This window comes from Barbus barbus (assembly GCF_936440315.1).
Source record: "Barbus barbus genome assembly, chromosome: 42".
NCBI classification, from domain to species: Eukaryota; Metazoa; Chordata; class Actinopteri; order Cypriniformes; family Cyprinidae; genus Barbus; species Barbus barbus.
In genome coordinates, this window is record NC_136720.1 from 26,344,260 (window position 1) to 26,396,920 (window position 52,661).

Consider the following 52,661-nt stretch of genomic DNA (forward strand, 5'->3'; position numbering starts at 1 on the left):
ATTAGTGTTCTTCTTTGAAATTAAAGACAAAGAAGATTTCATACACCATTCCATGCCACTGCAGGACAAATCAATATTGGGGAAAAAATTCAAAAACATTTAAGAGAGATTAGTAATGAATCCAGTGGCACCGTGGAGGTCTGACACTCATCTTTTCTGTGGTTTTAAAGACTTAATGCTGTGCTACAACTGCGTGTGTCCAAATATAATCATGCTCAGGAAAGAAAAGCGTCGTGCCAACTATTTGAGAAAAGTGGCTGAGATCAGAGTGGAACAGCCAGGATATTCCCATCCATAACCGAAGGGGAAAAAGCAGTTTGATTAATGAACAAATCAGGAGTCAGACATGCATGGCACATTACCGCCACCTCTGCAGAATCATTCTCTGCCTCGTTTACAGAGGAACCCCATCCAAACGCTGCAATATAAAGTCCTGAGCCAGTGACCCGATAAAGTGAGAGACCCCAAACAGGATGCTGCAATGCTCACTTCCTTTATTTGATGAGATAAATGTCCATTTTCTTTACAAAACGCAGAGTAGTCTGGGAATTTTTTTCAAGCAATAATCAGACTATTCATTTCCATAATTTCAAATCAAGCAAAGAGCTAGTTTGCGGAAATAGCCTTACAATTACTCTTCCAAATGAACCAGTTTAATTAGTACATAACGACTTAATACAAGTTGGCTTTTATTGCAAAAATCTATACTTGACAATATTGCTCAAGGGTTGCTCTTTCATAACTCAAGGCTTTAAGCATCAACATTTTATCAGATGTTTCTTCCATAATTCCTTAGAGGAAATAGACAAATGTGACCCTGGACCACAAATCCAGTCTTAAGTCGCTGGGGTATATTTGTAGCAATAGCCAAAAATACATTGTATGGGTCAAAATTATCGATTTTTCTTTTATGCCAAAAATCATTAGGGCATTAAGTAAAGTTCATGTTCCATGAAGATATTTTGTAAATTTCCTACAGTAAATATATCAAAACTAAATTTTTGATATGTAATATGCATTGCTAAGAACTTAATTTGGACAACTTTAAAGATGATTTTCTCAATATTTAGATTTTTGGCACTCTCAGATTCCAGATTTTCAAATAGTTGCATCTCGGCTAAATATTGTCAGATCCTAACAAACGATACATCAATGGAACGCTTATTTATCAGTTTTTGGATCATGTATAAATCTCAATTTCGAAAAATGTACCCTTATGACTGGTTTTGTGGTCCAAGGTCACAAATGATTCAGTTGTTGTCATATAGCTGTATAAATCCATATTAAAATCTCTGGCTTTTTAATGGCAGACTCTGGTATATCGACAAATTTATGGCATTTTTTGTGGGGTTCACAGTGAGCCGTGTAAAGTGTCCCTCAGTATGTCACCCCGTTGTAAATGATGAGTGACGGAGCAGAAGCGGGGAAATCTGCCCACAAGCTCCACACCGCAGACCAAAATGACAGAGGTCATAACATGCCTCAGTGTCAGGAAATAAGACTTATGGCTTGGCCATGGGCTATAAATATAGCATGAAGGGAATCACTTAGACTCGTGGCTCTCTTAAAGTCAGAACTATGTTTGGAAAGGCCTGTGTGCTCTTTTAGAAATTCTTCTCCTGAAATAGACAGAGGAAGTTCGCAGTGTTGTGTTGTGAACCTTTACGCAGCTGGAAAGATGTGATGGTGGGTGTGCGAAGGCCACTGGACCTCTAAAATCGTAATAGAGGATATAACACAGGAAAATCCACTGGCGGTTGGTTTAAGATGGTGTGAAGAAGTAGCCACGGATTGACAATCTTTGTGTTGGTCAAAAAGTCATCCAACAACCGTCATACAAGTTCTGATATAACTCCCAAGTAGGCAAACTACCAACTAGTCTATTTTGAAAATGTGTAGTTTTGCAAATTCCTAAACGCATGTTGGAACTGAACAATAAAAATGACACACACTCCCTTTCGTTTCACTTCCTAGATCCCTATGACGTTACTCAGAAAATTGCAAACACAAATTTGCGCCTTTATCCAGTAAACATGAGTCGTAATTACGTACAACAAGGTTGTATATTAAAGTGTAGCTGGTATTAAATAACAACATTGCTGTATAACATGCCATGTTCTGTTTATCCTACATCTTGACTTAAAAGTACTGTGGCATTTTGAAATGTGCATTTGTGCTCCTTTTTATGGAGACTGAAGACATTCCATTAAGTGAATATAGTGCGCATATTTTTATGGGAAATTCTATGGAGCGAATGTTTCAGTGCACTGGAATTATTTTGACTATGTGAAAGCCCTAGAAACAGTACTACTGAACTAGAGAGTACATTGAGCCAAGCAGAACAGCATAATGCATTACTTTGCTGATGCAGTGACAGGCTTACCTGTGCACCAGGTGTGTTCCTCTCTGTAGTATCCTCTGCAGCTGTGAATGCATGGATGTGTGTGTGTGGCATAACCGCTCTATAATCTATGAAGGCGCCTCGCTCTGGTTCCCCCGTGACCTGGATTTGGCTCTATTTCTGACTGCCTCCCCTAACTATTGGCCTAATTAATCACTAGCAAGATATATTACACAACGAGCAGGAGGAGAGGGAGTGCAGACATTGAGACACTTGTTCATTTGTCCTGACCTTAGCTTCGTCAGAAATGAAACCCTGAGTTTCTGAGATGAGGGTCCTGAGAAAAGCCTCTCCGATGACTGCTGCCATCACCCACCTGGGGCCCTTTGGTTGGCACTCACCAGTAATTGGCAATTACTGCGCTTAGAATTAAAGCAAACAAGAATAATTGGCAGGCATTGCACTAGGTTGAACAAGACAGGGAGCCTGTGAGAGAGAGAGCGAGAGAGAGAGACCTCCCTTAAAAATGAGAATCAGAGGAACCGGGCCAAAGGCAGTAAGACTTGTGGCCGTCTCAGTGGTTCTGTGGCTTCGCTGTCTGCAGTCATTTCCACTTAAAATCAAATATAAAGTGTGCAACCATAGCAACTGCAACACAACTAAGACAGTGTAACAAAAGAAATCTCTTGAAGGTTAAGCAGTTATTTGAAAATTAGGATGGATTAATTAATCACAGACATAAGTAAAAACATAGAGCATTTGTTCAGAAAATCTGCATTTAGTGGTGTAGCCAGTACACACAGTACACAAATTTGAAGGCAACCAGCTTCAGCAGATTTTTGAGTTTTCTCAACATCAAGTTGGTTGCCTTAATTTTTTAAGTTTGCTCAACTTTTTTTTTTTTTTTTTTACAGTGCAGAACATAATGAAAAACATACCATTATAATATTTATGCATTATATAATATGAATTTTTAGCATAATTTGCTGTGTACTGTATCCCACAATGCTATAAAAGACAGTTTACCCAAAAGGTAAATAATTATTTACTCATTAAGGTGATGTTGTTAAATGTCTAAGCTGTATTTTTGTTGATTTGGACCCCATGGACTTTCATTGTATTTGCAAAAACAGCTGAAACACACTTCAAAATGTCTTATTGTGTGTTTCACAGAAGAAAACCATACGGGTTTGGAACAACATAAGGGTGAACAGTGTTGGGGTAAGTTTGAAAAGTAATGCATTGCAATATTGTGCTACTCTATATAAAAGTAACTAATTATGTTACTTTTATGGAAAGTAATGCTAAGGCATTGCATTACTTTTGTGTTACTTTTATCACCTGGGCTGGGCTTGTTTATTTATTATTTATTTTTTTAAATAACAACCATAGCCATAACTACCAAATGCCTCTGCACATCACTCCCAGCAATCTGATTACTTCACTTGCATTACTTGTAATGTGTTACCCCAAACACCGAGGGCCAGTAAATGATGGCAGCATGTTTTTGAGTTTGAGAAATATTTGTGATTTTTATTTATTTTGCTTCTTTGTGGATTCAAAATACAAAATAACCATTTTATTTCTGAAATAACTGGCCACCAATCATGTAATGATCATTTACGTTGCACATAGTGTACAGTTCCAAATAATTTGTAAAAAAAATTTACAATTGGAAACATTGTACACTGCACTGCAAGTAGTGCTCTATTATTATTGTAACTTCAAGCAAGGAACATGAGGTCTATTGTTCTGTCTCTGTTTGATAAAATCGTAAATCACACACTTAATCAGCCAATAAAGTTGAGCTCGAGGACACTTCAGCTGACTCTGACACCAGGCCAGAACGTTACGGGAAAACCATCACTTGATTGTCATGAATTACGCATCGGGAATTGTAGTAAAAGATAACAGCAGTAAAATCTGTATTGTCACATCCACACAGCACGCATGTAACATGCAAACACAATCTAATATACACAAAGTTGTTGCCGTCTAGAAAGCGACAGGCTTTCTGTGTGGTCTAGACTGTGTTTTCGGTAAAAGCAGATTTACACAGAGCAACAGAAAACAGGAATTTGAGTCACCGATCGGTGTCAGAATGTAACTGGCAGAGACGCTGCCGTTAAAGAGATGGGTTAGACAAGTAAAATGAAGCTTATTTTTAGAGGAGCTACAGGGTGGTACCGCTCAGCAGGATTCCTGTAGGATGACTGACTAATAACCCACATCAGACTCGGAGCGACAGACACAACTCAACCCACCAGCCGTGTTTACAGAGATGAAGGGAGAATGGTCTTCTACAGCAGTGACAACACTCTGTGCTGGAATTCCCCGGCATACCACAGCCTGACCACAGTCTTACGGCCTGCACATCGACACACAAACCCTGAACATGCGTGTGCTGAGCCCTCGTCTAGCCTTCTGTACCACAGGCTCATTAATGAGTCCAAACTTTCTCACTCTCTCCTGTCTGTTTGTGTAAACAAGCGTCCCACCTACAGCTAGGGGATTCGATGGTGTGGTTTCAATAACGTGTGTAGGAGAAGCCGATAAAGTCGGTCCACCCAAAGCGGGTGACTGATTTATTCCCCTGTTGGTGGCACTAAAGAAATAACAAAGCAGAGCGATGTTTGCCGTATCTATCTCCGAGCCAGAGCTGGACGATCAGTCCGACCAGTTCAGCACAGGTTTCCACTTTAACAGATGAGGAAGGCTTCAGAAGCAGTATGAATGTGTTATTTATGCCCTTTTCCCTTTTTTTGTTAAATCTGTGGGTGTGGGTATTTTTCTTTGCTTCGTGAGGCATCTTCTTTTGCAAGGTTTGAGAAACTTAAGCCTACCGCATAGCTCACGGAGAAAAACATTGATGTGTTCGCATGAAAACAAACTGAAGTGGGTTCATTTCGGATCAAGTTATGTAATCGGATTACTTTTCCAAGTAACTAGTAAAGTAACACATTACTTACTTTTTTTTAAAAATACGTAACGCAAGTTACTTTGCTTTCCCATTTATTGACTGACAGCTGTCCCCTTATCTATTTAACTTTTGGCATGAAACGGCCTTTTCCGTTGCCAGAAATATAACTTTAGGGTTTTTGTTGCTAAAAATAAACAAGCAAGCTCAGCACAGGTGACAAAATGCAATGCAAAATTAATGTAATGCATTACATTCCATAAAAGTAACTAAGTAATGCAATTAGTTACTTTTTTTATGAAGTAACATAACATAACAAATAATATTGTACACTCTTAAAAATAAAGGTGCTTAATCACAGCGATGCCACAGAAGAACCTTTTTTTTTGGGAACCATTCATTCAAAGAACCATCTCTTTCTTACCTTTTTATAATCTGAAGAACCTTCTTTTGCCACAAAGAAGCTTTTGTGAATCAGAAAGGATATTCATAGGATAAAAGGTTCTTCTGTGACATCATGAAGCACCTTTATTTTTAAGAGTGTAATATATTACTTTTAATAGTAACTTTCCCCAACACTGACTGGTAGATACTCCACTTTCTTCCCAAATCATTTTCTTTGCCTTCTAAGAAAGGCTTATTTAAATTGTGAATATATGAGTTTCTTGAATGTGTCGACAAACTCCATCTCATTCTTCTTGTAGTGACCTTCATAATCATACATGACACCATCCTTCGTCATTTCCTGGCTATAAACATTCCCAGGAAGAATACCAGACAAAAATGCAATAAGAACATCTGCACACAGTCATTACCTACTGATACACCCCTTCCCATTATGTTCTGCTTCATTGGCTTTGTATTAAATTACAGAATCAGGGACGATAAACAGATGGATGAAGATCTGGGTATTCAGAGGTTACTTTTACAGAGTGTGGAGCTTCTTTCCATGCTGGAGGAATTAATGCACATCCTCACAGACAGGAATTCCAGGTAGCACTATAGTGCACTATTATCCTGTATAATCTGGAAGTCTTAACATCCATATGTACAGAATGATTGTTAGCGTTTCTACAGGATGCCTGCTGGGCCTTGAACTTTCCAAACATTCCTCAGCTCACCTTCAGATAATTTCCACTCACACTGGCTTCAGACGGCACTATTAAAGCATTAATGCTCTTTACAAGCACCGTTAACGGCTTCTCCTGTTCCCTCCTGCTGTTCAGGAGGAAATACACGGCAGCGAGAGACAAAATGACAAAGCTTTCACACAAATCCAGGTGTTCTCCTGTAAGCTGCTTCTTAAAGTTTTCTTTGTATATCATTTAAAAAACTCTATAATATTGCGTTATAATGTTAATTATGTGGTTGCATTAATTATATTTGCATGTATGCACCTGCAAAAGTTGGAATTAGAATTTTTGGTAACACTTTAGAATAGGGAACACTTATTCACTATTAACTACGACTTTTCCCTCAATAAATTCCTAATTTGCTGCTTATTAATAGTTAGTAAAGTAGTTGTTAAGTTTAGGTATTGAGTAGGATTAGAGATGTAGAATAAGGCATTAACATGTGCTTAATTACTACTAATAAATGGCTAATATTCTAGTAATATGCATGCTAATAAGCAACTAGTTAAGAGACCTTAAAATAAAGTGTTACTGAATTTTTTTAAAAATATCAATTTGGATGTTTGTTTGGTTCAATATATGGATATTTGGATAAAAATGTGTAGCACTTTTTAAAATCCATTCTGAAAAATTCCACAGATTTCCCTCCGAAATGCAGATGGAAATTGGCCTGCAAATTCTGTTTAGACATGCACATCATTTACATCACAAATGTGTTCCAGCGATTTTTAATTCAAACTCCAAACTGGACTCAGCGACGATCCCAGTGATATAAAATCATTATTTCCACGTATAAATGTCCCTGCATTTCCCTTTCGTCCATGGAACTGATTTGTCTTTGAAAACAATGAGCTCACATTCGCTGGCTTCTGTGCTGATGAAGAGGCGCGGGAAACTGGGCCAGTGAGCTTCTGCGCACAGAGGTGCTTCTCAAAGAAAGATTTGTGTACAGAACTTAATTACAAATCCCATGATTTCATCTTTAGGGTCGCCTATCAGGTTGCTTAGCTCTTCTTTTCCCTTCTGAAGCAACCAGCTGGCATACAGCACTCATTTTCTGCGACTCATCTGAATAGATTTGTGTACATTTTTTTGCTTGAATCATTCTATGGAATCAACAATAGATTATTGTGCATTTGTACAGAAGCATTGCGCATATGCTTACAGTCCCTCATGGGAAAAGGGAAAGATTAAAACAACTAGACACAGAAAGAACTCATTGATTGGCTTTTACAAATCATTTGATCATTGATTTTTTTTTTACAGGAGGAGAAATGCAGTGAAATATGTTATAAAGTATTTAAGGAGGATAAACTAACTTCATCTGTCTGTGAATTATGACCACGATCCCACAGGCATCTCCTTTCCACAAACAGCTACTGATGCAATTCCTTGTTGGTTGGTTTTTCTTCTCTTAATTTTTCTGGTTAAACCCAAAACAATTTGTCCTACAAAATGGACGTGGGTGTGTACAGGCTTTCATTTTATGAGACTGGAGTCATTAGTCTGCATTGTTTTGTCTTTGGAGGTTTATGTATTTCATTTCAGTCTCTCTGTGGGTAGCATTTGGTCTTTTGCTTGCTTGCTTTCTCTTAATGTACTTCACTAAACTACATGCTACTAACAAAAAAGTATCTACATAAGGGGCCGACATCTATGGAAGCCCGTTTCCACTCCAAAAAAAAGTAACTGTGAAGTTTTTCTTGCATTTCTGACTTTTTTTTCTCAGAATTGCATGATATAAAAATAAGCTTTCCATTGATGTTAAGATAGGACAATATTTGGCTGAATCTGGAATCTGAGGGTGCAAAAATATAAAAATACTGAAAAAATTGCTTTTAAAGTTGTCCAAATTAAGTTCTTAGCAATGCATATTACTAATCAAAAATTAAGCTTTGATATATTTACAGTAGGAAATTGTCAAAATGTCCTCATGGAACTTGATGTTTACTTAATATCCTAATGATTTTTGGCATAAAACAAAAATCAATAATTTTGACCCATACACTGTATTTTTGGCTATTGCTACAAATATATACCCCAGCCACTGAAGACTTGTTTTGTGCTCCAGAGTCACATATAGAAAAAAGAAAGTCATACAAGTTTGGACCGACATGAGGGTGAGTAAATGATGACACAATGCTCGTTTCTAAGTCAACTGTCTCTTAAAGTTAGTAACATTGCTACTTTTAGTAACTCTCCGACACTGAATTGGTAGTATGATTGAACTTAGAAATTAGACCATGGTAAAATATGTCTTTGACGTCAGTGTAGTAAACTATAAAAAGAAAAAAATCTTGAATGAAAAACATATTATGCTGGCCAGCTTAACCAGTGACCACTAAAGAGTCCCTTTGCTTGCTGGTGAAATGCCGGGCCAAAGCCCATTTAGTAAAGAGACAGAAAGTGAGAGAAAGGGGCTTCTAGTGAAGTGCGTCACCTTGGCCGGGCAACACCCTTCCGCAGGGACGGTTGCATCATCGCAGTTTACTGCATCATCAAAGCGGTGCGTCTCCGCTCAGTAGCATAAGCGTGGGAGTATAGCCGCAGTATGAATAAAGAAAACAAGCACCATCCGCAGTCATATCATCAGAACAAAGCCCCGGTGGCCACAAACACAGCTTTACCTTCCATATTTACAGTAGGGCCAACGGTTTACGCATGTTTTAGTCTAAGGAGAAAAATACACTGTGTGTATTTGGGTCGCTGGATTTTATACTTAGCCACCGCTGCACAGCATGTGACTTTTTTGATATGCACTTAAACGTCAGTAGCAAAACAAACGATGTGTTTTCGCAACACAGGAACAGACATCAGTCTCCAGCAGCTAAAATGCATTTGGGACTCTCAACCGGAACTGAATAACAGTCAGTACGGATCAGTTGATGGAAAGAAAGTCTTGTTTGCGAGAGCAGTTTTTGGGTGGTTCCGGTTGCACGGTGGCTCCAGCAGAGACATAACTCCCAATATCACTGCAGCCAATTTCCATGCATCCCGCTGGAATCGCAAGTGCCTCCGCTTCTCTCTGTAAATGTAGACCTTTTTTTTAGGCCCCACATCAAAGTGTTACGGCATGTTCTTTAGACCCGTTCCAACAGTTTTTCAGTCAGATTGCTGTCTACAGCAGATGTTACAGTGCTGGGAAAAGTTACTTTTAAAAGTAATGCATTACAATATTGTGTTAAGCCCCGTTCACACCAAGAACGATTACTATAAAGATATAGTTATAAAAATCGTTCTCAGTACAAAAGAGTCCACACCACAACTAAAACGATAAAGACACAGAGAAACGATATCATTGGAATCACTTTCAGAACGTTTTTTGTCAAGCTGATGAATGATAAAAACATTGACAGCCAATCAGAATCCATCCTGCTATAATGAGCTTGAGAATTTAAAGCGGCAGACGCACGAGTGCTTAGGATAAACAGACAATATCGTTCACTGGTGTGGACGCTAATATCGTTATCTTTATAGTTATCGTTCTTGGTGTGAATGGGGCTTTAGTCTATAAAAAGGAAACTAATTGCATTACTTAGTTACTTTTTATGGAAAGTAGTGCATTATGTTACTTTTGCATTACTTTTTTGTCACCTTGGCTGGGCTTGTTTCTTTGTTTTTTAAAGGGGTCATATGATGCGATTTCATGTTTTCCTTTCTCTTTGGAGTGTTACAAGCTGTTTTTGCATAGATAAGATCTGCAAAGTTGCAAAGATTAAAGTCTCAAACCCAAAGAGATATTCTTCATCAAATTTAAGACTCATTCAAACACGCCCCCACATGTCTATGTCACAGTGTGGGAGGATTTGCATAACACCGCCCAAATGTATACGCAATGAAAGAAGGCGTAACTATTATTCTCGCTGTAGTATTGTTGCTGCCGCCGGCGCCATGTCCTGGAGACGCTGTGTGTTTCTTTGTGAAAGCAGAAGTACTTTGTTTGGCCTTCCAAATGAGTACACAACTATAAATAAGTGGTTAAGTTGTGTTTACAACACTGTTCCAGAACAGTACAATGCAAATATTAGAGTGTGTGCAGCGCATTTTACGGAGGACTATTTCCAGAACCTGGAAGAGTAATGTTAGCCTACAATGTGAACACTATGAATGGCTGTAAACACTATAAAGTGGGGCAATTCCAACGTCGCATGGACAGTCTGGTGCTTCTGACTCACAGCCTATAAGTACGTTTCGATATATAAAGAAATTGCTACTGACTATTCAAACCTGGTGAAAGCCTTCAGCAGTGTAGAGTAGTGCAGAAAGGCGGAGCATAGAGGAGCAACAATGGGAAATAATGTGTTTTTGGAACCTCGAACCACGTAAACACATTGCATTACACCAAATACACAAAATAATGTTCTTTTTAGCAACATCATATGACCCCTTTAATAACAAAAAACTCACAAGTTATATTTTTGGCAACTGCAAGGGCCCTTTCAAACCAAAAACCAAAAATAATAAGCCTCATGCTGAAGGAAATGCATTTGCATGTTACTCAATTTCTCTCAATTTTACCAATTTCTCTCAACACAGGGACAGGAGAGCTATCAGTTAATAAATGGGAAAACAAAGTAACTTATTTGAAAAAAGTAACCTTTGTTGTGAATTTAAATGTAATGAATTACTTGAAAAAAGTAGTTTGATTGCATAACTCATGCTGTGATTTCAATAAGCATCTAGTCATGGTACAGTAGAGAGGGGTACGGCTCAATAAAGCTGCTCCAGAAGCAGCCCGTTCCTTTATTTGTTGTCCCAATTTGTTTTGGGGCTGCTTCGCCATGCCTTCTGGTTGGCCTCAGCAGGGCTGTTAACACACAGCACATTTTACATGCTGCCATTAAAAGCCGCACTCTTTAAATCCCAGGCTTATTTTTAGCCCGTCTCTGTTCTGGGAAGAAAAAAAAACAGGGAAAGTGGTTTGAATGCAGACTGGAGTTCATCTCCTCCAACCGTCCCGCGCCATCTTAAATAACGCCTGTAAAAGCTCCGACTGAATCATACAAATTTGAGACATTTGGTGTCTGAAAATGGCAGTTTGATAGAGTGCTTTTCAGGTTAATGTTTCTAATGCCTTTAAGAACATGCAAGCAGCAAATACTCAATGAATCACGCTGTGCTAATATCCAGCTAACCCTACACAACACCACATATTATTCCTGCATCACTCCGTGGGAGGTCAATCAAAGCCGTTACAACATTACATGACACACATGTAGAGCATTATAAGCTTGAACACAGTGTGAGCATTGTGTGTCATAATGAAAAGCAGAATTATAGTTAAATGAAAAACGGAGGCAATTTCAATTGGAGCCCATTGATGTCAGTTTGGTTGGTGTGAAAACAGTTCTTCAGTGTTCTTGTTAAAAAGTGGCGTAGGCCTATACCGTAAGTCTTAGGACAAAAGCTTCATGTGATGTAAATACAAATGTATTTATAATGCTTTGAAAGATGTAACCACTAAATACACCGTGCATGTGAAAATCATTCACTTTCTTTGAGATTATTGCTTTGCAACTTTGAACCACAGAGACTTTTTGACAGTGATCAACAGAAAAAATATATTGTTTCATGCCAAAGTGAAGAAAAAATCTACAATTTTTTTATTAAACAAAATACTCATTTGTGTTGAACACTGGTAAAAATAAAAGCCTAATTTACAGTGATTGTGATTTACTCCTGTGGAGCAACAGAACATGGAAAAGGAGGTGAACACTTTTATCGGCACCGTATTTTAGAGCTAATTTATAGCCGTTCAACCCTGGGGCTGAGCTGGAGTCAGTTACGGTACTGTTTACTAAGGAAATTAAATAAAAGTCTGCAGTTGTTTCCAGTAATGAATTAATTTGGCTGAACTCAGATCAAACTGTGAATAAGATAAACTAAAAATATAACCCACCATGTGTTCCCGCCTCTTGTGTCCATATTTGGTTCGTTTCCTATCCTTGTTATATGTTATCATTAGTTAATTCTTGTCCAGCTGTGTTTGTCTCGTTATCTATGATTTACCTGTGTATTTATAGTCCTGCCTGTTTAGTTTGATTTTGTCTACTCGTTACTCCCCGGTGTTCCTGTCTGTGTCAGTCTTGCCTTGTCTTGCTCTGCCTTGATGTTATCAGTAAAGGCTATGATTTGAAGTTACATCCTCGTCTGCGTGTTCCTGTGTCCTCCCTCGTGTGTGCACCGTGACACCACCCTTACGAAAGAGAAGTTTATTCAAGTGTGCTGTTAGTATACTTCTTTTAAACTAAAAAAATAGGAAAGTATACTTTTAGTCTTTATGTACTTCTCAGAAATATTATTTCTGATGCCAATTTATTGTAATGCTTTTTTTCCTCAGTTGGTCAGAACAAATGTGGCAGACTTGTTACTTGTTCAGATGACAATATACGGTGAAAATGCTGATTTGGGTCATATATTCCAAGACATAGGCTAGAATCTGTGAGTGCGAAGTACAATAAATATCCACACCGGTGCAGACTGACTGACACACATTCACCTCAAAACATTAGATTCATCCTCGCTGGAGTCGTGCCGACTCACAACCCCACGCAAGCAAGATAATTCCACAAAAGCTGCAATTCCAGGTTTTCAAACAGAGATGGCGACAAAGAGGCAAAACTTACGGACTGCAGCTTTAAGTACACTTGACATATTTAGAAAAAAATCTAACTACATTTGATATACTGTATACTTATACTCCTAGAATCTGTGTTTTTATTGTTACATGCTAGGGGGCGCTAGTACAAATCTTCTGTACAGAATGTCCAAAAAAAACAGGTGAAGAAGAAACCGAAACAACAGATGCTTCTACATGTAATCTAACACGATCATCTGACATAAAACAGACTCAAAACTGTTTAGCGTTATGGAATAAAATGTCACCAATGAAGAGGTAATAATGACTGTCAAGCTTTGTGGAGTTGATCGACTCCATCTACATTTTGATTATCATTCTGAATCCAATTCATAGTCTTTTTTCAGCTTTTTGTTCAAAATGTTCTTTATTTCTTTATTTTTTATTTATGAAACTTACCCACTTAAGTGTTTAAAAAAAGAGTGCATGAAGCTAAAATAAAATATTTCTGTTTACAAGCAGATACCCTATATACAAATTAATACCTAATAGGGACATAGTAGTATACTTAATGACGTAAAGTTCACTTTAAAATATATATATATGAGTACACTTACCAGTATAATACTAAACTAGTAGTTTACTGAGACTATACTTCAAAGTGTACTAAAAATGCTACTACAAGTATTTAATTAGTAAACTGTCAGTACACCTATAAGTTCACTTTTAGTATAGTTGCAGTACAAGCTAAAAACTTTGATGTAAACTAGTTGTGTACTCAAAGTTTACTATTGTTATACTTAAAATATACTTAAAAGTGTACTTTTATATACTATAAAGTGGGCCAATTTAGTCCCAAGGAGAATTGAAATAGTACATTTACAAGTATACTACTAGTGCATTGATATTTGTATACTTACAACATAAAGTATACTTTAAAATATACTTGAATTTTACTCAAGTATACTTAATAAAATAAACTTGAAGTATACTACTTTTTGGTAAGCGCAGCTATGCTGTGAGCTCAGCATTTCAAGGCCTGCTCATATTTCTTGGTGAATAACACAATCAGATTTTTTTCCATTGCAAGTTAGATTTTTTTCTCACAATTCTGAATTCTGAAATAGAAACTGCAAGTTATAAAGTCCAATTCTTAGGGAAAAAAGGACTATTTTCTTACAGCTAAGTTTATATCTGACCTTATAACTCGCAATTGCGAGTTTACGGTATATCAAATAATTCTGACTTTTTTTTTCTTGCAATTGAGAAAAAAGTCAGAAAAAAAAATCAGAATAGTGAGAGAAAAAGTGCCAATTATTTTTATTCAGTGGCAGAAACGGGCTTCCGTAGTATTTGTGCATTGTGACAATAGATGCGTTTTGTTTCTGTCAGTTTTTGGTACTGAAATAGCTTCTCTTTTATTTGCCACTGTTCACTGACTGTAAAATGTTCTGTAAGGCATATTTGATGGAGAACAGTTGAAGTTTTGAAATATTTACACATTATAATGTGTCTATTACGCATATCTCAACATTTCTCAGGAAATAATGTATTTAACTACTTCCTAATATCATCGGTTAAGAATCTTTACAAACAGCCTAGTTACTGTGGCCATAACCATTCTGAAAGAACAATATAATAGTAGTTAATATTGCATTTTGCCATTTGCGAGGGTGGTTGGTCACTATAACTTAAGAAGAGGTGTCAGTGTGCATCTGCACCTTAAATATACAGTAGTCCAGCTAAGTCTCTGCACAGATTTCTCATTTCTGAGAAACACTATCTTAAATCAGAAAAGCCAGGGGACAAGGAGCATGGGAGCCCCTTTGAAACCAGGAGAAGTTTTGGCCGCCCGCTGCTTTAGAAATTGAGAGGAAAGGATTATGAGATTAGTACTAACAGGATGCAGTAAATTCTCATTATGCTATTTGGAGAGAAAAGGGCAGAAAATGTCAGACAGCTCTTGAGTAGTCAAGAGAGAATACCAAATATTTACACACACGCACACGCCAACACACACACAAACACTGTTGGACGGGCAAGCGTAGAATATGTCAGGCCATTCTGGAGGGGCTGAGGCGGGGGGGAACCGTCCTGCCATTTTGTTTTGAAAGCGTACGTGAAAGCTGCAGTGTTGGGACTTTGTTCTTCAAGTGCAAGAGAGAGAAACTCATCTGGATTTGACCTGGGGAAGAAGTTAAGTTTTAGTGCCCTTTAAAAATATGCATGCGTTTTTTCAAAATGGTTTATGGACATACAGTACTGTTGCTGCTCGTATTTATGGTATTGTTATTGTCTTTCAGTTATTTTTCATGTGATTTTTGTTAGGCGCTTACCTTTTAATTTTTTTGCATTTTAGAAATGGACTGCAGTAAATGAACTGCCTGCCCACTCCTTGAATTTTTCACTCTCCACAAAGACGTTTTAAAACAATTTACAGCCACAGAGAGTCGCAATAAGGAAGCTTGTAGCTGCAGCTGAGGATCTCTTTCACCGCACGGAGGATGGTATTGTCATTAAAACGGTACTTGAGCCTGAAACATCTCACAGGTGGATCTTCAAGGACTTTAAACTCTCTCTCTTAATTCTTTTGTCAGGCATCTCGTTGGGCCCACAGTAACACGGATCTCGGCGGCTTCATTAAGGCAAATCAGGCGGTTCTTGAAGCCACTGCAGCTGCATGCATTTTCCGTAAAATACGCCCTTGCGCATGCCCAGTGGGCTTCAGCATTTAGTGGCTTGATAGATATACCATAATCCTTGTAAAATGATATGAGATGGAAAGTTTTCCGAATTTTGCGCTCCAAACGAAATCAAGAAAATGTAAAAAAATAGCCGTTTCGTAAATCACCTCCTCCCTTGAAAAACGAATGTGATGGCTGACTCGCTGGAGAGAATTTACAGTCGGAAACATCAGGGAAACTAATATCTGGCTGTCAAACAGATTTAACATTCAAAAACAAAACATCAATTGTCCACTGAAAGTAGAGACGGCTTTCCTTCTGGATTCCCATGGACGTGGACTAACCGAACAGCCGCTGACCGCTGGACTGTGGACACGGTTGGCCTTTAGAGCTCTGAGGATTTCACCAGATCTTCAGTTGAAAATAAAAAGTGAGTGAAGTGACATACGGCCAAGTATGGTGACCCATACTCGGAATTTATGCTCTGCATTTAACCCATCCAACGTGCACACACACAGCAGTGAACACACACACACCGTGAACACACACCCGGAGCAGTGGGCAGCCATTTATGCTGCGGCGTCCGGGGAGCAGTTGGGGGTTCGGTGTCTTGCTCAAGGGCACCTCAGTCGTGGTATTGAGGGTGGAGAGAGCGCTGGACAATCACTCCCCCCACCTACAATCCCTGCCGGCCGGAGACTCGAACCCGCAACCTTTGGATTACGAGTCCGACTCTCTAACCATTAGGCCATGACTCCTACCTTCCGAATAAGGTACACTCTCAGAAAGAAATCTGTAAAAATTTTACCTTTGGGGGTCTAACAGCTTGACACTAAAAGCTTCATAATAGTACCATAAGAGTACATATTACCAGTGTTGGGATAATGCATTACAAGTAACGTGATTTACGTAATCAGATTACTTTTTTCCCAAGTAACTCATAAAGTAACGCATTTTAAATGTACAAAAAAAAATCTGTTAATTTTTCAAATAAGTAACGCAAATAAGTCCAGGTGTCAAAAAGTAATGCAAAAGTAACAAAATTAGTTACTTTGGTTTCATTTTATTTTGATGGTCCCTTTAACACATTCTGTTGACTATGAGTAACCTACATTTCTACTAACTCTCATTAGAGTGTTAGTAGTGTATTAGTAGACTGCTAGGGTTAGATTAAGTTGACATGTACTTGAAAAGTTACTTAGAGTCAGTAGAGTATCTGTTGGGGGACCATCACAATAAAGAGCTAGCAGATATGAAGCAGACAGTCTACTAATACTCTAATGAGAGTTAGTTGGCATGTAGTTGCAACATTACTTAGTATCAACAGAATGTTCAAAAGGGACCATCAAAATAAAGTGTTACCGTTACTTTTTTATGGAGTGACGCAATATTGCAATGCATTACTTAAAAGTAGAAATTATGGCCGGTTTCACAGACGGGGTTTAGTTTAAGCCAGGACTAGGCCTTAGCTAAATTAAGATATTTAAGCAGCTTTTATACAAATGCCTTATGAAAACGTTACAGGTCAAGATCAATGGCACTGACATATTTTAAGATAAGTCAGAGCAAGACATTTTTAGTGAAGACAGCTCAAACATGCATTTTAGTCTGGGACTAGCCTTATAAGCCTTGTCTGTGAAAGTAACTTTTCTCAACACTGTGTACATATTACTACTCTAAGGTACTGTTATGAATCCTTTAGTGGTAAAGAAGGTACAAAAGTGTCCCTTTGAGGCAGTGACAAGCTGTTGTACCCCTAAAGGTACAATTTTTGCACATTTTTCTTTCTGACAGTGTAGAGTTGGTCTACAGAAAGGCTCCCCAGTTTGTCTTAAAAGCAGTTTTACCATGTAAGGCATTTGCACAGTCTTTCATTTTTCAGGCTGAACACAAATAGCAGAGAGAAAAAACGCGGAAGCACATCACACAAACACCGATCAGCTACACAGCTTTCAGGAAACGGCAAGAAAGCAGATCTAAACGGCAGTCGTGGTAGCAAAGTTTTACAGTGACCACACAGACTGAAGCACACTGAATCAAATATATACAGACAGAGAGCCGTAGAGGGGGGCGTGCATATATTTCGCCCGCATTGCTGAATGGATTTATTTCCTTGGCCTGACTTCTATGATTCAGCAGACAGAAATGTGGCATTTCAACAGCTACACACATACACCTTTTCATATTAACCTGCTGGTAAAGACATTGCGCCGTTAGAAGTGCTCTTAATGATTTCTATGAACTGCTTCCAGAGGGTAAAATAATCATACCATCACATGTTCACATTAAAGTGCACTTAAAGAAGTAGAGCAAAACCAGATTTGAGAGGTCTATGATGGAGAGTTATTCTTTAGCATTACCATTTATCTCAAAGGCAATTGCTCGGCAGGACCAAGCAGACAAGTCTGAAATCTTTGCTCATGGATGCTCAGGTGTGAGAATTGTTGGGTAGAGATGAAAAAGACGACTTGACTCAACTCCTTCCTGTTTGTGTGTGGCAAAAGTCATCGTTTGAAGATGGTAATCGAATACCAGGCAGAATGTGTTCGTTTATGCCAGTCCAGTCAATCTCATCAGTCTTATTCCAGTGTAAAGAAGAATAAAGCCCTGCACTGTGGTGGTAACCGTTTCTTAACTGTTGGGGAAACGCTTCATCAATGCCGCAGCAATTAAAGTTCTTCCATATGGAAAGGCCGTTTAGCGAATTAAATAAGCTGAGTGAGTGAGTGCTTGAGTTCATCAAGGTTTATATGACCTCTTGGCTTATAAGCCGGAGAAGTTTTTCTGCAATGCGGCCAAAAAAAGCCAACGACAACCAGTCGGCTTTTGACTTGAATGACAACACGAACCCAAGCAAGAACAACACTCGCCAGGTCAGCGGCTAGGAAAATAACTGACTCCATGCAACCAATTTTTCAGCTCCTCAAGGGATGCTGGGATACAGGAGACGGCTCTGAAAGCCAGAGTCACAGCAGGAACCTGCGGCTCTCATTAGGAGACTTTCCCGGACTCTCAAATGCACGGCCGTGTCCATGTCTCCTCATCTTCTCACTCTCTCACTCGTTCAAGTTCCTCGTCCACTTGCTGACATTTATTACAGGTCTTTCTCACTGCACCAGTCAGCAAGGCATGTTGTTTAAGAATAATATTTCTTACATGTGTATGGGTTAGAGTAAATACTCTGCTTCAGCTAATAGCTTCTTTGCACTGCAAAAACTCCTAATTCAAATTACGGAATGCAATTGTGATCGGTCACAAGGAGCCGTAAATATGGGAGTGAAGTATGGGGGGTTTCGGCATCCAAAAAATGTGTTTATTTGGAGCAAATGTGCAAAAAAGGGCTGATAAAATTCAGTTTAAAAACTAGAACAATCGCTGTAAATAAGTTGACTTAACTTAAAAAAATTGAGGAAACCCATTGCCTTACAATTATTAAGTAAATAATAATTAAAAAAAATTAATTATTAAAATATTAAAAAAAAATATTTTTACTAAAACAGTACCAACTCCCTTCTAAACAAATGGGGCTATTTAAAATACATATCTTTCCCGCTCTTACAAATGGGAATGCACCATTTATTAATAAAATAAACTGTTTTCTTACAATATGATTAATGCTTGAGATTTAAAAACAAGAAATACAATAAAGATACTGGATAAAACAAAACCTGTTTGCACAAACATTTCCAAAAATAAGCTAAAATGGGCGCTTCCCCACAAATTTGTGTTTCTTAGTGCCATTCCCTCTCAGCTAAAACAGGAAACATAAACCAGCAAGCCCCACGTAAATATAATAAAATGAACAGAAACAGTAAGAACATAATAAAAACAGTGATGGAAGACAAATTAAAGGTCATTGATTTCAAGAATGTTTCAAAGCTGCACTTCGTAGTGGTCTTTTTCTCCCTCAGTCTCATAACTACACATAAAGTGGATATTTTTAGATTCAATACCAACAAATTTACTCATGTTGTTAGTGGTTTGTGCAGTTGGCTACTGGATTGCACCGGTCTGCCGCAAGTTTTCTCCTCACCACGGGCCAGCAGTGTCTAGGACAGAGGTATTTTGTGCTGTAACCACTGTGTTTGTAGTGTGTAAGGTCTGGTTGTTGTCTTTGCTCATCATACCTAACCCTAACTTTAACATTTTAGCGCATTAATATAGGTCAAGCACAGGCGAGAGTGCATGCATGTTGAATCAAGATCTGCGGTGGGATCTGTCTCCTGTCGTTTATCGATCTGCAGTGGTTTCTGCTGTGAGTATACGGTTACAACACCCTTAACTGCAGCCATTATGGGTCGAGGACTTGTTGAATAATGAATCATATTTTCCATGGTGGGGACCCGTCTGCTGTTCTGACCACAGGGATTGTGGATGAAGCTTCAGGTATCCAGCAGCACTGTTCTCATTAGGAGGGTGTTAATCTTTAACGGCGCTGTCTGTGAGGAGACAACCACCGGGGAGACGTCTGTCGGGCCCTTCAAAGCCACAGGCACCTAACAGGATTCCTCTGACTCTCTTTTATTGTGTGCTCGAGTAACCTTTCCTGAGGAGCTAAACTGTTTTCAATAAGACAAGGTAAAGTTTACAGCATCTATATGTGACACTGAGGCACTAGATTGAAACTCACTCAGAAACAACAAAAACATCCATGCAAACCCAAGCAGAAAATCACAGCGACATGTCCACAAACACACATAATGGACAAAATTCGAGTCAGATTAAAATAAACCACGGTTGCCTCCGAAGACTAAATACATCGTTTTTAATACAAGATATTAGAGTTTTTCTCGATTGCTAAATCACTATAACTAGGCTTTAGAACTAAAATTTCAAAACCATAACGCCATTTTTCAAAAAGCACACCCATTTTGCTGAACTATAAACACTATTCCCTGCTTTAACACATGAGTCAGATTTGGTGAACTGTTCCTGCAAAACTCTACACACAAATCCTACATTTCTCAGTCTTTACACCATGTGCTCATTTAGAAAACACTAACATTCAATATTGTTCACTCAAGTCTGAGCTCAATTAGCCCCTGATGTTGAAGAGGTTCTTTGGCCCGTCCCAGACCACAGACGGGATACTGGGGCAGAATAATTATTTTAGTTGTTTGCTGTATTGTACTGTACTCTACTCTACATTAAACTGAGGAATAAAACATTTGGGGAGCACCACAAGCAACACTTAATACCGGTTTTTATAGTATTGTTTTGAATTGATCTCATCAGTGTGTAAGACTGTTCTGTAGTGTGTGTGTTTTTGACTGTGTGTGTGTCATGTCTGAGAGCAAAGTCTGGTTTTTCAGCAAGATTGAGTTGTTTTGAGTGGAGAGCTTCATTTTGACCTGAATATAGGAAGTTTGGGGAATTGAGTTACAAGTTATGGATTCGTGTTTACGGCATAGTTTCAAGAAATGTGTTTAAGCAATCGAGGAAAAACGGCAATAATTAAGAAAAGAGTCAATTTCAACTGAATAATGACTGTTTAATCTTGTCTTTTTAAAGAGTCTTTACTGCAGAATTAAATGAATAGTGTTTGCAACATTGAATCACTGTTTTCTTGTTCATCAATATAAAGCTGCTTTATACAATACAACAATTATTTGTATTGTATAAAGCATTATAGACATAAAGGTGACGTGACTTGAATATCAGACGGTCGTACTCGACAACAGCGTCTTTCTTGAGAATTGTTTTCAAAGATATCTCCTTTGGTTCCAGAAAAAGCTATACAGGTTTGCAATGGCATTGATAGAATAGACTGTAGTGACAAAAATTATTGTATAAAGCAAGAAAATAAAAATATGAATTCTTCTCATGGGAAATAATGGAACTTTAGTCCAATGAAACTTTGGAAAACTGTGACCCTGGACCACAAAACCAGTCATAAGGGTCAATTTTTTCGAAACTGAGATTTATGCATCATCTGAAATCTGAATAAATAATATTTCCATTGATGTATGGTTTGTTATGATAGGACAATATTTGTCTGAGATACAACTATTTGAAAATCTGGAATCTGAGGGAGCAAAAAAATCTAAATATTGAGAAAATCTCCTTTAAAGTTGTTCAAATGAAGTTCTTAGCAATGCATATTACTAATCAAAAATGAAGTTTTGATATATTTACAGTAGGAAATTTACTAAATATCTTTATGGAACATGATCTTTACTTAATATCCTAATGATTTTTGGCATAAAAGAAAAATCAATAATTTTGACCCATATTGTTGCTATTGTTACAAATATACCCCAGCGACTTCAGACTCCAGGGTCACATTTCATGACCCCTTTAATATAAGGAAATTTGAAAGCTTTTGTTAATGGAGCCAACATGTGCAATCTGACTCCATTACTCCATTATAAACCTTGGTTGTTATAGTCCTAATGGGATCATTTACTAATATGTTAACAGTAAGTTGGATATAATAGTGGATGAAGAAAAATGCACTTTAATTTCAGAATTGATTTTTTTTTTTAAAGCTTCAAAGTAAAACATTATTGTAGTATGTATTATAATAAAACTCTATTGCAGTCTTTCTACTTCAAAATGTAATGTCACTTGCCATTTTTTTTTTGGTGGTGGTGGTGGTGGTGGTGGGGGGGGGGGGGGGGTATTTACTAGCAATTTCTAAGTGAAAATTGCTTCAATATAAATCCTACACCAAATTTTATTCCGTCTAGGTTTGCTTTGGATAATAGCCCCAATGTAGTAAATTTAACAGAGATCCATATTCGTCAGAAGTGTGAAAAACTGACAACTATGTGCATAAATGTTGTCTTTACTTTCCCTGCCGCAAACACAGTTATTACTGAATAAAAACATCTTTCACGTTTACCACTGTATATACAACATCAATATAAGGTCGAACCCTAACAAGCTACATTAACAAATACAAAGAGGGCTATTAATCGCCCACGGCTCTGCTCTCGGGAGCTCTGTGGGACACAGACACCGCCCCTGGTTAACCAAACTTTCCAGCGGCCACACTGACTAAACCACAGGCCTAGAGGACTGTAGTGAACCCATGATGCTGTGCGTAAAACTGTCACACTGACTTTAACTCTCCTACAAGACTCTCCTTCGTCCCCAGGGCCAATGGAGACTACAGCTGTGTGAAGTCTCTGTTGAATTTAGTTTGATCAAATAAAGCTGTTAAACACCCTGTTGATCTGATATCTTAGAAGTGTTTGGGCTACTTTAAATTGTAAGTAGCAAAAAAACAACATTGGACCCTACTGATGTTCATTGTATATATATATATATATATATATATAAAAGATTAAGATTTTATTCAAAATATCTTCTTTTGTCTGGAGAAAAATAAAGCAAAAGTAAAGAACAGAATTTTGGTTAAACAATTATTATTATTATTATTATTTTTTTGTAATGTTGGAGTAGAATAAGAAAATCTGGACATAATTCAGAATATTTTATTTTTTTTTAAACTAATGCATCTGAGGTTCCACACATAAAAAAAATTATAATTTCAAATAATATATTTAAAAGTGAAAATATACAAAAATGGCCAAAAAAGATTGCTAAAATATATTTTAAAATATATTTACATTAATGTATTTTCTACTAATATATTTTTGGCCATTTAAAAAATATATATTTTCAAAATATATATACACTGAAAAAAATGCTTTTCTTACTTAGATTTTTTGTCTTATTTCCAGAAAAATGTCAAAATTAAGTGTTTTTTTTTAAATAATCTTGTTTTCTGTTTGAAATAAGATTATTTTGCTTGTTCTAAGCAAAATCTCACTTAATTTTGACTTGTTTTTTCTGAAAACTTATACAAATAATTTTTACTCATCTAGAAAATCCTTCCTGATTTAAGAATTTGTCTGAAAACAAGACAAAAAATCTAAGTAAGGAAAGCATTTTTTGCAGTGCATATATTTTAAAAGCATTTAAATATGTATTTCGCCCTCCATATATTTTCAGTCCAAGAAAATATATAAAGAAAATGTACAAAAAAGTTAAACATTAATGAATCATTGTAATATATTATATAATTAATTATAATTGTTATATATATATATATATATATATATATATATATATATATATATATATATATATGTATATTATTGTTATATATAATATAATACATAATATAATATAATATAATATTAATCTAGTTTTTATCTAGTGGCTATCCCATCCACATGTGCATTTAGGGTCAATGTAGGTTATTGTAAGATTGGAAATATGTTTAAAATATATATTTTGGTATATGAAGGTTGAAAGTAAAAATATTTCCACTTCCAAATTTTCATTTATTTTAACTTAATTGTTTGCTACATACATTTTAAATATATTTTGGCAGTACAAATGTTTGTTTTTTTAATTAATTATAATTTTTTTTATTATTATAATTTTTTTTTTGCCATATGGGCATGAAGAACCTTTAACATCCATGGAACCTTTAGATTGCACAGAAGGCTCTGTATAGAGGAAATAAAGAAACATGCTTCTTTTAAAAAATAGCGTGAAGTGTTGCTGCAATTCTTGCTCTTCACATTTGTTTGCAGCCTCTCTCTCTCTCTCTCTCTCTCTCCCTCTCTCTCTCTCCCTCTCTCTCTCCCTCTCTCTCTCTCTCTCTCTCTCTCTCTCTCTCTCTCTCTCTCTCTCTCTCCCTCTCTCTCTCTCTCTCTCTCTCTCTCTCCTCTGGAGTGATTTCACTGCTCTGGCTCTGTTTCCTCTCTCTTCATAAGGGCCCACACAGTCACAGCGAATGACACTTTTACACTCTCATTGGCCAAAAAGAACAAGACACAGTACTACACTAAGCTTTCCTTATTGGGGGAGGTGGCGGCGTGCAAAAAAGAGACGAGCGTAGACTTTTTTAATTGAAAAGTGCATGCATTTTTCTAAGATGGACAAGCGTTTTGAGGACTTTGCAGACTTTTATTTGACATGTCACGTCATGCAGTTTGATGCCAAGTCCCTCTGTTTGAACTCGCTGCCATTTCCACACTGTGCTTATTCATTTGTGAAATAATTGCTACGACCATCAAGGGTTTTCTTTGGCCCACCTGGAAATATGTTGTTTTTTCACCTGATCTTGGTTCTAATTAACAAGCCTTTGCAAGCTTTTTTTTTTTTTTACACAACATACTTATTTTAGTAGAGTTCTGTCGTAATGGCTCCGTGTGAGGTTTGGTGATGTGTTCTGTGTATGTGTATCACAGAACGCTCCGGTTCACCCCTAAAATAAAGATGAATATGTTATCCGTGATTTCTATTTTTGGCATTGAAAAAATAAGTACACAAAAGGCTATTTACAGTACACACAGTATTTGGTTTAAGTTTGTTTAGACTCTGTGTGCTTCCAGCCAAAGTTCAGAGTACACTAATGCATGACTGCAGCAGACAGATGCATGTGTTCAGCTCACCGGCTCTGTTTATTTACCCCGCAGCTGTTTTAAATGGACAGTATTCAGCACAGAGGGGCTGCAGAAAGGTGAATCTCACCTGAATCAAAACATGAAGAATGTGCAGGTCATACTTTACCCCAAAGTGAAAAGAAAAAAAGAAAAAATAATAATGCATTTTAATAATAAATTCATAACATCTGCATAAAGAGAATGAAGCCTTTTTAGGAGCATTGTTGGCATAGATGTGTCTAGACATATATAAATATATATACAGTATATGCGATTAATCGTTTGACAGCACTAATATACTGTTTATGTGTGTTTTATTTAAAATTTTTATACATTTTTATTCTTTACTGTAATGCAGTATTACAGTTATGATACACACACACACACACACACACACACACAATTAATTGTTAAAATCAGTAAAATACATTACCATACATACCTTGTACAAATAATTTAGTTTGGCTCACATTACAGTAATTTTTCACATTGCAGAGATGAGAATCTCGAGGGAAACTGGGCCTAATTGTCATCAGTATATTGCAATTCAAACAAATCTTAATGGTGCTTAAAAAGGCTCCACTGGTACAATATAACGTCTAGTCTTTTCTTTTGGATTTCAATGTAAGTTGTAATCTGAACATGTTCTTGGCAGGTTTGATGAGATTCATCCATGACCTCTGACCCGAGCTGGGCTGTGAGAGCTGGCGTGAGCGGCAGGATTCGAGAAGAGATGCCATAAAGCATACAAAGCATAAAGCAATAGAGTAGACACTGCAGATAGATTATCCCTTACACGCTCGACCCATGATTCCCATAAACCTGAGCCCAGTGACTGCAGACGGCCGTCTCAGAGCTGGAGGAATGGGTTAGGATTGCCAGTAGACTTGAATGTAAAAACGACCCAACTGGAGGTCATATAATGTGAGCTTTGTCCATTAAACCCTGGCCTCATAAATACTTCCATGTCCACACGTTGTGAAAAACACTCAATGGAGTCTAGACAAAAGGCAATCAGTGCAGTCGGAGCCGCTGAGCTGCCCTGATCCGCGCTAATGGAATCTCCATAGAGAACATAACTACAGCGCTGCCACCCTTCATAGAGAACAGCTGCGCCCTGCACACTTAACCACGTCTGTGCCATGCGCTTATGATCCGTCTGATGGAAATTAAAAACACAATACCTTCATTTGTCTCTCTGACACAGCAAAGAGAAAAAAGGACATTTCAATAAATCTGAATGATTCACACACCCTCACATTGTTTCAAACCGGTATGGCTTAAAGGGACAGTACACCCAAAAATGAACATTCTGTCATCATTTACTCACCTTCATGTAGTTCCAAACCTGTATGAATGTGTTTGTTCTGCTGAACACACAGGAAGATATTCTGAAGAATGAGGGAAACAGAGCAGTTCTGGGGCACCATTGACTTCCATAGTATTTTTTTTCCTACTATAGAAGTCAATGGTGCCCCAAAACAGCCCGGTTACAAACTTTCTTCAAAATATCTTCCTTTGTGTTCAGCAGAACAAACACAATCATGCAGGTTTGGAACTACTTGAGTAAATGATGACAGAATTTTCATTTTTGGGTGAACTATGCCTTTAAGGCCCATTCACAACTTTATGATAATTCATAAAGATATTTTTAAAAATCATTCTAAATTTGAAAATTCACACCACATCTGTAACGTTAATGGCACAGAGGAACGATATCATTGGGTTCACTTTCAGAGCGATTACTGACTTGACTTTAAAGAGCTTGTGCATTTAAAGTAACAGATGGCGAAACAGATTGCTTCTAATAAACAGAAGGTTATTGTGCACTGATGCCACAATGAGAACGGGCCTTTACTCGAATTTTTGGAATATTGTACAAAATATTTAGCAGAATATTTACGCATCTCATTTTCATACATGACAATCACCCCAATCCACCCTGGCTTTCAAATAGCATTTTTCAATGCATATATTAAGACTTGATTCATATATTTATAAATGCAAATAGTATTATTTAGTATTTTGTCTTGTTTTCAATACAAATATCTAAACATTCTTAATTCAAGATACAAGCAAAATGGCATAAGATATTAAGTCTTATTTATGCATAGAACAAGAACTAATATCTGCCAGTGGGGTCAGAAAAATAAAGTTGGTTCAAAGAGAAAGCAGGATTATTTTTCTAACCCCACTGGCAGATATTAGTTCTTGTTTTAAGCATAAACTCATTTAATTTTGATCGATTATTTCAGAAAACAAGACTTAATGTCTGTCTTAAGTCATTTTGCTTTTCAAGTAAATAAATGTATTTTGATTTAAGAATGTTTTGATATTTGTCCTGGAAAAATCATGAGTAAGAAAATAACTTTTGGCAGTGTGTAAATAAACAAGACATGTCAAGATTGAATATACACACATTAGATCTGACAGCTTTGGTAAGATAAACGCTTCAAAACAACTCCAATTTCAGTCTGTTCTTTACACAAAACTATCTCAGAAATCATTTAGATGACTTTTATGTGCTTAGCAATCTCACACGTCTCCTTTATAGTTCTCAATTTTTGCAAAGACACCTATTTCAGTATTTCTCATCAGATTTTCAACTGACCCGATTGTTTGTATTTATTTCGTCCAAGGAATTTTAGGAGACACATCTGAGACAAACTTGATATTTGACACCATGAAAGAGCAACGCTAAGCCATAAAATACACAACTGGCCACAGTAAAGGTAAGTGTGTGCATGACGTAATGGGAAAGTTTCCAGCATGTGTGTGTGTGTGTGTGCTCGTGCTCAGGTGTGTATTCTGATGTCAGAGCAGGTGTGGCATGTGCTGAGATACGTCTCATTTCCACCACATTCATCAGTCATGCACATTCACAGAGAGAGTAAGACGCCACAGAGGCTCTTTCAGTGGCAGTGTGATGCAGTTAGGTAAACACGGTGAAGAGTGTAAACATCTTTCAGCTGTAATTGCTGGTCTACCACTCAGACCTCACACAAGCACACACATACAAACACGGGCACAAACGCTCTGTGTGTGGTTTGCATCTTGTACACAGTCTAATCCATTAACAGATACACACACACACCTGCTGCCAGGTGCTGAGTGGGCAATCTGTACCTGTGTGTGTGTGTGTGTGTGTGTGTGTGTGTGTGTCTGTGTGTGTGTGTGTGTGTGTGTGTCTGTGTGTGTGTGTGTGTGTGTGTGTGTGTGTGTGTGTGTGTGTGTCTGTGTGTGTGGTCAGAATCTGAACAGGTTGTGATTAATCTGTTAGTGCTGATGAGTACAGGGTCAAAATAAGACTGAATTCCTTCAGTGTGAAAACCCACCAAACTCGTGCGTTTCCCAAAATAGTCAGCCAACTATGGTCACAAGTTTCTTCATTACCAGTAATGCATTACAAGTAACGTGAGTTATGTGCTGTAATCAGATTATTATTATTTTTCCCAAGTCACTAGCACACTTTAAAAAATCCAACTTTCGGAAAGTTCTACTAACCAATGTAAAGAAGTAGCCTGAATAAAGAATTACATTTTTTTTTTATACTTTATTATGTCTTTCAATTCAAAAACACATTTAATACAATTATTCAAGTGAATTTTTCCTTTGAAAACATAATATTTTTTACCAATAATTATTACTCATTTTTCCTTCTACTTTCTGTTCCGTTAACTCTTTTTTTTTTTTAATCCTTTTGTGGTAATACCCACCACCAATACATTAATAAAAATACAAATAAATAAATAATAACAATAATAGTTACATACATAAACACTTTTACATAGGGACAAAAAAAGAAGATTTTTTAGTAGAAGTCAGTTTAATTTTTGTGTGAACTGAACAAAAATACTCGAAACATGCCTTACTTAGATACTCAAGTATTTGTTCACAACATATCCAAATGTTCTCCCAACTTTTCAAATTGAGTCATCTGAGCAAATAGTTTTACATTGAACAATATTGTACAAGTTCCCAGCATGCATTGCAGCTTGAAAACATTTAATGTTAATTAATATTAAAATATTATCATTGTTTTGAATTTTACCGGCTTAATTTATGCTGCTGCTGCTGTTGTCGCTGTCAGCTAGCTGCCATGTGGATCAGAATTAATATTTTTACTGATTTAATATTTGTTGATCCTCACCATGGTTGAGAATCGTGTGCTGAGGGACTGTATGTGCATCTCATTGCAATTTGATTAATACATTTGCCTATTAGCGGAAATGTTTGCCTTGAGCTTTAAGAGGCAAATTCTGTCCATATTATGTAGAAAGCTTTGAAAAGAAAGAGGTTTGTTAATAAAGACTAGTATTGCTAAATGCAAAAAACTCTTATTGCGGTGGATCAGAGGTAAATAACGATATAAATACTGTTCAGTTTCTTGCACAGACCGATTGTTTCGTGTCTTTAGACCTCAATGTATCGTCACGAGCCGCAGGGTTTAATTTGGTTTTGTCTGTGTATGTTTTTTTTCTCTCAAAGCCGTGAGTCCCATTGACTGCCATTATATGACTGACAGACTGCAACGGCTTGAGTTAAAAATCTTTGTTTGTGTTCAACTGAAGAAACAACGTCACCTACATCTTAGATGCCCTGCGGGTAAGCAGATAAACATCAAATGTTCATTTTTGGGTGAACTATCCCTTTAAAACCATTTTTAGCTGGTGAAAATACTAGTGTTTTAATCATTTTGGCCAGCACTGTATCTCACATTTCTGAGAAAAGAAGTCAAAATTGTGGGGAAAAATCAGAATTGCAAGTTTATATCTCCTAATTTTGAGTTTCTAACTTGCAATTGTGAGTTTATATCTCACAAGTCTGAGAATAAAAGTCAGAATTGTGAGATGTAAGCTCGCAATTGTGGAAAAAAAAATGAATTGTGAGATAAAAAGTCGCAATTACCTTTTTAAATTTTTTATTCAGTGGCGGAAACGGGTTTCCATGTGTTCTAGATTGAAACAGCTGTGGCGGTTTTACTGGACAGTGAAAAGTCTGCAGCAGATTGAGCTTGGTTGTAGCGCATGATGGAGGGGAAATACTTTAACTGTATCCAATCAAACACTCTGGCCAATCCAATTATGTAGTTACGGAGGCAGCTCAGGTGCGGCTCTCGGCCCTGGTCTAAGCCGGAGAAAATAAACCAGCTCCGGCTTTGTGGTTTCCATGTGCGCACGAGGAAGAGGAGCCCCACGCTTTTGCTCCAAGCAGAAAAATGGTTGAGAAGATCACAAGAAAACCCTCTGTCAATAAACAGCAGAGACCAGGCCACAGAAACAACCGGCGATGAACGGATACGTCCACCAAAGCCGTGGTCCTTGGCTGCCGCCGCCTCAGTCTCACCTGGACCTTTTTGAAGCTTTTAGAAAAGCGGCCCGCATATATGCTATATGAAATAAAGCCACGTGCTCAGAGAGTTCTTCAAGGTTGTCCACGTCTAGTTCAGTAGATCTGCGTCAGAAATGGGTTTATGCCCGGGATCAGATCTGGGCGATTTTCCAGAAACAAATGAAGACCTTGGCTAAAAGATTGAGTTGCTGCTTACAAAGCCTTTCTAGTTATCACAAAATTATGTCCAGTCCTGCTGCGAAAACAGCCAGACCTTGTCCAGATTGTCAACTCATCTCACTGAAAGAGTTTTGAAAGCCACAATTATTACCAGCAGGTTGTTTTTCTTCTTGCCTATTGTGAAATCAAAATTTACCATTATTTACCTTATTAATAATTAATCATCTTTATTAATCTTTCACCAAAATGTACTGACCTCAGAAAGGACTTTCAATGTCGCATGTAATGCAAGCTTTCAAAGCTCTTTGCAAGAATTGCAAAAACCAATACAAAATATTAGCATTAGGATATAGTAGATGCTCTCGAGGGTGAACTTGATCTTAAAAATGAGAGCGCTGTAGACATTAACATGGAACATTTTAGTAAATTATATTAGGCTAATGATGCATGTAATGCAACCTTTCGAAACTTTTTGCACAATCGTAAAACGCAATAGATATGCAAATGAAAAACAAACCGAAACATGGGAAACCTGAGGGTGAATTTGACTCTAAAAAACTGGTTGCAAGATTTTAACCTTTGTGCTGGACTGAAAATCCTTTATTTTATTCCTGGCCAAAAATGACCAGCCCTAAAAATTGCTTGTAAATCTCTCAATATGCGATATTATCACCAAATCTGGCAAATTAAATCCAAATCTTGGATTTAGTCTTTTGATAAACTTGTTTTATTTTAATTGGCATAGATTTGAATTCTTTTTTAAATTGATTGATCTTAGCCCTCATTGATCTGAGACCTTAGTTTTTGCATTATTTGTGGATAATTTTGGCAATAATTGTGCAATAAAAAAAATGAGTTTCTCAATAAGTTCCAAAAAGAAACACAAAACCTGTGCTAACTGAAAGACAACGAGGTGACAAAAAGACAGAATCCAAGATTTGGTGATAATATAGCATAAAAAGAAATTTGGAAACAATTTTTGGTAGTCTGATCATTTTTTATCAGAAACGCCACAAGTGTTACGGGGGGGGGGGGGGGGGTGTAACACTTTATTTTGATTCTCCACTTTAGACATTCAACTAACAGTAAGTAACTTTGCAACTACATGTCAACTAGCAGTCATTAGAGTATTAGTAGATTCTCTGCTTAATGTCTTCTATCAATATCGATTGCTCCTGTCTGCCGTTCTGCTGAGAGGTTTGCAATTGTAGCTCCGTGTAGCTTCGCTTTCTGCTGAATTTTACTACCACTCTCTGTTGTTTAAAGTGATAAAATATAACTTAATTCCCTCCGCATTTCTGATATTATCTATCAAACTAATCTGACTAATTTGATCGTTCACTTCTGATCTAAAACCGCGAGTGCAAAGCGTGTGCCATGCGTTAGCATTCGTTAGCCGTTCATTCGCGTTTCTATTCGCGCCTATTATTGTTTTCTTTTTCTCGCTCCTTTTCATCTCTCTCTTGCTCTGTTTGAACTCACGAGTTCATCAAACAACAGTGGTAAGTAAATCATTCCTCTATCATGGTGAGTAATGGCTTCTCCTTCTCTTGTTATTTGCACTTCAAGTCACGTATAGTTTATCTCTCTCTGTCGGCGATGAGGGATTCACATGTGATAAATGCAGGGATATAGTTAGGCTGACAGAGAAGATTTTAGAACTAGAGACACGCATCCAAACTTTAACTGAGGATAGTAAGAATGTGAGGGCTGTAGATACTGCTTTGGATGCGACTAGCTCAGGGAGTCATGTACATTGTTCGGTTCCGGTAGAAGCAGGGCAACTGGGTGACTGTGAGGCGGCCTAGTCGCGGGTCAAAACACCGCTCTTCCGTTCCGATCAGAACATCAAACAGGTTCTCCCCACTCAGTGACACACCCACTGAGAAACCTGATGAAAGTGCTCTAGTTATTGGTGATTCTATTGTACGGAACGTGAAAATAGAGACACCAGCCACCATAGTCCATTGTTTACCGGGAGCCAGAGCGCCTGACATCTTGGCAAATTTAAAAGTGCTGGCTAATGCTAAACGTAAATTCAGTAAGATTGTTATTCATGTCGGTGCTAATGATGTTCGATTTCACCAGTCGGAGATCAATAAAAATTATGTTAAAGAGGTGTGTGAACTTGCAAGTATGATGTCAGACATTGTAATATGTTCTGGTCCACTCCCTGCTTACCGGGGTGATGAGATTCATAACAGACTGTCGTCACTCAATGGCTGGATGTCTAAATGGTGCCCGCAGAATAACATAGGTTTTATAGACATTTGGACAAGTTTTTGGGGCAGACCTGACCTGTTGAAAAGAGATGGTGTTCATCCCTCTTGGGGTGGTGGCGCTCTTCTCTCTAGAAATATGGCACATAGTCTTAGAGTTTGTACTTGACTAACTGGGGTCCAGGTCAGGAAGCAGACAGACTGGCTAAACCGACCGTCTGCTAGCCGCCTCACGTCACAGAAGTCAGTTAATTCTCAGCACATAGAGACTCCTTCACCCAGATATCACACTATAGAGACTGTGTCTGTTCCCCGAACTAGAAAATACAGAAAACATCAAAACCAAATTAAGAGTAACAATCTAATTGATGTTCAACAAATAATAAATGTTTACAATACAGAGAAACAAAACTTGGCTTACTGAATATCAGGTCCCTTTCTACAAAAGCACTTTTTGTAAATGATTTGATCAAAGATCATAACCTAGATTTGCTCTGTTTGACAGAAACATGGCTAAAACCAGATGAATACATTACTTTAAATGAGTCCACCCCCCAAGATTACTGCTATAAAAATGAGCCACGTCCGAAAGGTAAAGGGGGAGGTGTTGCTACAATTTATTCTCAGTACTGGCTACTGTATACAGGCCACCAGGGCACCACACAGACTTTATTAAAGAATTTGCTGATTTTCTATCTGAGTTAGTACTGGCTGCAGATAAAGTCTTAATTGTTGGCGATTTTAATATCCATGTCGATAATGAAAAAGATGCATTAGGATCAGCATTCATAGACATTCTGGACACTATTGGGGTTAGACGACAGGTTTCAGGACCTACTCATTGTTGAAATCATACTCTAGATTTAATACTGTCACATGGAATTGATGTTAATGGTGTTGAAATTCTGCAGCAAAGCGATGATATCTCAGATCATTATTTAGTCTTGTGTAAACTCCATATAGCTAAAGCTGTAAATTCTACTCCTTGTTACAAGTATGGTAGAACCATCACCTCTACCACAAAAGAGTGCTTTGTAAGTAATCTTCCTGATTTATCTCAATTCCTCAGCATATCCAACAGCACAGAAAAACTTGATGATGTAACAGAAACTATGGACTCTCTCTTTTCTAGCACTTTAGATACAGTTGCTCCTTTACGCTTAAGGAAGATCAAAGAAAACAGTCCGACTCCGTGGTATAATGAGCACACTCGCACCCTAAAGAGAGCAGCCTGGAAAATAGAGCGCAGATGGAGGAAAACAAAACTAGAGGTGTTTAGTATAGCCTGGCGGGAAAATACCCTATCCTACAGAAAAGCATTAACAACTGCTAAATCTGATTACTTTTCGTCTCTTCTAGAACAAAACAAACATAACCCCTGGTATTTATTCAATACAGTCACTAAATTAACAAAAAATAAAGCATCAACAGGTGTCAACACCAAATTGAGAAACTAACGGAATGCATAGTCGATATAAAAAACTGGATGACGAGTAACTTCTTGCTGCTAAATTCTGAAAAAACAGGTGTTAATTATCAGACCTAAAACCCCACATGTAATTACCTAGAACACTATCTAACACTTGACGGCTGCTCTGTCAATTCTTCGTCATCAGTTAGGAACCTAGGTGTGCTGTTTGATAGCAATCTTTCATTTGAAAGCCATGTTTCTAGCATCTGTAAAACTGTTTTCCATCTCAAAAACATATCTAAATTGCGACCTATGCTCTCAACTTCAAATGCAGAAATACTAATTCATGCGTTTATGACCTCAAGGTTATTTGCTATTGTAATTGGACTATTGTAATGCTTTACTGGGTGGTTGTTCTGCACGCTTGATCAATAAACTACAGCTGGTCCAAAATGCTACAGCTTTTACTAGAACCAGGAAGTATGACCATATTAGCCCGGTTCTGTCAACACTGCATTGGCTCCCCATCAAACATTGTATAGATTTTAAAATCCTGTTAATTACTTATAAAGCCCTGAATGGCTTAGCTCCTCAGTACTTGCTCCTCAGAATCCTTTCCAGAATGACCAGAACACAACATGAGGGTTAACCTGGCAAATTTCAGTAAAATTTCTCAATCAAACACATTTCATTTATACATTTATTGTTCTCAAAGTCATACAAAAGACACTTCAGACAGTCTCGAGAGCTTGAGAACGTCAGAAGTTTGAATCATTGCAATGCAATGCTCCTGATATCTGCTTTAATCACAGAACAATCCCTACATTCTATGTAGAGCCGTGACTCCTTTATTTAGGAAATGTAGGTTACTCTAAAGCACAAACAGATTGAGCTCGCTGGCAGGCGGCTCTGGGTAAACAGCTCTGTCTGGCCTGGGTGAGACTGAGCAGTGTTGCCCTCACTCAGCACTCGTTTAGCTAATTAAAACAGTGCCGGTTTACCAGCGGGACAAACAGTATCAGCCTGTACTGCGCAGGAAAGACTTCACACGGTGCTTGAGAACATTAGCAGATTTCTAGAGAACATCACAGGTTGGATGTGGAGTGTGTGCTGAAGTGTGTATGATATGTCAGCAATATCAAGATTATGTGGTTTGCAACACAATGGTGCTTGGTTCATTGTAAGTGGACAAGGTAACTAGGTGCATCCCTATTTGTGTACTTTTACACTATTCTGTGCCATTTTGTAGACTCATATCATGTTTAAAAACAAAATGACCATATAAAATGCATGCACTTGATGGTGGAGTACATAGTGCACAGTATAAATGCACTGTCTAGTGCATCATTTAGGACACAACTTGTTGTTGGTTATAGCTGAAATAGGCCTAAACATTCTTAAATCAAGATGCATTCATTTGAGAGGCAAAATGACTTAAGATATTGTTTTCTGAAAAATGTACCAAAAAATTAAATGAGTTGGAACAAGAAAAAACATCTGCCAATGCGAGATTAAAATATAATCTTGTTGTATCTTTGCGTTTATATTTCTGACTGCACTACCAGATATTTTCCTTGTTTTAAACTTAAACTCACTTAAATTTGATGCATTTTTCAGTCATTTTGGTTCTCCAATAAATGCATTTTGAGTAAAGCATGTTTGTACGGGAAAACAAGACAAAAATATTGAGTGAAAAATTATTATTATTATTATTTATTTTAGTGCTGTCAAACAATTAATCGTGATTAATCGCATCCAAAATAGTTGTTTGTTTACACAATATATATGTGTGTACTGTGTATGTTTATTATGCATATATAAATACACACACATGCATGTATATATTTAAGAAAAATATGTTACATTTATATATTAAATATAATATATAAATTATATGAATATAAATATATAGATGTAAATAAAATATATGCTGTATGTGTGTATATTTATATATTCTTAATAAATATACACAATAGTATGTATACAAAAACTTTTATTTTGGATGAGACTGATCGCGATTAATTGTTTGACAGCACTAATTTATTTATTTTTCATTATTGTTATTAGATATCCAGGTGCATTTAAAGTATATAGGGTACATCAGAAGTATGTAGGTGTCTTTAGGAGTGTGTAGGGCACAATAAAAGTATACACTGTAGGGTGAAATGGATAATGTGTAGAATTCATCTGGAAATGTATAGGGTTTGGTAAGGTTGGTCATTGTGATGCTTTTCAGTTCTTGTATCCCAGTCTGTTTGTGTGAATTGTTTTCTAGAACTTGAAGAGAAAGTCTCACAGGGATAGTCTTTCAGTTTGAGCACGGCTGAACCCGGCAGCAGGAAAACCTGAGGTGAAAGGTTGTGAAGGTGTGTAATCGCTCTTCTCTCGCCGAGGGAAAAGTGTTGTGTCCTTTCCCTGTTATCTGTCACTGGCAAAGATTCGTTCATTTCCTCTCAAAGTCTCCGTTTACACACCAGCAGGAACAAATAAATCTTTCAGAGCAAAAGCACATTTTAAAATACTAACATTTATTTCTAAAAGTTATAATTTATCCTCAAAAATACGCAGCTGGTCCAAAAACATCAGAGAAATCAAATTATTTCGGTGCTCCAAAAGTAATGTTCTCTGTCCAATGTAGATTCGCTCTGCCAGGCGTAAAAAAAAAAAGCTGATTACAAGAAAGCCTGGAATGAGAGCTTTTCTGCTTTAGTTGCCAATAGCATTTCCTCAGTTAATGAATCTGTATGCACATCCAATGTGGGGACAAAGTACATGTTTATTTATTATGTTTGCATGGCGAAATATATCTAGTCTCAAAACTGAAAATGATTTGTTTTAGTAAATGTCCCTTTGCTGCTGTGCTATTAAGAGCAAGCTCTGGGGCATTTTATCTAAAACAATTACACAATGTAATGCTCTTTATGAATGCTGGGAAGTGCTTGGCCTGACTCTGCTGATGATTGTCAGCACATCATCATCCCGGGGTTGATTTTGGACGCCGCTCACAAAGAACAGCCTTCTATCGCAGTTTGCGGCATTTTCACTGATTTACGTGGATATCTGGAGTGGAGCGAAACCAAAACAATGGTTGATGCTTCAATAATGTTGACTCAGAAAGTAACCCAAGCATGAGATAAATATACCAGCTGGATGAGTTCATTATGGTTAATTTCTGTGTAGAGAAACGTGAAATTTACCAGGTGAGAGAAAAGCAGCATCATTGTCTCAGAGAGAGAAACTGAATTATAGGATAAAGACAATGTCTGAGAACTGCACGCAGAGCAATCAGACGACTTTCGCCGGTTTACAATAGATGGCTGTGGGAAAACAGTCATTTTCAGGCAAAGACGTGGGAACGAAACGCAGTCCTGGCACGCTGGCAGAATCCGAGGCAACATCGTTCAGAAGCCCGAAGTGATGAAAGCTGGAAACGACAGTGGTTTGGACGCTTGTTTGGGTTTATTTGAATAAGATAAAGCCCTTTTAACTGTAGACAGATTGTCTGCTGTGAATATCACTCCATGACCTTTAGGTGTTTTTCATATTAGTCATTAAATCTTGGCTTCTAACCTGTCCTGCACTATTTGTGTAATGCACATGAATGATGCCTCTTGTTTTACGGCCTTTTAGGGACCGGTATCTTCATCATCACGGGTACAACACACTAATATCATAGCAGTGAGTACTTTGCACGGGCAAGTACCACTTAAATGTTCATTTTTAACATAAAAAGCTAGTTTTTATTACTTCTAAGATCAAGAGCTTGCAAAGTCAAAGGTGAAATACGAGGACAGGTGAAGAAAAGTCAATCCGTGGCTAAAAAAGCAATAGTGATCACAATTGATGTAGTGAAACGCTGATACTCTGAAGGCGCTGGGATATTTAGTGCTTTGAAAACAAATAAAGAACTGTAAAACCAATCCTTTATGAGACTGGAAACCAAAGCTAGTGTAATGTGCTTGCTCTGACTGGCTTTTGTTAATAACCTGGCTGCAGTTTCGCACAAGCTGCACTCTGTCTGTTTCTTTGGGCAGTTACATAAAAAGTGCATTACAGAAGTCAAAGTGAGAAAAGACAAAGGCATATGCTGCATTGGGTCTGTTGCTGAAGTTTCCCTTCTAGAGGAAGGTTTTTGAGAAATGACGACAAGAAATTACATTTTTTCCCTTTTCCATTTTCCATTTTATTTGGTCTATATCTGTTGCATGGAGTAAGGCGGTAGCAATGCCAAGGTCATCGATTCCCAAAGAATGCATGAACTGATCAAATGCAATGCAAGAGGATGAAAGCATCTGCCAAATGCATGAAAATATGTTACCTTAAAGACATTGCTATGGAAATCCAGAGAGATGTGGGAACTTTACTTTACTGTTTTAAATTGTATACTTTGATAAATCATTATGTGGTTTTATGATCCTTGCATTAATTGTAAGACTGCATGGAATATCTGAGGAAAAAGTATAGATTACCAAACAGTTAGTTCGTTAAACAGTTCAGTCTAGAAAAAGACCAATTGAGTGTAATTCTAAGCCTTCTAAAAGACCCCAAAATATTCTCATTTGTAATTGAATAAGTGTTTAATTTATGAATATGACTGTACCAAGTGCTCTGTTCATTTTAATTTGGCATGTCAAAGGAATAAGACATGACCTGTGAGTGGTGAACGTCAGTGGTTTGTGTTTATTCTTGTGCATGAATACAGATTCAGTCACATCCAAATATTCCTGGAAATCCTGCGGACGAAGAGCTTCGCTCCGCTGCACGAGGAGAAGTGCCGAGTTGGATGCTCTCGGAGGAATTGGAAGCGATATCCAGGAGAGAAGTCAGTGGTATGGATCATTTCTCTATCTGCTAATGATCTTGACAACTGACTTGCTCATTTGTTTTCTGCCTTGTCTTTGGATTTGAAACTGCTGGTGGAAAAGGGAAGGCTGAACTATGAATTGGCTAGATGTACAGTAGCTGGACAGCTTGCGTTTTTCCAGGGTTTAGTGCGAACAGAAGCAGTGTTCAAGGGCCTTGCTATGATTTTGAAAGAAAAATATCCTAATAAAAGAATCTTTGCATCAAACGTTTCATTAAAATAATGAGCAGGAACTGTTTTCATCTATGCACAAACACTTCCAGCCATGCAACTCTGATTTCATGCTTTGCATTTGTTTCAATATATCTGGCAACACAAGTTGCAATCTCAGCTTTACGAGAAGCATTAGCTCACATTCGCTTATGATTTCTCTTTCAGGGAACCTTCCGCCGTAACAGAGAAACAGTTTGAAGATCTTGCTGAGCAGGTGAGTTCAATTTGATGTTTATAAGAGCTGCTTGAATTACATATCTTGTTTAATTTGAACAGTTAAATGAAACTTGTGAAACGTTAACACAACATGCTCGCAAAGCCTTTTGAGTTTCTGGCCTTGTGCATGATTATAAATGGATTTAAAAAGGTTAAATTCCTGTTTAAAGTTTAAGATTGGACTTGGGTTCGCTGACGTTGTTTTTTTCACTGTCAACTGTTTAAAGTCAAAACTTTAAAGTGGTAGTTCACCCAAAAAATTAAATTTACTGTTAATTTACTCACCCTCAGAGCATCCACGATATGTCACATTTTTCTTGAGTAAAACAGTAAAGAAGATTTTTAGCTAAAACCTTGGTCCTTGGTGATTCATATAATGTAATTCATATAAAAGTCATTGGGTACCGGCACTTTGAAAGTAAAAAAAGCACATGCAGAGCCAAACGATCCGGAGTGACGTCTGATTCACGAACGAATCATTCTTTTGAATCGATTCTTTTTAGTGAACAATAGTGAACTAGATAAACCATTTCACCTCATTTGGGATGGGTTTGTGATGTCACGATCCCTACGAGCCATTTTTGTAGGCATTAAACTGCCATCATTTTAAAAGCCAATATCTCCGTTTGCATTGAACTTTGTAGATGTTGTTTATGCTAAAACAGCAACATTACACACTAACTATTAAAAAAGTGAAATGAATGAATGATGCATTTATGTAGCGCTTTTATTGTGTATTGCTGTACACCCAAAGTGCTTTACAATCATGTGGGGGTCTCTCCTCAACCACCACCAGTGTGCAGCATCCACTTGGAAATAACAGCAAATGTTCATTTTTGGGTAAACTATGCCTTGCATCATTTTAGTTGCAGAAAACATTCTGAAGGTGGCTAAATTACACTTCACGACAGACACTGAGGTATGAGTTATGGCTATATTTTTTGAAGGCACTTGGTTAAATTGATAGGTGATTCTTGTTGCCTTATAAACTGTATGGAAGCCTTCATTATGGCCACAAGTAACACTTTCAGCATGTTCATTTGTGCAGAACTGGTAATTAAAGAATGTTAAAAAATAATAAACTTGTGAAATTAGATTTTAAATGTATTTGTTTGCTTTGCAGACAAATCAGCGCAGTAAAAAACCCAAAGTGGCGAGGGAGAGGTTGACTGAAGTCGTATTTTATGGCACTTTTTTTCTGTGTGTTTTATGATGTGGTTTTCTCAGGGCCATGTTTCCTCCACACAACCACTCAAACGGAGGCAAAAATAATGAGTACAACTACACGTCGAGTGGGTAACACGGAGAAAATCCCCCAGCACAATTAGGTGAATTAAGTTGGGCTGCGTTCTGTTCAAGCTGAGTCTGATTTCCTCCATTAAATCGAGCAGGGGAAGCACTTTATAGAGCAGCACCGTCCCAGTGAATATCCCTGGCGTCAAAACAGCTGCCCTGTCGCCTAGCGCACAACTGTATTTAAACAACTTGATTAAGTTGAAATAAGCGCCCCACCCAAGAGGCAGTGAGTTATTCCTGCAAAGTACAGACGGCTTTACACCCCGCTGGCAAAGAAAACCCCTAAACGCCACACTGCTTTATGTTGGACTTTTAGTGTTCATGTCGGTAATTGTCATAAAAACAAGAAAGAGACTGCTGCTGTGTTTCTGAATTCTGTTTGATAGTCTGTTTTTTATTCGTTTGTTAGAAGAAGTTCTAAATCAAGTCGCTATTATAATTTTGATTCATATTTTTATTTTTATTTTATTTTAGTTTTATTTTTATATTTTCTGTTTTCATTTTTAATCAAAGTTTTAGTAATTTAGTTTATTTAGTATTATATTAGTATTATTATTAGTATATATATATATATGGGCATGTGTCCTATTACATTTCTAAGCAATCAGACTTGCACTGAAGAAGTGACTCGAAGAAGTGAAAAACTACATTACCCATGATGCCTTACAGAAATCCACCAATCAGAGAGTTACAATGAACGCTGAGCTCCACCCACTCACATGAAGCACCGCGAATGATATAACAAAACACTTAAACATACTGTTTCTATACAAATCAACAACTTCAAATGACTAGTTTTATATTTCTTCATCGTCTTTAATTTGTCAGTCGCTGGAGCCAGCGCCGATGAAAAAGTAGTCACATATCAGGCAACCTTTGTTGACGGAAATGAAAAATGTAAATGTTCAGCTACTTAAAGGTTAAGCTCACTTCCACAATACAAATTTCCTGATAATTTACTCCCCCCATGTCATCCAAAACATGTCTTTCTTTCTTCAGTCGCAAAGAAATTAAGTTTTTTGAGGAAAACATTCCAGGATTTTTCTCTATATAGTGGACTTCAATGGTGGCCAATGACTTGAACGTCCAAAATACAGTTTCAATGCAGCTTCAAACAGCTCTACACGATCCCAGCCGAGGAATAAGTGTCTTATATAGTGATCAGCTATTTTCTTTAAAAAATGTATATTTATCCACTTTTTAGCCACAAATGCTGGGCTTGCTCTAGCTCTGCGATGCACGTCTTCACACATTACATAATCCTGTTGGAAAGATCACGCGCGGTTAGTTCTTCGTCTTTGTACTTTAGTTAAAATCTCCATCTAATTTTTTCCTCCAACTTTAAAATCGTTCGACATCGTTGTTTTATCTTTTTTGTAAAGGCAATGACTTTTTTGCATGTTGTCTTTGTAAACACTGGACCTTTCCAACATCACGCATGCGCATCTAGCTGAGCATTTGTGCTTAAAAAGTGGATAAATATTATTTTTTTCAGAAAATGATTGATCGTTTGGCTAGATAAGACCATTATTCCTCGGCTGGGATCGTGTAGAGCTCTGCATTGGAACCGTATTTTGGACCTTCAAATTTTTGGCCACAAAAAAACTTAATTTCTTTGCGATTGAAGAAAGAAAGACATGAACATGTTTTGGATAACATGGGGGGGGGTAAATTATCAGGAAATTTGTATTCTGGAAGTGAGCTTATACTTTAAGTAGCTGCATGAAATAAATTAAGTTTACATTTTTAATTTCTGTCAACAAAGGTTGCCAGATCTGTAGCTACTTTTTCAGCGGCGCTGGTTCCAGCGCTTCACAAATTAAAGATGATGACGAAATATAAAATAGTCAAAGTTGTTGATTTGTATAGAAACAATATGTTTTAAGTTTATTGCAAAATATGCTCTTACAGATTCATATTTAAGTGTTTTGTTATATAATTCGCGGTGCTTCATGGGAGTGGGTGGAGCTCAGCGTTCATTGCAACTCTCTGATTGGTGGATTTCTGTAAGGCATCATGGGTAATGTAGTTTTTAGAAATGTAATAGGACACATGTCCATAGTACACATTGTAAGGCACGAAATATGTCCCAAATTCAGTCCCTCAACCCCCAAACCCCTAACCTCAAGTATGGGCTATAGTAATAGGGATGCTTGACTTAGCAAACTCCACTAATAATTAATATGAAGTGACTGCTCTGTGTGTGTGTGTGTGGGAGAGACAGGCAGTCTGTTGACACTGGGCGTCTCCGCGGAAAAACAGATCGTCTTGCTGACGCTTCGTCAGACCATCAGTGCCCCCCACCCTCCCTCCATCCGCTGCAATTGAACGCAGCTGTGTGTGTCTGATATCTGTTCAGAGAGCATGTCTGTGTGCTGAAGAGACCCTCAAAGACTGCAGTACATACTACATCACACACTCTGCTGCATTATGCTGCCATTGTGATGTGGAGTGGGTGGATTTTATTTGGCACCAGACGCTTTAAATTCCCTTTAAATTATTGATATATTTTCCTCTGCGGTGAAAACAAACTCACACACACTCTACATGCACACAGAAAACAAATACACACACATAAATAAACACACTTACACACACACAGTCATTTTTACTGAAAACATGAGCCATAAACTGCGAGAATGAACGTAATATAATAAAATCATTTCAAAAATCATTTTAAAATATAAATTATGGAAATAAAGAATGGAAGTAATTTTTAACTTCTTATTAACTTCCACTCTTTATTATGTCTTTTCAGTGTCACAGTGTTGTCTAAAGTCAATAGGGGGATTTTCCTCAGCAAATATTGATATGTAATTCAATTGTGACATATCATGTAATTATTTTAATTAATAAAATATATTAATATTAATAATAAATATTATTTTAGTGGAAATTTAGTTGAAATTTGGCGTATTTGAGATAAATAAATAAATAACTATACATATATATATATAATTTAAATTTTCAATCACACTTTTATTGTTGGAATTTCTTCCAAAAACTGTCTTGCAAAACACCTTTTCAGTTAAATACAGTTACAGTTCAATTAAACTCCAATAACAATAATAACAGCACATAAATATATAACTGGCTGTAATACATCAAAGTAAAAATGTCCCTTTTTTCTGGTATCCATGAGGCCTACTTTGCCCCCAACTCTGATTTAATAATTTGTCTGTATATTTATAACATAAAAAAGACAATGTTCTTTTTTTATGCAAACGATTATATAATATGTCTATATTTAGTTTTTGAATGGAGCTGGACATATCTGGATGAGATTCTTGGCTGATATAGATGTCAGACGTCTGAAAGAGACGGCAGATGATGCGTTTCCAGTGTTAGAATCAGTGTGACCCACAAGAGCCCATATTTATCCACACAACATTCAGCATGGCTCCCAAACATGCATAAGCGTCCTTTTTTTAGCCCGTGGCTCCCCCGCGCCGGTCTGAGTTGGGTCCAAACGCGTGCCCATGACATCAGCGCGGGATCCCGCCCTCGTCAGTGCGCTTACAGTAGGGCAGACTGACAGAGCTGCAGCCTGTGTTTGTTGGCAGAGCGCTGGGCGTTTGTGGTGATGGCTGAGGTTTAGTGTAATCACGGCCTGGAGCGTTAGACAGACAGACAGACAGAGCGAGAGAGACAGATGAGAGTGGGTTACGCTTCGACACCCTAATGGCTGTGTGACCCTCATGAGTCCATGCTGAAATCCATATAGTGCAATTTTGACATGAAAAGCCTTTCGCATCACGTTTGAAAGTTTGCATGGCAACATATTACACAGTCCTGCATCCTTTTTTTTTTTTTTTTTGCAAAAGGGCGTAATGTAGTTAATTTAATGATGCTAAAATCTCAATAATATCAAAAACATCAATAAAATTTTTTTTTTTATTTGCATATTTTAAAATTGCATATTTGTCACACTTAAAAGATTTAGATCATCAAACAAATTGTAATATTACACAAATATAATGCAAGTAAATACAAAATGTAGTTTTTAAATGATGATTTCATTTATTAAGGGAAAAAAGCTGTCCGAACCTACCTGGCCCTACATGACAAATTAATTGCCCCCTCCTGTTAAATCATGAAAGAACTGTGATTAACCACATTATTTTAGAAAGCTGACTCCAGCGAACCACGGTTAGAGCCATTATGCACAGATGGAGAAAACTTGGAACAGTGGTGAACCTTCCCAGGAGTGGCTGGCCTACTAAAATTACTCCAAGAGCGCAACGACGACTCATCCAGGAGGTCATAAAAGAACCCAGAACAACATCTAAAGAACTGCAGGCCTCACTTGCCTCAATTAAGGTCGGTGTTCATGATTCAACAATAAGTAAGAGACTGGGCAAAAATGGCATCCATGGGAGAGTTCCAAGGCAAAAGCCACTGCTGACCAGAAACAACACAAAGGCTCGTCTCACATTTGCCTAAAAATATCTTGATTATCCTCAAGACTTTTGGGCAAATATTCTGTGGACTGACTAGACAAAAGTTTAACTTTTTGGAAGGTGTGTGTCCCGTTACATCTGCCGTAAAACCAACATAGCATTTCATAAAAAGAACATCATAAACAGTCAAACATGGTGGGGGTAGTGTGATGGTCTGGGGGTGCTGTGCAGCTTCAGGACCTGGATGACTTCCATACTTGATGGAAACATGAATTCTGCACTCCATCAGAAAATCCTGAAGGAGAATGCCCAGCCGTCAGTTTGTGACCTCAAGCTCAAGCACACTTAGGTCATGCAGCAGGACAGTGATCCCAAAGACAGTAGTAAGTCCATCTCTGAATGGCTCAAGAAAAACAAAATTAAGGTTTTGGAGTGACCAAGTCAAAGTCCGGACTTAAATCCAATTGAGACCTTAAACAGTCCATTCATGCTCGACAACCCTCCAATGTGGCTGAATTAAAACAATTCTGTAAAGAAGAGTGGGCCAAAATTCCTCCACAGCGATGTAAAAGACTCATTGCCACTTGTGAAATTAAATCATTGTTTGATGATCTGAATCATTCAAGTGTGACAAATATGCAGAAAAAAAAACATGAAGGGGGCAAAAACCTTTTCACGGCACTGTATATATATATATATGGGTGTTTATTCAGTAAGGGCTAATGCGCTAAATGGGCTAAGAATAGACAGTCTGGCTCAGATTTAGGTAGGAATCATGTGTTTGTGGAGTTTTTCTGCTGATTAAGGGAAAACTCAAGACTAATTCACCTTACAAATGATTCTCAAAAGCAAAATGCACATATTTAGTGAGAACGTGTGACGCACTCCAGTAAAAACAGACACTGCTTTTGGAATCAGCAGCCCAGAATTAGTATTGGATTTCATTCAGCACCTATGATGCAGTGTGGTGTGAATACAATTTTTGCAACAGGTTGTATTTCATATTAAAGCGCATGAATGATTGCATTGTCCTTCAGGTATACAGACTTCAGTCGCTGTATCTCCTGATGTGAATACAGGCCGACTGTGCTCTGGCAGAGCTGCACTGAGACGCTCCGTCCAATAGAAGGTGGAAATTAGTCTCAGGTGTCGAGTATGTCCAAACTCATGTCTGCACGCTGCTGTTAGAGGCCATTTTTCACCTCATTTATTCTAATAGATGTGACAGATGAACTTTTGGAGGCCCAGTTAGTGGAAGAGATCCTGTTCTTTCTGCAAAGATGCTCTCAAGATAAAATGATCGATGGACGTTTGTGCCTTGAGAAGAAGACAGTCATTCATGTACTTCACCGAGTATCTAGTTCACACAACTATAATATTAATGATACAGAGGAACGATATTGTTAGAATCCCTTTCAGAACCATTTATTTCCACAGTTGATGAATAATATAAACTTTGAGCCAATCAGAATCCATTTATTCGACTTTAATAAGCTCGAGCATTTAAAGCGGCAGATGACAAAACTGCAGCGTGTGCTTATAATAAACATAACATAATAGTTATAGTTAGTTCTTGGTCAACAGGCTTTAAAACTATATCACTGAAAAAATGCAACTAAATACTAGTGGTTGCAAACCTTTCATTTAGTTTCATACTAAAATAACCCGAACTAAAACTAGAACTAGAACTAAAATACCAGCTTGAAATGTTTTGCCATTTACGTCTGTATTTTTAATATATTTTTAATTTTGCTGTATTTGACGTGTGTTTCTAGCGCTACAGGTCCAGTTCAAATAAATAAGTAAGTTCAAATGCCACGGACCCAAATTTAACATTTTTTGTCCTAAAGAATGGTGGAGGCGTGAGTGACTCATCTCGATAAAGGCTTTACTCTATTTCTGACAGATGTGACATTTACAGCTCACTCCTCCGGAGCTGCAGATCGCGGCCGGTGCGACGGGGGGAAAGATGGCATGCGTCAGTGATGGCGGTGGAAACGCTGGCCAGAGAAAGACTCTGAGCTGTGAAACAGCAACCACAGCAGCCACACGCACACACAAACACAGCGCTGTTCCCTGTCATTACAGCATTACCCAGCACAGTCTGTCTGGCCTGCAGGGAATCCCCTGTGCACATATTACAGTCGGCGTGAGAGCATCTAGGCCTATACGTCTCAAAGAAAGAGGAAAATCTTATTGCTCAGAGGGTTTCTTTTATATGTGTCCCTGCAGCACAAAAGCAGTCATGCGTAACACAGCTATATTTGTAGCAATAGCCAACAATACACTGTATGGGTCAAAATTATACATTTTTCTTTTATGCCAAAAATCATTTGGATATTAAGATCATGTTCCATGAAGATAATTTGGAAATTTCCTACCGTAAATATATCAAAACTTAATTATTGATTAGTAATATGCATGGCTAAGAACTTCATTTGAACAACTTTAAAGGAGATTTTCTCAATATTTAGATTTTTTTGCTCCCTCAGATTCCAGATTTTCTAATAGTTGTATCTCAGACAAATATTGTCCTATCATAACAAACCATACATCAATGGAAAGATTATTTATTCAGCGCTTAGTTGATGCATACATCTCAATAAAAAATAAAAAAAACTGGTTATGACTGGTTTTGTGGTCCAGAGTCACATATATATGCACTGTAAAAAAAAAAATTGTTTCAACTTAAAATAATTTGTTACCCCGCTGACTAAAAATGTGATGTTTAGTCAACTAAAATATCCAAGTTGTCACTTAACAATAAGTAACATAAAATTTAAAGTTGACTAAACTACATTTTTAGTTAGTGAGGTAGCAAATTATTTTAAGTTGATTTTTTTTTTTCAGAATTATGAGATATAAACACACAATTGTGAGAAAAAGTTAGTATTGTGAGATAAAAGTCAGAATTGCGATATTTAAATTATATTGCGAGATATAAAGCCAGAATCGCATTATTTAAACAGAATTGTGAGATATAAAGCCAGAATTGTGCTATTAACTTTTGGATTAATAGTATATAGCTATAAAATCAATGTAGAAAGCAGCACAGATAATTTGATGAACTCATATTGCGATATCTGATGTTTGTTTTACACTTTTAATCTGTGTACAGTACAAAACTTTGTTGAGATCTCTTCTGAAACTCACTGGGGTTATTTTCTCAGGAGAAAGATCTCTTTCATCATCACTTTTTCTCTATTTAATCCTAATTTCTGTTTATAGGTAACTAGTGAGATATTTAGGAGGCCTCATTTGTGAATTTTCTTTCCTATGGGAAGCTTCATGCAAGTCATTTTAAAAGTGGGCCACACAGAGAGCGTCTCATCACTGTGTCCTGGAACTAAACAGCGTCATTGTTCTGTTTTCCTCCCACAGAGCTCTGGAAAGCTCACAGCTACTCTATGAAGAACGAGGCCTGTGACATTTTCAGCGAATGCATTAATAATCCCGCAGTTCTGCCAGATCAGTGAAAGTCATCTTAAAACAAGCAAAAAATATCTGCCAACGGGGTCAGAAAAATAAACTTAATTCAAAGGGAAACAAGTTTGGCAATATAAATATCATATAAATATAAATATCTTTCTGCCAAAAAAAAAGGATTTGTTCGCACAAAACAACGTAACCTGACATCACTTTGCTTTTCAACATGAAAAACATTTTTAAACCAACATACATTTATCATTTCACAAATCCTTTCCACAAATGTGTCCCTGGAGCACAAAAGCAGTCATGAGTAACACAGGTATATTTGCAGCAATAGCCAACAATACATTGTATGGGTCAAAATTATCCATTTTTCTTTTATGCCAAAAATTATTAGGATATTAAGTAAAGATCATGTTCCATGAATATATTTAGTCAATTTCCTACAGTAAATATATCAAAACTTAGCATATTAGTAATATGCATTGCTAAGAGCTTCATTTGAACAACTTTAAAGGAGATTTTCTCAATATTTAGATTTTTTTGCACCCTCAGATTCCAGATTTTCAAATAGTTGTATCTCAGACAAATATTGAGCCCACAAATCAGGTCCCACAAATTCTTTGGTTTTCCAGCATTTTTGTGTATTTGAACCCTTTCCAACATTGACTGTATGATTTTGAGATCCATCTTTTCACACTGAGGACAACTGAGGGACTCATTTGCAGCTATTACAGAAGATTCAAACGCTCACTGATGCTCCAGAAGGAAAAGCCATGCATTAAGAGCTTTTGAACAGAATGAAGAGGAGTACATTTTCCTTGTTTTGCCTAAATATCATATTTTTTCATTTAGTACTGCCCTTCAGAAGCTACAGAAGATACTTACATGTCTTCCAGAAGACAAATTAAGTTAAATTTACCTTGAGTCCCTCAGTTGTCCTCAGTGTGGAAAGATGAATCTCAAAATCATACAGTCATTGTTGGAAAGGCTGGTTGGATGTACTGCCAAATTCTCTGAAACGCCTTTGGAGACGGCTTATGGTAGAGAAATGAACATTTAATTCATGGGCAACAGCTCTGGTGGACATTTCTGTAGTCAGCATGCCAATTGCACGCTCCCTCAAAACTTGCGACATCTGTGGCATTTGTGCTGTGTGATAAAACTGCACATTTTAGAGTGGCCTTTTATTGTGTCCAGCCTAAGGCACACCTGAGCAATAATCATGCTGTCTAATCAGCATCTTGATATGCCACACCTGTGAGGTGGATGGATTATCTCGGCAAAGGAGAAGTGCTCACTAACACAGATTTAGACAGATTTGTGAACAATATTTGAGAGAAATAGGCCTTTTGTGTACATAGAATAAGTCTTAGATCTTTGAGTTCAGCTCATGAAAAATGGGGGCAAAAATAAAAGTGTTGCTTTTATAATTTTGTTCAGTGTATATAAAATAATGATTCTTCACAAGATTTTGAATGCATATGAGGGCTAATATAAGCAATAGTAATAGTGATGCTTGACTTGGCAAACGCTACTAATAAAGCCAGCTCTTCAGAGCCTCTCCAAACGATATTTACAGTGTTTGTGAAATGTCATGTTTTTCTTGTGCTGTCCTGTCCCTAAATGAAGATGCAGCACAGTTTTGAAACTCCAGCCCCGTTATTCCACTTACTCGACTCGGGGCGGCCAAGCTGAGTTTGGCCCATGGAGAAAGATGCCAGTCAGTGGGTTTTCCAACGCCCCACCAAAAAAAACCTTCTGCATCGCTGGAGAATTCATGCTGACATGTGCCAAACAATGCACAATAAATACACTATTACATTATCCATGAGACAAGCCAGAGACGAGCAGTGTGGAGAGAGAGAAAGTGTTGCTGAAGGCCTGGCTGTACATGAGAAGTTCAGTCCTGGATGGCTTTCCGCTGTCGACTCAGAGCAAATCAGACATATCACGCTGCTATTAAGAGCAAGAGTGAACACCACTAATTAATTACAGGCTTTGGGTCTTCCATCGGCATGTAAGACAGCTCCATGCGTGGAGGTCCAGGCTGGAGTTTAGAAACGCTGCAGACTGTATCTGGGTCGAGTGGAAAGGACTGCAGATTCAGGAGGGATTTGAGATTCTTGGAAGTGGTTGCAAACCATGAAATTACAAAAATAAGATTTGTTCCTGTACGTTTGGCTGCAAGAGGGGTTTTTCTACAGAAAAATTAAAGGGGTCTGTCATTAGTTATTCATCTTCATGCCATTCCGGGCCTGTTTGACTTTTTTAATGTGGAACATCAAAAACGCTCAGCAGAAAGTTCACGCAGTTCATTTACATGCAAAGCAAGCTGTAAATAAGCAAGTGCCATAAAATAAGCCCTTTTTACTCCTGTTATATAAGCATCTCTTTATACGCCAAAATGTAGGTCTTTATTCACTAAAAATCTTCACATTTGTGACCCAGGAGCACAAAAGCAGTCTTAAGTAGCACGGGTAAATTTAGCCAAAAATACATAGTATGGGTCAAAATTATCCATTTTTCTTTTATGCCAAAAATCATTAGGATATTAAGTAAAGATCATGTTCCTTGAAGATATTTTGTAAATTTCCTACCGTAAATATATTAAAACTTAATTTTTGATTAGTAAGATGCATTGCTAAGAACGTCATTTGAACAACTTTAAAGGTGATTTTCTCAATATAATTTTTTTTTTATTTAAATATTGAGTAATATTTCATTTAAATATTTAAATGAAATTAATATTTAAATATTATAATATTTAAAATATTAAATACATTTTTATTTAAATATATATTATTTAAATAAATATTATTTATTATATAATATATATAAATATATATATATATATGTGTGTGTGTGTGTGTGTGTGTGTGTGTGTGTGTGTGTGTGTGTATATATATATACAGTGCCCTCCAAAAGTATTGGAACAGTGAAGCCAATTCCTTTATTTTTGCTGTAGACTGTAAACATTTGGGTTTGACATCAAAAGATGAATATGAGATGAGAGATTAACATTTCAGCTTTTATTTACAGGTATTTTCATCTGGATCTGATACACAACTTAGAAGATAGCACCTTTTGTCTGAACCCACCCATTTTTCATGTTACCAAAAGTATTGGAACGTGTGACTGACAGGTGTGTTTTGTTGCCCTGGTGTGTCCTATTAATTGATTATTCAAACAATAAATATCACTGAATGTCTGCGCTCAGTTTCAGATCCGTGCAGACTGCATTTATAGTTAGTTAGACGTGTAACCAACATGAAAACCAGAGAGGTGTCTATGGGTGAAAAACGAGCAATTGTGAAGCTGAGAGAAGATGAAAAATCAATCAAACCATCAAACAAACACTGGCAATAGCAAGTACAACCATTAATCTCCTGAGGAAGAAAGAAACCACTGGTGTACTAAGTAACACCTCAAACGGGTAGATCAAGGAAAACATCTGCAGTTGGTGACAGAAACATTGTGACAGCTGTAAAGAAAGACCCTAAAACAACTGTTAGTGACATCAGCAACAACCTCCAGAGGGCAGGAGTGAAGGAATCACAATCTACTGTTCGCAGAAGACTTCATGATCACAAGTACAGAGGCTACACCAGAAGATGCAAACCACTCATTAGCCAGAAGAATAGGAGACGAGCCTCAAAAATTCTGGGACAAGGTTTTATGGACCAAAGTGATGGAAAGTTTGGAGAAAGAAAGGATCTGCTCATGATCCCAAACATACAAGCTCATCTGAAACACAGTGTACACAGGTGTACATTATAGTACACATTACACAAGTAATGTAACGGCTTGGGCTTTCATCGCTTCTTCTGGGACAGGTTCATTAATCTTCATTAATGATGTAACACATGACAGCAGCAAAATTAACTCAGAAGTCTACAGAAATATTTTGTCTGACAATTTACAGAAAGATGCAACCAAACTGATTGGGAGATCCTTCATCATGCAGCAAGATAATGACCCAAAACATAGTGCCAAAACAACACAGGAGTTCATCAGGGGCAAGAAGTGGAAGGTTTTAGACTGGC

The 52,661-nt window shown here is 37.4% G+C and overlaps 1 protein-coding gene across 3 annotated transcripts; it reads left to right on the plus strand.

Annotated features, from left to right (window-relative positions):
• Nucleotides 1-15,081: 15,081 nt before the first annotated feature.
• Nucleotides 15,082-51,989, plus strand: LOC306861357 (uncharacterized protein). Of its 3 annotated transcripts, XM_079403576.1 has the most exons (12): nucleotides 15,082-15,164; nucleotides 15,328-15,475; nucleotides 15,566-16,082; nucleotides 19,630-19,712; nucleotides 19,804-19,907; nucleotides 20,018-20,230; nucleotides 27,696-27,788; nucleotides 29,545-29,661; nucleotides 38,900-39,026; nucleotides 39,440-39,488; nucleotides 51,658-51,760; nucleotides 51,836-51,989. In XM_079403576.1, exons 8-11 carry the CDS (start codon nucleotides 29,571-29,573, stop codon nucleotides 51,694-51,696), a joined length of 306 nt encoding a protein of 101 aa, XP_079259702.1. In that variant the 5' UTR covers nucleotides 15,082-15,164; nucleotides 15,328-15,475; nucleotides 15,566-16,082; nucleotides 19,630-19,712; nucleotides 19,804-19,907; nucleotides 20,018-20,230; nucleotides 27,696-27,788; nucleotides 29,545-29,570; the 3' UTR covers nucleotides 51,697-51,760; nucleotides 51,836-51,989. The 3 variants fall into 3 exon arrangements, with proteins under 3 accessions (XP_079259702.1, XP_079259701.1, XP_079259703.1); XM_079403575.1 differs by having other exon boundaries at nucleotides 15,328-16,082; XM_079403577.1 differs by having other exon boundaries at nucleotides 15,328-16,082; nucleotides 19,642-19,712.
• The last annotated feature ends 672 nt before the right edge of the window (nucleotides 51,990-52,661 follow it).

What these genes read in the sequence shown, in the direction of transcription:
- LOC306861357 (XM_079403575.1), top strand. Translation starts at nt 29,571, where the DNA reads ATGACTGACAGACTGCAACGGCTTGAGTTAAAAATCTTTGTTTGTGTT. An exon ending in ATCCAGGAGAGAAGTCAGTG is followed by an intron (nt 39,027 to 39,439) that starts GTATGGATCATT and finishes TTTCTCTTTCAG; the next exon opens with GGAACCTTCCGCCGTAACAG. An exon ending in TTGAAGATCTTGCTGAGCAG is followed by an intron (nt 39,489 to 51,657) that starts GTGAGTTCAATT and finishes TTTTATTTACAG; the next exon opens with GTATTTTCATCTGGATCTGA.